The sequence below is a fragment of the Meleagris gallopavo genome, chromosome 8 (genome assembly GCF_905368555.1).
Source record: "Meleagris gallopavo chromosome 8, MGAL_WU_HG_1.1, whole genome shotgun sequence".
In the NCBI taxonomy this organism is placed as follows: domain Eukaryota; kingdom Metazoa; phylum Chordata; class Aves; order Galliformes; family Phasianidae; genus Meleagris; species Meleagris gallopavo.
In genome coordinates, this window is record NC_139411.1 from 34,632,557 (window position 1) to 34,702,578 (window position 70,022).

At 42.8% G+C, this 70,022-nt stretch overlaps 4 protein-coding genes and 1 long non-coding RNA gene across 12 annotated transcripts in view; 3 read left to right on the forward strand and 2 right to left on the reverse strand.

Moving 5' to 3' along the window:
- The window catches only part of NKX6-2 (NK6 homeobox 2), a 2,479-nt gene extending 1,643 nt beyond the window's left edge, over window positions 1-836 (reverse strand). For both annotated transcript variants that reach the window (XM_085229731.1, XM_085229732.1), the window contains exon 1: window positions 57-836. In XM_085229731.1, the coding sequence (XP_085085857.1) occupies window positions 57-471 (415 nt within the window). In that variant the 5' untranslated portion in view covers window positions 472-836. The remainder of the gene's footprint in view (window positions 1-56) is intronic.
- A 20,525-nt stretch (window positions 837-21,361) lies between these two features.
- Window positions 21,362-31,947, forward strand: LOC100547373 (opsin-VA-like). Of its 2 annotated transcripts, none has more exons than XM_031554546.2 (5): window positions 21,362-21,854; window positions 23,413-23,623; window positions 24,216-24,333; window positions 25,579-25,818; window positions 26,931-31,947. In XM_031554546.2, exons 1-5 carry the CDS (start codon window positions 21,494-21,496, stop codon window positions 27,078-27,080), a joined length of 1,080 nt encoding a protein of 359 aa, XP_031410406.1. In that variant the 5' UTR covers window positions 21,362-21,493; the 3' UTR covers window positions 27,081-31,947. The 2 variants fall into 2 exon arrangements, with proteins under 2 accessions (XP_031410406.1, XP_085085966.1); XM_085229840.1 differs by having other exon boundaries at window positions 24,278-24,333; window positions 25,706-25,818.
- LOC146543910 (uncharacterized) lies at window positions 21,708-33,694 on the reverse strand. The gene is made up of 3 exons (XR_014884871.1): window positions 33,428-33,694; window positions 22,529-22,760; window positions 21,708-22,407 (listed from the first exon to the last, which is right to left on the reverse strand). It is a non-coding gene; the product is annotated as an uncharacterized LOC146543910 (long non-coding RNA).
- An 11,588-nt stretch (window positions 33,695-45,282) lies between these two features.
- Window positions 45,283-59,768, forward strand: TCTN3 (tectonic family member 3). 3 transcript variants are annotated; one of them, XM_085229839.1, is made up of 13 exons: window positions 45,283-45,765; window positions 46,412-46,530; window positions 49,885-50,015; window positions 50,315-50,423; window positions 50,499-50,617; window positions 52,761-52,796; window positions 53,180-53,254; window positions 53,347-53,472; window positions 54,517-54,612; window positions 54,867-54,964; window positions 55,540-55,702; window positions 56,450-56,587; window positions 59,694-59,768. In XM_085229839.1, the coding sequence occupies exons 1-13, from the start codon at window positions 45,515-45,517 to the stop codon at window positions 59,718-59,720; spliced, it is 1,488 nt and encodes a 495-aa protein (XP_085085965.1). In that variant the 5' UTR covers window positions 45,283-45,514; the 3' UTR covers window positions 59,721-59,768. The 3 variants fall into 3 exon arrangements, with proteins under 3 accessions (XP_085085965.1, XP_085085964.1, XP_085085963.1); XM_085229837.1 differs by lacking the exon at window positions 59,694-59,768 and adding an exon at window positions 57,039-57,353 and having other exon boundaries at window positions 45,286-45,765; XM_085229838.1 differs by lacking the exons at window positions 53,180-53,254; window positions 59,694-59,768 and adding an exon at window positions 57,039-57,353 and having other exon boundaries at window positions 45,285-45,765.
- A 3,667-nt stretch (window positions 59,769-63,435) lies between these two features.
- ALDH18A1 (aldehyde dehydrogenase 18 family member A1) overlaps window positions 63,436-70,022 on the forward strand; it is a 77,778-nt gene continuing 71,191 nt past the window's right edge. Inside the window, exons 1-3 of one of the 4 annotated variants that reach the window (XM_010714940.4) lie at window positions 63,436-63,559; window positions 67,538-67,644; window positions 68,499-68,722. In XM_010714940.4, the coding sequence (XP_010713242.2) occupies window positions 67,551-67,644; window positions 68,499-68,722 (318 nt within the window). In that variant the 5' untranslated portion in view covers window positions 63,436-63,559; window positions 67,538-67,550. Of the gene's footprint in view, window positions 63,560-67,520; window positions 67,645-68,252; window positions 68,382-68,498; window positions 68,723-70,022 lie in introns of those variants that run through there. The other 3 variants (XM_010714939.4, XM_010714944.4, XM_085229836.1) reach the window with 3 other exon arrangements.

The following is a 70,022-nucleotide window of genomic DNA, read 5'->3' on the forward strand; positions in this document are numbered from 1 at the left end:
CGGGGAGGGGGAAAGGGGGAGGCACTGCCAGGCGCGCCCCGCAGCGTCGCACTTACCGGGACAGGTGAGGCGCGGGTCCCGCCACGGAGAGCCCTGCACCACTCCCGGCCAGAAGATAGGCGGCCGCCCCGGCAGCTCCGCCAGCGGCTTCGGGTACCGGGAGACGGCGGCGGGGCCGAAGTACACCCCGGCCGAGGCGGCCAGGCCGTTGATGCGGGGCAGCCCGCCCAGCAGGTTGCCGGCGGCGCCCACAGGCCGCCCCAGGATGTCGCTGATGCCGTGCGGCGTCCCCAGGGGCAGCTGCGTGTTGAGGCCGCCCAGGGCCGGCGTCTTGAAGCCGGAGGGATTCTGCAGGGCGTAGGGGAACAGAGAGCTCTTCATCTCGGCCATGTTGTGCAGCGCGGCCAGCGGCGTGCTGCCCAGCACGAACGCGCTCTGCCGGTTAGCATCCATCTGCCCCACCGCTAACATTGGCGGTCATCCACGGACGCCGGTCCTGCTCCGAGCGGGGCGAAGCTCGCGGAACGGCCCCGCGCGAGGAGCGCCGGCGCGGTTCTCTCTCCGCTCTTGGGTCGCGAGCAGCGGCCGCCGGTAAAGTTTGCTAGGAGCGAAACAACCTCGGCGCCGCTCCGCCCGCTCCGTTCTCGGCACCGAGCTCCGACGGCGCGGCGGGAGGAGAGAAGCGGCACCACTGGAGCGGTGCACGGAGCGCGCCACGTCCCGGCTGCCTGCGGCCCTACGCCGCGCGGGGCTCCAGTGGGTGCCGCACGATCGGCTCCGCGCCTTCGCCCGCGCGTCCGAGGCCGCGCCGCGCCCGGGGCGCAGATAACCGCGCGGGCACCTGCGAGCCGCGCGCCTATTGGGCGGCCGCCACCCCGCGCTGCCGCCGCGGCCCAATCGGAGGGCGGAGAGCTCTTTTACCGCGACACGTCACGGCGCGCCGGACGGGCGGGCCCTGGAGCCGAGGGAGCGCGCGGGGGGCGTCTGCTGTCCGCTCCGCCCCGCGGCCCCGTGCCGTCCGCAGGGATCCGCCTTGGCGCGGAGCGGCCGGGCCTCGGGGGCTGCTTCCGCTCGACCGGCGTGGGGCCGCGGAACGGAGTGGGGGTATCGTCGATCCCCGTCTCCCGGTGATACTCGGCTCTGCCTTCGTCGCCGTGGTGCTTGTCGGGACCCTCGCGGGACCGTAAGTGGCGGCAGCGGCGGCTCTGGTCGTGCCCGACACCGCTGCGGGAACGGCGGTACCTCCTGAGCGGAACGGCCGCCGCCGATGGCGCCGCCCCGAGCCGTTCCGGACTGAACTGCACGCACCGTCCGGGAAAGAAGGTATCGGATATGAGACTGACCGAAAACAATTCTGGAAGCAGGTTCGTGACGCGCTCTTTGCCTTACAAGTACCTTTTTCCGTGTTTTGATGCATCGCTAATATAGGATAATCGCTAACTGATGAACGAGTGGGGAATTAGTATTTGTCGAAGTGTTCGCAGTGACCGAGAGCGGAACGGTTTCGATGGGCACGGTGCTCGGATGTGGCCGTGTCCGCTCTCGAACCTCCTTCGGGTGTTCAACCCGATGCCGCCGCATTCGTGCCGCCGAAGCGCATTCGGGACGGAACCGTCCGAGCTCGAGCCGCGCTCTGTGTTTGGGCGCTCAGGTGAGAAACGACGCAGCAGAGCGGCTCGTTGTGTGCGTCCTCGTTGAGGCGTAACGTACGCACGTGGGGTTAGCAACGGTCCTGCTCCAAAGGACGTTCAATAAACCACTTCGTTGCTGCTTTACGTTTTCTGTTGGGACCACCAACAGAGAGAGCAGGGAGGGCTGCGCCGGGTTTTCCCCCCAGTATTACGGGCGCGACGGGCGGTGCGGTTGTCCCGGCGGGCGCGGGGCTGTGGGAGGTGGCACCGCGCGTCTCCTCTCTCCTGTGTGACGGCGCTGTCGGGATCGTCCCCCGCCAGGACTCCGTTTCTTTGCACGGACCGAAGGCCGAGGTAGGAGAGCGGCAGCCGCCAACCCCCGCCGTGCGGAGGTGCAGAGGCCCCGACGGGGCGGTGCGCGGCCGATCTGGACGGTACGGGATTCTTTCTCAGTCGGCCCGTCGCTTTCGCGGAGGTTTCCCGTGTCCGCTCCCCAAATCGCCCACCTCCCCCCCAAACTCTGGACGTTTTCTCGCGGGTCGCACCCCGCAGGCACTGTATGCACCCTGTGCTCTGCGAGTCCCTCGGGCAGTCTCGAGGCTCTACTCCCGCTCTCGGTCTCTGGGTCACGTAACCTCTCCAGCATTCAGCCCCTCGTACTCGCCCTAAAACTGCGCGGTGGGGTGGGCCAGCAATTCATGCCACCGATGGCAGTTGTTACGAATTAACTGTTCCTGTTTGTTCCTGTTCCGTGACTTCCCTGCAATCTAAGACACCATTTTTTTCCACTTGTGGAAGTACGTGCGGTTATCTCCGCAGAACTCCCGAACTCGTTCGCTGCCTTTCCTTACGGCCTTCCGAGGGCGCGGGGCGCAGAAGGAGCCACCCATTGACCTCCGTGGGACTATGAGCGGCACCTCCGGTCCCCCTCCCCGGCACCGGCCCCGGCCGCTTCTCTCCGCCTCGGGGCTGCGCACTGCGCCGGTCCCGAGCGCTCCGTGCGTTTCCGGCGCGCTGCCGGGGCCGCCCGGTGTGGGCGGCATCGCCGCGGTGATGGCTTTGGCAGAGGAGATCCGAAATGGGAACCAAGCGGTCTGAGACGTTTCTATTAAGACGTAAATTCAGTGCTGCTAAGGTCCCGAACTGGTTAACGCGAGAACGCTGGCGCCCCGACGCACAGATGTGCGCGTTGACGCGTGGCCGCTCCCCGGAGAGCGTCACGCGTGGGCCCGGCAGCGCCGGCCGGGGGGCACAGCCGCTCCGCGTCCCGCGCCCCACGGCGCGTGCTGGCGGCGCCCCCTGGCGGCTCTCGGTCGGGTCGCGGCTCCTCTCGGGGCGGGGAGCGGCGGCAGCTGGCGGTGTCACGGGGTGCCGGGCTCGGCGCTGAGGCTCCGCGTGTTCCCCCGGAGCGGCCCCACGGCACAGCGTGGCGGCGGGACGCGGAGAGCGCCGTTCAGACAACGATGTCCTCTTACTGGGCTCTTCTTGATAATGAAGTCAGCACCTTGTGTGCACGTGTGGGCGTAGTTCTGTGCTGGAGTTGTGAGTACCCTTTATTACAGCTGGACACGTAGCAAAACTGAGGTTGGTAACATGAAGTTTGTCTGAGACTTATACATCCCTGCACGTTCAGAGTGAATATTATTAAATACCACAGCACGGATACCTTAAGACAAGCTCTGTTTAACCCTTCTGTGCTTCTATTTGCCATGCATGCATTGCAGTACCTTTTCTTGTATATTTTGTGCAGCTGAAAATGTCTGAAAGGGTGTGAGAGTACTGCTATGAACAGAATAACCTGTGTTTTGCATTCACTGGGTGCAAATGCTTGTTGTCTCTCTCGCTTTATGGACTCTGTAACAAGTCTACGGTGCATGGAAGCATTTCCTACTCTGCTGGTTGTTATCCCAAAGTGCAGGTGTGAATCTTCACATCCAAACAATGATCAGGGAAGGGTGAACTGAGGGCAGCACTCCACGCAGATGTACTTTGCTGAATTATTCTACTGGTTATGGCAAACGTAGGAGCAAGGGAGAAAGGCTCTTGGTTCACGTAACTATTTAGAGAATTGGTGACAGAGAGCAGAAAACCCACTCTGAGTCTCTAACCATGCTGCCTGCCCACATTCCTCATGCTGTGGTACTGCTTCATTGCAGCATCCCTGTGGAAGTTCCCTATGTTTAGAAATGGGAAGTGCTTGGGGGTAGTAATGCAGTCATGAAAAAACAAAGCCATTTTGAGGTGATTGGTGGTAACCAACGTGGCTTCAGCAAGGGCAAGTCATGTCCTTTCGGTGGCCTTTTATGATGGAATTACAGCCTCAGTGGATCAAGGAAGAGCGACTGACCTCATATACCTGGACTCGTGCAAAGTGTTTGACACTGTCCTGCATGACATCCTGGCCACCAAACTGGAGAAAAATAGATTTGATGGATGGACCACTTGCTGGGTAAGGAATTGGCTGGACTGTCACACTCAGAGAGTTGTGGTCAGCAGCTCATTGTCCAAGAGGAGAGCGGTGATGAGTGGCATTCCTGATTGTTATTTAATGTCTTTGTAGGGGATGTGGCAGTGGGATCGCGTGCACCCTCAGCAAGCTTGTAGACGATGCCAAGCTGAATGGTGCAGCTGACATGCTAGAGGGAAGGGATGCCATCCAGAGAGACCTGAGCAGGCTCGAGAGGTGGGCCCATGCCAACCTCATGGAGTTCAGCAAGGCCAAGTGCAAGATCCTGCACCTGGGGCAATCCCAAGCACAGATACAGGCTGGGCAGAGAACGGCTTGAGAGCAGCCCTGAGGAGAAGGATTTGGGAGCGTCAATTGATTAAACTGCAGCACGTGTGCCAGCAGTGTGCTCTCACAGCCCAGAAGGCCGAGTGCATCCTGGGCTGCATCAAGAGAAATATGACCAGCAGGGAGAGGGAGGCGATTCTGCCCCTCTGCTCTGCTCTCGTGAGACCCCACCTGGAGCACTGCGTCCAGTTCTGGGCCCCCAGCACAAGAAGGACGTGGAGCTGTTGGAGCGGGTCCAGAGGAGGACCACGAAGATGATCAGACGGCTGGAGCACCCACCTGCAAGGCCGGGCTGAGAGAGCTGGGGCTCTGCAGAATGGACAAGAGAAGGCAGCAGGGAGACCTGCCAGCGGCCTTCCAGTACCCGAAGGGGCCTGCAGGAAAGCTGGGGAGGGACTTCTTGTAAGGGCAGGTAGTGACAGGACAAGGGGAAGAGGCTTTAGACTGGAAGAGGGTAGATTTAGACCAGATGTTAGAAGGAATTCTTCACCGTGAGGGTGGTGAGACGCTGGAACAGGTTGCCCATGAGGCTGCGGATGCCTCCTCCCTGGAAGCACTCCAGGCCAGGCTGGATGGGGCTGTGAGCAACCTGGGCTGTGGGAGGTGTCCCTGCCTACAGCAGGGGGTTGGAACGAGATGATCTTTAGTCCCTTCCAACTCAAACCTGTCTGTGATTCTATGAGTCTGTGAGTTTATGCTAAATGGTCTCTGTGCTCTTTCCATTTTGTTTTAATGCAATGTTCTTAATTATACTCTCTAACTGGAATATTGCAGGGTTCTATAAATTAAGCCAAGAAAGCACTCATTTATATTTAGACTTGAGCATGTTCTTACACTTTTTTTTTTTTTTCCCTAGGGTCGGAAGGAATCTTTTCCTGCATCCTGTGTCATGCCTCTGCTTAACGATGAGTCATTACAGAGTTTCAGTGCCAAAGGCATCTGTCCTTCTAGGAGTTCATCCTGAAATTCCTAGCTGGAAATTTTGTTGTCTCATGTCCTTTGTCAGTAGTACTGAAGATTTAATTGTTGCACATCAAGAAGGAAGTTCTATCGCTTGAGATGTACTCTTAGTTATGGCCAGGTGAGCAGCTCTATTATGGTTTAATATCCTTTTTGAAATGAAGGGCTCATTGGCAGCACTACTGCCTTTCCCTCTCATGTGCTCAGAGCCCATGCACTGCAGTTTACAATTGACTGAAATGCCTGTGCTGCTTTCAGCAGCTCACTGCTGTTAAAGTTCACAGCTCTTTGATATATCCGTTTATTTTTTGTCTGGAAGCCGTGTCTTGCCTGTCACTTTAATTCTGTCAGTGGTTTAGTTTACCAAGAAGGTTCCCTTCTTGGAAAACCCAGGCTTGACTACCTACTAGACCTCATTCCAGCAATGTCAGGTTTTTGTTTTGTTTTGTTTTTTCTTTTCTTTCCCAACCTTCCCCTCCCCCCAGCTCTATTCTAATAGTTTATCCTTTTAATGAGAGAAGGCTACAAGTTACTCTTTTTAAGTGAGATAAGCCCTTGTGAGCTCTATTTTATCTAACCAAGACTGGGAAATCGTTTGCCCTTATTTGTATTAAATGGATGTCTATACTTTACCGCAAGTCATTAGTTCCATAAAGAGATTGCCTTTCTATTGATAGCCTAGATGGGGGAAATCAGGAGTAAATTGCCAATAAATAGTGTACTTGTAAGCACTATTGATTCTCTCCAAGCCACAGAGAAATGAATGTACGAGTGAGATACTTTAAAAGGGAGGGGGAAAAAAATAGTAATTAGAGATTGTTGAAAGCTTGTAGGGGTGCCTCCAGGTGAGAGGCTTGCAATGGTTTTGTTGTTTTGGTTTTTGATTTGTGTTTTTTTTCTTTGCTTTGTTTTATATTTGTTGTTGTTGAAAGATATGGTTTGTAAAGGTAAGTGCTACGGATATAACAGCAATTCTTTTGGCCACCCTCAAAAATCCTGGTGTCAGTTGTTAGAAAACTGTAGAATCAATACAACATTTCCTGTAAGTCATAGTTTTTGAGTGGCCGGGGGAGTGTCCTAAGCTGCATGTGAAAGGAATAGAAAGTATAATTTCCACAGAAAGTGAACATTTGGTGGGATTCAAATTTATTTTTCCCCATTTGGATCTTAGAAGTCTAGAAATGACCTTTCTGAGCTGTTCAGAGAATTGTTTCTGTACTGTAGTGGCTGTTCTACTGTCCTAGGCATTAAGATCCAGTTCTGGAGCAGAAAAATCTGAGCTGGGGTATGGAGAGGATAAGAGTGTTTATGAGCGGAAGGACATCAGAATTCTTCCAAGGGGAGCTGGAAGAATAGTAGAGGTACATAGTTACTAAAGTCAAAATAATACTGATTTTCAGAGAGCTGTGTGAATATGGAATAAGCATAGAAGAAAGCAATCCTCATCTTTGTCAGTAAATTATAGAGGTGCATTTGAGGGTTGGACTACTGGGTGGATAAGGAATTGGCTGGATGGTTGCATCCAGAGAGTTGTAGTCGGTGGCTCAGTGTCCAGATGGACACCTTCAGCAAGTTTGCATCTGATATCAAGCTGAGTGGTGCAGATGATGTGCCACCTGATGGGACCGGGACAGGCTAGGGAGATGGGCTCGCATGGCAGTGGACTGTGGTGGACTTGGTAGTTAGGTGGATGATTATGTTGGTGATTTTAAGGATCTTTTTCAATCTAAATGATTTTATGATTTTCTGGACTGTCTGTAGAAAAGACAACAGAACAAAACTGGTCTAACAATAGGACAAAGCTGGGCTATGATAGTATTCTCTGTTGGAACCATATTCAGTGATACGGCTCTTAACATCGTCTGTGCACAAATTCAGTGATGAAATTGGTACTTGTAAGAGGAAGGCCATTGTTTTAAGAGTGTCCTGATAGAAAAAGCAGTGCTTGTAATACTGCAGAATCTCTGGAAAGCCTTTTAATTGTGATTGATTAAGGAATTCTCCTGATGATATGCTGTTCTTCATCACATTTTCTTTGAGACATCGGACAGTGATAAATGTTGGACATACAGCAGATATTTAGTTGCACTATATACAATACTGGAATAATCTTGAATGTCTAGAAGCAGAACAGCTAAATAAAATTTGTTTTATGTGGGTATCCTTAGTAACAAAAATAAAGTACTGAACAGATGCAAAATAAAGGACACTGATTACTTTGGACTGAATTTCTTCCCTGAAGGTGGAAATGCAGTTCATCACTAAAGATTGAACATCAGAGATGTATTCTTGACAGTGAAAGCCTTTGGAAAGTGCAGTGGAATTGCCAGATCACAGCTTGAACCAATGGTTGAGCACCATGTGGCTTACCCAGAGAGCTCCAGGTGCAAGCAACGCCCCTGAGTGAGCGGAAGGGGTGGAAGCTATATCTACCCATCTTCTCTCTCAGTTAAGCGTTAGAAGCTGATCTCTGAGATCACTGAGGGTTGGAGAGAGTAGGGATTGTAAGACCTGCACACGTTCCATATAATTCCCCCATGTGGCCAATCAGGAAGTCAGATGCTATGTGGTGAATGATGGTAGGCTACGAAGAATTAAATGAAGTCACACCACCAATCCACGTAGGTGTACCCAGTATCGCTTTGCTTGTGGATACATTAAGTAGAGAAATAGAAACATACCACTGAGCTCTGGATCTGGCAAATGTATTCTTCAGTGTTCCAATTGTTAAGAAATCCCAAGACCAGTTTGCATTCAAAGGGCAGGCAGTGGACTTTTCAGGTCCTGCCTCAGGGGTGCATGCATTTTGTCATAATCTGGCGGCATGTGACTTGGTAAATTGGAATAAACAGTCTTATCAAAATGTACCACTACATAGATGATCTGATGTTAACATCTGACTCAGTGGAGGCATTAGAGGAGTCAGTAAGTCACTAACTGTCTATTTACAGGAGAAAGGGTAGGCTATGAACCCATGGCAAGTACAAGGGCCAGAGCTGTCAGTTAAATTCTTGGTGTTGTCTGGTTGGGTAAGACCTTACCCGGCACAATCATAGGTAAGGTCTAAGCATTCCTGGTTCCCATGACATCAAAGCAGTTGCAGGAGTTTTTGGGTATATTACAACATTGGTGATCCCTTATTCCATACTCTGCGCAACTGTTAAAATCTCTGTATCGACTAACAAAAAAAAGGCCAAGTGTGGGATTGGAGTGGAACAGAACAAGAAGCCTTCCAACAGCCAAAAATAGCTGTTAAACAGGCCCAGGTGCTAGGCATATTCCATCCAACCCTTCCAATCAAAGTAGATGTGCATGTAACTCAAGAACTGTTCCGCTAGGGGTTGTGGCAGTGCCAGAGTTTTATTGGAACTCCACTATTTGGGTTCTGGATGCAGATTTGGTGTGGAGCAGAAGAAAGATACAGTATGGCTGAGGAGCAATACATATTCTGCTCTGCAGGTGGTAAAACCAATAACCCAGACTACAGAGGTTATTACTAAAACAACTTTGCCAGTTCGGGGGGGGTAAAAGATCTAACCCACATTCTTGAGATGAAGGTGGCCCAATCGCAAGCATGGTGTGCTGGGTCACCTGCCCTACAATCCAACAGGAGCAGGCCTAATAGATATAATGGGATCCTGAAGGCCGCTTTGAATGCAGATTCACAGTTCTTTTGGGGGTGGACCAAGAGACTCCATGAAACTCTGTGGAACTTGCATGAGAGACCAAGGGATGGCAGACCCAGTGCTTCGTGAATGTTGCAAACAACTTGGGTCTCCCCGGTAAGGATACAAATCACAGGCAAGGACACATCGCTCAAGCCGCAAGTTGGCACCTTGAATAATCTTCTGCTCCCTGCCCCTGAGGACCTAGAGCCCAGAAAACACAAGGTAAAATGGCCTTGGAAGGTGCAAGTATGACCAAAATGGTGTGGTCTACTTGCACCTCAGGGGAGACTATTAGAGGTTGGGGGATCAGTAAGCCCTCCGATAGTTGGTATATGGCCAATGGAGATAGTAGTTGGCATCCCAAGTTTTCATTGCAAAGGGGGCATTAGTCATGTCCACGTGCCCTCTCCCCCCCTTTTGGTACCCGATGCTGCAATTCAGCCACAGATATCAGGCCAAAGGGTGTGGTAACAAAGGCCAGAACATGCCCCAGTACAAGCAGAGGTGTTGACTCAAGACCTGAGTCAACTTGAGCCTGTATCCTACTGTGGTGTGCAGACCTACTCCTCCTTGTACCTATTAAACATCTGTACTACTCCCCTTAAGGTTGTTAAGTTCACAGGACCACTGATAGGACCAACCCCATTCCAGCATGCTCCAGTGTCCATGGGGAAACGTGACACCCAGTGGTGGACAGCTGAACTTTTGGGAAATGGTGAGTGTGATCCTGAAGTGCTACTGGTCCTTGAAGAAGATATGCCTTCAGAAGATACATCAAGTAGTGGCCCAGCAGAACCGCCAAAAAGACTGGCAGTAATTGCCTTCAGTGCCTTAACATCCTATCTCGTGTTAGGTATTGTGCACGCATCATAATGTACACTGCATTTTTGAGTCACCAAAACAGCAGGAGATCACCCTAGCTCCTGCTCAGTGGTGGGTTCATGCTATGAAGGGGAGGAGTGCAGTGGAACTGCCAAGTCACAGCCTGAGCCAATGATTGAGCACCAGGCATTGTTAACTCAGGGAGACCAGGTGCAAGCAATGCACCTGAGTGACTGGAAGTGGGGGAGGATAGAGCTGCCCCTCCTCTCATTTAAGGGTTAGAAGCTAAGGGTGCTACATCTCTTGAGATCATGCTCTTTTTGAGCTGGTAGTCATTGGAAGGGGTGAGTCAATTCATCTTTTGTTGTTCTCTTCTGTAGTGCCTTTATTGCAGGAAAAGGCTTTGTCATTTCTTTGCTTACCCCACAGGATATAAAAAAAAGCTTATATAAAGCTTATATAAAAAAGATAGCAGGAATTCAGTAAATTTCAAGACATGACAAATGTGCTGTTGTATTTTTGCTTTTTTCACTATTAAGCTATAATATACCTATTATATGTATTTAAGAGATACTGTCTGTTTTTTATTTGCTTTTAATGCATCTCTTGTCTTTTGTTCTGAAAAGCTCTTATTGAATTCATCACCTTTCTTGCTTTTTCTTTTCTAGATTTTTACTTGTAGCAATCTTTGTTCCCATAATTGGTGATGTTTAGGTTTTCTTTGGGATATTTGTTGGACTTCTTTCCAGGCAATTAAAAATGAATAAAAAATACTTTATAAAAATCAAAAGTTGGCAAAGCATTGTTCCCTGGAAACAACGATATTTATTCTGTGCTTTGCCTTTCCTTGTAGCTTTCTTCCATATTCATTCACTTTTCTGAAAAGTGGTATTATTTATAGAGCTAGCTTTCTAGAAAAGATAATAGGACAGAATTGAATTTACACCACCTGAGGGCACTGTAATACTATTTCACTTTGTTACAAAGAAAAATACAAAGGGGGTAGTGTTTTAAACCATCCCTATTTTTCTGCCTCTTTGGATTACTATCAAATTTCAAAATAAGTGTGCTACTGAAGTAAATGAAAATCATTTCAAAGAGTAGTTGTAGTCAGGTTTCCTGGAAACTGGGTCATTTTTCTCTCATTCACTAATATTGTTTCATTGTGCTTCCTGGGAGAAGAGTGTAATTTTAAATGCAGTGCTCTTTTCAATGACCTGTTACCTGTGTGGCAGTGATTGCAGAGTGCTTGGTTGTGCTGTAGGTCTAGACCCATTTGCTGCTTCTTGCCTGTATTCAAAAAAGGTGCAGGGCTGATGTAAATGCCTCAAATGATGCATTCTTGTGCATATATTGCTTTACCAGTGTTTGACAGTGAGAAATGGGAGAAGTAAACTGCTCCCCTATGTTGACACTATTTTGCTTACTTGCTTAGTCTTGCTAGGCTTACCTTCTGTCTCTTCCTATGCAATTTTATCTTCTCTTTGAGTCCTCTATAGTGATCTGATATCGATCGCCTTTTTGTTATTTTTCCTACTCTAGTGCATGGAGCAAGTTATCAAACGTAGTTCAAACAAGAAGGGCAAGCATTTCTATGCCAGAAGGCAGATGGGTTTCCAGACTGAGTGGTTTGGTCACTGTGCTCCTCTCCTTCAGTTAGCACGGTCATAAGCAATCACTACACTTTTAAACAGTTTTAATGGTCCATGAGTACGTCCAGAAATAATTCTGTAGGTAACATTCTTCAGTGAATCAACTAGTATCGTGTCTGTATAATGCTCCTAATTCATGTATGCTGTTTGGAATGACAAAGAAATGCCGATTTATTTTTTTTCTCACATATTTGTGTCTATAAGTGAACAAGCTTAGCTAATCTTCCACGACAGGAGTTCTTGGTAGTTCTATAGTGTACTCAGCAGTACGTGGTATGGACTACTCGAGTGCAGTCAGCAGGAGCAGGAGGTGGTTGTCCCTCTGTGCTTGACACTGCTGAGGCTGCATTTTGAGTGCTGTGCTCAGTTCTGGGCTCCTCGCTACAAGAAAGTCATTGAGGTGATGCAGTGCGTCCAGAGAAGCGCAAGGAAGCTGTGCACGGTCTGGAGCACAGGGCTTATGGGGAGCAGCTGAGGAAACTGGGGTTGTTCGGTCCAGAGAAGAGGAAGCTCAGGAAAACCTCACTGCCCTCTGCAGCTCCCTGAAGGGAGGTTGTGGCATGGTGAGGATCGGCCTCTGCTCCCAGGTAATGGCAATAGGACGACAGGTGATGGCCTCACTTTGAGCCAGGGCAGGATCAGATTGGTTGTTTGGAAAAGTTTCTTCTCCAAACAGTGATCAGGTGCTGGCACAGCTGCCCAGGGAGGTGATGGACTCACTGTCCCTGAGGGTGTTCAAGAATAGCTGGCACTGAGGGACATGGTTAGTGGGCATGGCGGGATGGGTTGGGGTTGGACCTGGTGATCTTAGAGGTCTTTTCCAACTGTAATGATTCAATGATTCTAAGGAGGTATCTGTGCTATCTAGAAATTTGTGTGTTCCATCTCAGGGATGTGAGTTGAGACTTGCACATAAGAATGCCCACTGCATAAGGTTGGTCAGTGCTTCAGTAGTTTTAGTAGTAGTAATACTTTAATTAGCTTTGAGTTTCTGTTACTTCAGTTCTTTACTTTGTCTCAGTGTAATTGGAAATTAGGTTACATTTTCAGTTATGGGGTTAAATATATATTTTAAAAAAATTAAACTATAAACCACGAATACACTTATGGGTAAAAATACTGTAGAAAACATGGAGAGAATATAATCACTGAAACAAGGTGGGAAACTAAGAGTTAAGTCCCCCTAACAGGAAGACAAGAGGCAGAGATGTGCTTTCATGCTTACTAATAACAATACCTCAGCTTTTTTTCTGATGTTTGTTGATGCAGTGACAGATATTGGTACAAATGAAAGATCCAGATTCTTTCACAAAGCTGTAGAGAATGGTAGCTGAGAATAGGAAACATGAAGGTAAAGATGCAGCAGTATAAGAGTCCTGTATACTTCTGTCGTATTTCTCAGCTCCAAAAAAAACTTTGAGGAAAAAAAAAAAAAATCATTCCATAGAAAAACCACTGAGTGAAATAAATGTTAATGCAACTTTTTCTAGTATTTTTTGATACGTAATTTGAGCAAGCACTCGTCCTGTGATATCTTGTCAGCATGGAATGTTATGCTCTAATTGTGCGTTTTAACTTTGGGTCAGCGCTAAAGTAGTCTCCAGGTTGAGTCCAACAACCTTTGTGAGTCCTTTCCCACTGGAAAATTTTCTATTTTAAAAACCTTTTTAACAGTACTCTCTATATGTAAAATCATGAGGCTTAAATTTACTTAGATACAATCTAGTTTGCACTTTCTACCCTCTTAAGTGACCAATACTTTTTTTTAACTTGATGGCACTAATTTTTCATTTGATGTTCAATCTATCAAATGAGTGATGGCAGTAATCCTTTCTTTTGTACCATTTTCTTCACCTTTCCAAGTCTTTTTTTTTTGAGGTTAATCCCCCACCACTTCTTTGCTTTGTGTTCTATAAAGATGGAAGATTGGATTTACTTCTACTTAACTGAATGTAAAATTGTTCAGAAATATTCTAATAAGTTCAGATAAGCTGAACTGGAAGTACTATGTGCATTTTGTAAGTTCTTATGTAGGACATAAGGTCTATTTAACTGTTGATAGTATAGAAAAAAATCTCTGTGCTTGAGTTTGCAAGGAGAAAAGTGCTGGCTAACAAAATCTGTCATTAAAATAGATGTTAAGTCTAAGGCTCAGTAGTTATAAGAAGGTATGGAAAGAGTTCGAAAGGACTTTCTCAAAGGAAGAAAATCAGAATAAGTCAGAGGAAGGCAAAGAGCATGCATTTTTAAGGGGGGGAAAAAAGCCTCCTTTACCTACACTTGAAATATGTGAAATTATATCCTAACTTAGGCATAGAGCAGTAATACAGAGGAAGATGTCAGTTAACTCTACTCAATGCATACCTAAATTGCATGGAAAATGAAATGTTTTACTAGATGTATGCTTACCCACTATCATGGAGTAGGAACTTACCTTCAAGCATGCCAATGTATGCCGGCCACTTCCACTTTGTGGGAAGTCACAAAACGTTAGTGCTAAATCAGATCAGTGTAATTACTTATGAGTCATGTATCGAGTTGCATGGCGTAGGGAACTTTTTCACGAGTTAAGGAGCTTACATTGTGTTGGATCTCAGTCATGCCCTGTCTGTTCTTAGTGGATGTTTATGTGTGTTCATGGCAGCTTCTGCTTTTTGTATCTCCCCATGATCTTAAAGGAAAATGATGTGGTGGGATACAGTACTTATAGAAGAGTCAAGATAAGGCAGTGGGTTGTCACATTGCCTTTCGCTATGGCAAGTTCACAGTTAGCTCATCCTGCATCCCTGCATAAGAGCCTCATCTGTCAATGCACCCTCTTCTTCCCAAAGCAATCATTGTAACAGGTTTGATAGGATCTCATGCCTAGAGTGTGCCAGACAATTTGTTTTAATTTAGAAATAATCCAGATCTTTCTGCAAGCATTTTACTTGCATTCTGAAGCTCTGCACACTTCTGCTATTTTGGATCTGAAAGACTGCTTAGCAAACCTCAATCCACTGTTTAATATATGTAAGAATCTATCACTGACATCTAAGGGTAAAAGGCAAAGCCACCCTTAGACTCATGGATTGAGTAGGAGTTTTGATTGTATTTTGCTATAGTACCTAAACGAAAGGCAAAATAAAGGTTCTTCTAGACTGAAAACTGGTCTCTGAGGAATTTGTGGATTTTCAGTATATTGCAGAATTGTCTTCTAGTAGAGTCTACATCAAACTTGCATACTGATTTACATCTAAAGAAAAACAGGAAGACTATGAGGGTATGAAAATAATGAATTATGGCAAAAAAAAAAAAAAGTACAGCATTGACAAGTAAGATTTGTTAGATAAGTGCTGGCTAGCCAGTGTAAACTGCAAGCAATCCTAACATCAAGATATGCATCAATATTTACTTGTGCTTGTGTTCAAGGAGGTAGACCTGGAAGTACTGGCAAAAGCATGTAAATCATGTCCCACCTTGGGAATATTCATATAGGAAATGCGCAACGTTGTCTGGAGAAAAATTCATTTTAAAATCAACAGTGAAGGTTATAAACAATTTTTGTTCCATACTCTTCTTTCTCAAATTAATGAGCTTTGTTTTCATAGAGTTACTGAATGGTTAATGCTGGAAGGGACCTCCAGAGATAATCTGGTCCAACCTCCTGTTCAAGCAGGGGCACATAGAGCGGGGACCCAGAATACTGAGCTTGCAACCTCAAGCTTCTGTTTGTGAAGAGCTATGATTCTGAAAATTATTACAAAAAGTGGAATGTTTGGTAAACAAGCTGGCTTCGTGTTACAGAGTTTAATGTTCTATGGTATTTTTGGAGATGTATGTACGAGATGACTGTTGGAACTAAACTATCAGTGCTGTTCAGTAATTTTTAGTGTAAATATAAACACACAGCATTCAAGAACCAGAAGATAGATATTTGTGTAGCTTTTTCTGGCTTGCAAGATTTGTTTGCAACAATATGTGTAACATGTAATGTTCCAGAAATAATCAGATAAAACCAGACAAGCAGAACAACTCCTTCCAAATGGTTGGCTTCCCCTTTGATAATCCTATCATAAATACTTTAAGAAGTCTGTAATGAATTCACCCAGCATGAAAAGAATATTTTTCTAATAATGCAGGGGCCGTACTCAGGGGTGGACACAGGACTCCAGTGAGTTCCCAAGTCAAACTCCTGCTGAAGATGTAACGAACTGAAACTACAGCATCTTCAGAGACCCCATAAGCATTCCTTTTGTAAAGACCACAGTGGTTCCATCCTGCTGCCTCATGGACTTGACAGATGAAGTTTTATGTTTTTTCTCATCCTCAGTTTTGCAGTTAGTGACACAGGAAAGTAATGACTAAATTTAAACCACACACTGAGTAGGCTGCAAGAGATAAAGTTGCTCATGGAAAGAAGGCAGTGGATGTAATCTTTCTGGACTTTAATAAGGCTTTTCATACCATTTCTTACAGCATCCTTCTGGTTAAATGGTCCCACCAAGATATGCAGGTTTCTGCTATGTGGGTGGCAAACTGGCTCAACAGCAGAACTTACAGGCTGTAGTAAGTGGGGCTGTATCTGGCTAGTGACCGATCAGTAATGGTATGCCTCAGGGCTCAATTCTACATTTTTATCATCATCTCAGGGGTTGAATGGATCTGTATCAAGTTGGCTGATAATTCTAAACCAGGAAGTGTTGGGAGTATTGGGTGATCCTCAGCATCACAAAGTTCACCACAGATAAATGCTGAGTTCTGTGCCTGGGACAGAGTAATGCTGGGCTCTGGGACATCCGGGGAGCTGAGCGGCTGGAGAAGAATCCCTTTGGGAAGGGAGCTGAGCGTGCTGGTAACAGCTGGCTCAGTGTCCCTTGGCAGTAAGAGGGCAAACTGCATTTTGGAACACATTAAGGTGTCCCAAAGGTGCAGCACAAAGGGTGAGACTGGGTATCCAGAAACATGTCCTTACTATGAGAGTGGTCAAACAGTGGAACAGATTACCTAGCGAGGTGGTTGGTGCTGCATGCTCACGTTCAAGGGATATTTAGACAATACCTGCTTTAGCTTTTGGGATGCCCTGAGGAGGTCGGCACTGGGACTTGATGATTTCTGAAGGTCCCTGCGGATTGAACTACTTTAGCCACCACTCCATAGTAGCTGTCCACATGTTATTTGTTACTAAAAGTATCCGTGAAATGCACTTTGCTTATTTCAAAGGCATGAGTCAGAGGTGTAGTTCTCTGAAAGGTGAGTTTAATAAGACTCGTGTTAACTGGCAAACAAATCATGCATATGGTTTAAATAGAGCTGTGCATGTATGCAGCTGCAGTTGTCTCACTGAAGTAAAGAGGCCTGCCAGCTGTGATCAGCATAACCAGCTGCAAAGTGTTTGCGGATCCAACCCGTTCTGTTCTATTTCAGAAGAGAGGACTTCTAGTGAATTTAAGATGAACTATGACTCAGATAGTCGTACTTTTCAGAAGGGTAGATCTGGAACAGATGCAGAATAACAATGTTAAAGGAAGAAGAGGCAGAAGAATGAGTGGCGTCCACTAGGATGTCCTGCTCTGGCCTGGGATGCTTATCTTTTCACTGAACTCCTTGCTCCTTGTCGTTTTTCCAAAAAACAATCTTAATGATGGTGTCCTCATGTTATGTGATATTCTTTCTGGAAAAAGAAGAAAAAAAAAAAACAAAAACAAAAACTTGAAGATTGTCTCATTTTACACAAAGCAGAACACATGGACTAGAATTTTCCAGAGCACTTGATTCCCTTTGGACTAGCTACGTTTTCTTTGTTTTATTTATTCCTTAAGTACGTGCAGTGCAATAGCACTAGCGTGCTCCATTAAGCGCCTCAGCACTGCTGTGCAGTGAGCAGTGGTCTGGAATACTTCCTGCACTGTGTGTGCTGAGTCCATGGAATCTCAATGGAGACGTGCATATTGTTGGTGATGGTCATCCTCGTGTATTTTTTCAGGTTGTGGTTATTAACCACGTGCATTCTATAAGCCATAGAGAAAGAGAGAGATCTGTCTGAATATGCATCACACAACTGCTAACAGCGCGTAGGATGGGCTGGATTGTCCCTGCTTCCAGAAGGGCTTGACTGTCTCTGCAGCTGAAAATATATCGTTAGCCTCGTGTGTCAAGTTAGATAAGGGGCACTAATAACAAGTAGCAAAATAAAATGTTTCACAGGCAGACAAATTAGTAAATAAAGATGACTGCTAAATGTAACACCACCAAAACAACCAGCCCACAGCAGGGAGATTGGAGTTAGATGATCTTTAAGGTCCGTAGGACTGTAAAGGGGGCAACAACTGTACATGTATGTAAGGAGAAAGGCGCCCTGCTATTCTCCACTGAAATTCTGTGTCAAAAACCTTTTTTTGAGGTTAACTCATTTCTGAGAAAGCAGTCTAAATGTGAGCTTTGTGTTCTTAAGTGCCCAAAACAGAGGCACATTCTTTTTCCTAAATTTATATTAAAGCTGAAGGACAGAAGGCAACAAAGTTCGTGTCGTGTCCTGATGCCTTAATGTCAGAAGTCTAGTGTACTTGATGGCGTGGCTGAAGTTGGCCTTCTGCACAGCTGTGTGTTCATGATGCAGACTGCTTGGTGACATATCCCTTGTGCTTTCCCACCTTCCTGCCTGTGCACTGTCTGCAGCTGAGCATTATCCTTCTGTGGTCTGCTGTGCTGGGTCCTATGCTCTCAGCCTTCTCAGTGCACTTAGCTACAAGAAAATGATGGAAACTACTGAACTGCATTGTTTGTTTGTTTTTACCTCGTACCAGTAGTGTTTGGGAGTGATATCTAAACATGGCAGATTTTGAAACAAAGTTAACTTAGATGACAAATCTTCTGTATTTGTCGATCTGTTTGACTGCTTCAGGGCAAGTCAGCCAAATACTGGAAGGAAAGAGAAGAGGGTCATATTTATCACTGTTGCTCAGTAATGGTTTAAAGTTCAGGCAAAGATACAGCAATGAGCAATGATTAAAAATGTCAAAGCCTTAGAAAACTTGCACCTCTGGATGAAATCTGCTTTGCTTACTTTGTAGTGATTGGTCTGATTTTACCCCTGCAGATAAGCGCTTGTCACCTGAATAAACAGCTTTGTTGACTTTACTTACGTTTTCTTTTCATACATTTTGTTGAATTGCTCTGTCAAGTTGTGAAACGTGACTAGGTTTTGCTTCTATTTTGAGTGGGAATGTTACAGACAAGCGATGGTTGCTTCAATGCGCACATTGAGCGTTTTCTCGCACTTCTTCCGTAGTCTGAGGCATGTGTTGTGTCCCCGTGTGGGCAGCCCGGAGCACGGCTGGCCCAGGTGGGTGCCTCCAGCAGGCTTCTGCCTCTGTGGGTCAGGAAGTGGTCCTGGATGTCTCCTGTCCCTTGTGCTCCCACTGCTCCCCAACAGGCCAAGTCAGCATGTGCTGCCTATGCTGATGGCACTGCCAGGTAAAACTCCTTACTGCATCGCAGCCAGCTTCATAACTGCAATCTAGACGTGATCTCGTTAGCTATTATTTCATCAGGTGATGAAATAAGAAGAAATAAGAAGACTTATAAATGTAATCACTCTCTAAAATGACTTAGGATGAGGGCGAGGGTCTATCTGAATGTTGAGCTTTAAGCTCTGATGACACTCGGACAAGTTGTAATTTCTTTCTTGTTGTTTCAGTAAATATAAATATGCTGCTGAATGCAAAGCTGGAGACTGAATTTTGACTTTAGTATCTTCAAATATTTGGTCTCAGTCCAGGTTTAGGGCAAATCCTATTTACTGTCTTCAGGGACTGCAAAATAGAAAAACAATTTTGATTATCTAATAACAAACTTTTTTTACCAATGGTAATTAAGGCTAAAGATTCTCATTGACGTAATCCCCATCAAGATGGTAGGACTGCTTATAAAATTCAGTTCTATCAAAGAGGTTTTCAGAGTAGGAAAAAAAAACTCTTAGATGAGAACTGTCACATGAGCAGTGTTATTACTTCGAATTACCAAGTGAACATAATGGACAACAATTTGCACAGATCATTTGGTTGATATGCAGTTTCTGGAGAAAAACAATTAAGGCATTTTCTTGATCTTTATGACCACACGCATCACTTTCAAAGCAGATTCACTTTATTGCTTCGTAACAGCTATTTCTTCTATTGAAATTTTAACAGATTCGTCATGTGAATGCAGATGGGTGAAAAATACTCAAAAATCTGTGGAAAAAAACTTTCATAGCGACATTCAGTCAGAACTGGTAGAACTATCATTGCCTTTTACTTCACTGTTATTACGCAGTACCAGGGGAGCCGAGTTTAACCGTGCTTTGCAAAGCAGTCATGACTTAAAGTCCTACCTGCTCAGATGAGGCTCCAAACCAAAAAAGATCATTAACAGGTGATAAGTAAATGCAGCCTGCTAACAAGTTATCTCCTTTTCCTATGCTCAATATGCACTTATCTATTAGAATTAATTGCTTATTCTTCATTAATAGAACACATTTTATTTAGCTAGCACCTCTTTAAATACTATCAGTTAATGAAAATCCTGCAGTTATCCTGTGCTTGTCCCAGTGCAGCACACTGGAAAAGACTGCTTTTCTGACAATGACTTTTGCAGTGACTCTTGTTTGTTCAGACTATTTATAAGGTATCTTCCAACAGAAGGTTCTGCATCAGATTATAGGAATGTACTTCAACACGTCTTTATAATCTTACGGTACTGCAGTCTGCTTGCTCCTTTGGAGTTACACTGAGCCATTTCAGTGAAGTCAGGCAGCAGGAGGAGAGTACTTATCTAAATTTCCCAAGGTGTCACTGAATGGTGAACTCAGTGCCTATACACGAGTTTCAACAGTTTCTAAAAGAAGAAAGGCTTATACTGGTAGCAGATAAATCAGATTCAGCAAAGCAGTTCTGATTAAATACAACTATGAAGTCTGCCATTGGGGTTTGCAGGTGCTCTCCTTTACTTGTGCAACCTGATAATTAAGGTTTTTAGGTTTATAATGTGTAGTAATTCCTATGCGTAGATGATAATTTCTGCTGAATTACTGATTTAAAGTAAATGCTTGTGCATTGCCTTTAACTTATGTTTGCATATAAACCATAGACTGTACAGGAAACTCCTGGACAGAAAACAGAAAAAAAAATGTGGCCTTACTGTGTTTTTAAAAATACTGTAGTGTATAAATATACACTATATAAATAAAAAATAGCGTACACTCTGTTCGATTCAAGCTTAAGATTGTTTCTCTCTACCCAGCTTACCTCCTGGCTACACTCTTAGTTACAAACAGAAATGAAATGCACGTCTGTGCTATCTCTGATAGTAGAATTTCTCTTAATTTCTAAGTACCACAGAACGCTAATTTGAAGCTTCATTGCTGGGGCCATGAGTTAGCCTGAGACATGAACGGATTAGAATGCAGTTTCCCTTGCCAAGTTTACAGCTGCTATGGTAGTCCAGCATTAATCTTTTCAGGGCAGCCCTCCTTCAGTCAGACAGGAGCTTCCCCCTCTGCTATATTCCTAGCAGTGCAAGATGTGGGGAAGATCACTCCATCCTCACTGCTGACAGAAGGAAAGCTTTGTTTTCACTGTGCTGGAGGTCGGGAATTGATCAGGCAAACGTTCTGGTTTTTCCCACTGAATAGGAATGATCTGATTTCAGCACTGCTAGTAGCTGCTACAGAAGGAGGGAACTTACATCTTCCATAGCTGGCTCTTATTACGAAGACATAGCATCGGCTCCAGCTGGAGAGAGGCAGGAGATTGCCAGCAGAGAAGGGCAGAAGGCACCCCAAGAGATTCCCTTGCGTATCCCTCTTCCCATATAGTTTCCTGAACTACTACCAGAAAGCAGAAGCATGGAGTTTGTTTATATTTGGTTTCTCCTTTTAATCTTGAATAATGAAGACTAAAAACTTCATTATTATCCAATATTATTTTCATTAGCGAGGGGGAAAAGATGGATGTATTCAGAGCACTTGGAAATGAGTCACTGTTGTCCAACTCCTCTGGTCCTGCTCGATGGGATCCCTTCCACCGTCCCTTGGACTCCATCCAGCCCTGGCACTTCAGGCTTGTGGCAGCAGTGATGTTCGTGGTGACCTCCCTGTCTCTTGCTGAGAACCTGGCTGTGATCCTGGTAACTTTTAAGTTCAAGCAGCTGAGACAACCTGTCAATTACGTTATAGTGAACTTATCTGTGGCTGATTTCCTGGTCTCGCTGACTGGTGGCACCATTAGCTTTTTAGCCAATCTAAAAGGCTACTTCTATATGGGGCACTGGGCTTGTGTACTGGAAGGATTTGCTGTCACATTTTTTGGTAAGCTTGATATTGTTTGTAGTTGTATCTTGTTTTCCTTCAGCTTCCTTTGATGTGTTTCACTATCCTGTAGCTTCCTAAGTCACTGACTTTGCATGCCTGTGAATGCACTGGATCTTTTCCAGTTAGTGTGTTCTGTGGCGGATCTCATATGAGTGAATAATGCATGCCACTGTTGCTGTCATATGTCAGCCTTTTACTGCTTCTATACTGTTCTCTGAATATAGTTCGTATAATGAGAAAAAAAAATTGCTAAAGGAATGGCAATAGTTGCAGGGAAAACAATGTGATTTAAAAAAAACAGACACTTCATTGTATAATTATTTGCCAGGTTTGTCTCTTGGAGCATGAGTATTTGGTTAAACAAGAGAGAGAAAACAAATGGCTATTCTTAAACTATGGACAATATTATGTCACTGAAACATCTTATGTCAGCTGTCCTGCAGCTGTTCTGAGGAGCTGTGCCTGTGGCTGCCACCCTTCTCATTTGCTTCTTCCTGTGATTCTTTCTCTTGGCTTCGTTTTCCAAGTATGTGAAACATATTGAAGTACTCTAAAAGGGAAAATAAATCATCACCAGGTTGTTCACATTGTAAATACACCTCTACAGGGTAAATAGAAAATGAGTTTAAAATGGAACATCTAATTACATCGACATACAAGTTTGTTCTTACCTCCCACAGGGCTTTTGTGTTGCTGCCAGCTGACATTTGGGTGCTGTTTCAGAAGCTGTGTAGTAAAGCCATTCTCCTAACTCTGTCACTTCTCTGAGTCAAACGCGTTGCTGATCCTCAGCTGAAGAGGAATCCCTCTTTTGCTCTCAGGCTGATAAAGCTGAGAACGCCCAGAGAAGTTATCTGTGAGAGATGATGGTACTGTGATGGTTTGTGGCATGGAAGGCATGTCCTGTGGAGTAAGATCAGACTATTTCAAGATTTTGGTGATCACCCAGGTGATCTGTCCCAAATAAACTGATATTTTGATGTTGTGGGCAGCAGTCTGTAGGTTAGAGCTTATGACAGTCTGAAATATGACATTTTTTGCAAAGATAATGTTTTGAAGATATATATCTTCGCTTGTTAATTTGGAAGCTACAGTAATGTGCAGTTCTTCAAAGCAAAGCCTAGTGGAAAAAGTGTGAGCTCATTGTGAGCTAAGAGGTGCAGTTAGAAGCTTAGTTTTGTAGTTGTTATACTAACGAAATGGACAAGTATGAAAATCTTGTGCTCTTAATGAAATATTGAAGCAACACACATGATTTGCCCATCTTTTGAAAACCTGTCTTGCTGAAAAATGTTCCTGATGTGGTAAGTAGTCAAATGTGGCCACGAGTTGCCCAGAGAAGTTAAACTGGAAAGTTCAAATGAAAAATGAAAAAGAACCTGACTGGATGTATCCTGGGCACCCTGCTGCGTAGAACCTGCTTGAGCCGTGTCAGACTGGACTAGATGACCTCCAGAGATGCCTTCTGACCTAAATGGTTCTGTGACTGCGGTGTGGGACGAGGTTTGCTTTTCAGTAAGCCTATTTGATTTTGATGCTGTGTCTTTTACTGCAGGCATTGTGGCTCTCTGGTCTCTTGCTCTTTTGGCTTTTGAGCGGTATGTCGTGATCTGCCGCCCGCTGGGAAATATGCGCTTGAGAGGGAAGCATGCTGCCCAAGGAATTGCCTTTGTGTGGACCTTTTCCTTTGTTTGGACAATTCCACCAACCATGGGTTGGAGCAGCTACACCACCAGTAAGATTGGAACTACTTGTGAGCCTAATTGGTAAGGCTATCCTTGCAGAGTGTGGTAGAGTTTAATCTTGTAGCTCGTGACTTCTTGAGGGCACAGTTCCAAAGGAAAGGGTTAAGGATGATCGTCTTCTGTGCCAAAAAAGAGGTAGACAAAGATAACAACCCAGAAAAATTTCCAGAGTTAAGAATAAATATTTTCTAAAACATTTTCCCAAAAGGAGGAGCTTTCATCTCTAATGAAAGTAACTGTTCCATATGTGGGTTTTGTTTGTTTGTTTTTGTCAGGATTCAAAGAGAACAAGTAGATTTTCAGAAGACTGGATGAAGCCCTGAGCAGTTTGTTTTAGCAGCATAGCTCACCGCTCTTTGAGCAGGAGGTTGGACTACATGTTCTTCCCACCTAACTCACCCCATAGTTCTTTTGGTTCTGTGCCCGTGGTCTTAAACAGTAAACCTTTCCTAGCCCAGAGGAAGGGAGATGACCATGGGCTCTCTCTGATGTTTTGATTAAAGCTGCATGTGGGTATTTTGATTAACAACAATTGATGAAATTACTAGTGACACCTCTGAACACTGAGAAAATAACCACAATAAGTACGTGATGTATTCTGTGTTTTATACAGGTATTCAGGAGCTTATAATGATCGCTCCTACATTATTGCATTCTTTACCACCTGTTTTATAGTGCCTTTACTGGTAATTTTGGTATCCTATGGGAAACTGCTGCAGAAGCTAACAAAGGTAAGAAGAAGCACTTTCAAGTTACATTTTTGAAATTGTATGTGTGCAATCATTTGGAATTTTCACATTTAGATTTCCATAAGGATCAGACATAAGCAGAACTGTTTCCAGGCAGCAAATGTACTCACTTATGTCTTGTTAAAGAATTATTTTTGCACTCATTTTTTAGTTTAAAAAATGAAAAGTAAATCCTGGAGGCTGTGCAAAGAACATCTTAAAATGAGGGCTGAATGTTCCCAGTGTCCTGTGAGAAATACTGTGTGTGTTTGTAGATACCTTCACCCAAAAAAAGGGGGAAAAATTGAACAGGAGTTACGCATTTGTTTCTGTTAAGGATTTCTCTTTTTTTTCAATTTAATACTGAGAAAATCAAGTAGTACAATGTTGATAACGACTGTTCAAAGTTCAATTAAAAACAAACAGGCTGGGGAAAAAAAAAAAGACCAAACAAACAGTAGTAAGGATCATCTGGTCCTGGATGTGATGCCAAAAGCATTCCTTCTCTTGTGCTCTAAGTTGCAGCTTAGTCACTGTGCACTTTGCATCCAACTCCATCCAGGGCAGGGCTGCAGACCCCCGAGGCTGCCTGGCAGAGCCGTGTGCTGCGCCTGCCAGGGCTGCAGGCAGGTATTGCACTGCTCGCTGCCCAGGTGTTACACCAACAGTGGGCTGCGTGTGACCCTGCTGAGCAGGACTTGTGACCTGTAAACACTTAGAGCTGGCTAATTACAGAAATGTATCTAGCACTACTAAAACACAGAAAAAGTAGTAGGAGAACAAATAAATTAGTTCAAATAAAAGCATGAAGACTGATGGAGGGCTAAAGTAAGCAGGAAAGAATCAAACTTCCCCCTTCCTCCTTTCCATCTTGCCTGGAAGATCAATGCAGTGCAGAACCAGTGATAATTATTCTTTCAACAATCTTTATACATCATTTTCAAATGCACCTTTATTCAGGACTCTCATTTAGTATTATTGACAGATAAGCAGCTGTTCTGTTTCTTTCCAAATATGACAACACTTCTGCTGAAAAGGAGGCTGGGTTGCCCTCTACTTCGGTAGTGTGTTTGTGAAGAAGTGCTATAGAAGGGTTATATATTTTTTGGATTGGGAATATCTTATATTTGCTCAGCACCTAACAGCCTTCACTGATGCCTGTACATGTTATCTCATCGTTAGTGATTTCCACTGTATTCACTCTTTGAATGCCTTGTTTGTTTTCTGGAATTCTGTCTTTTCTTTAAGGTGTCAGATACACAAGGCAGGTTGAAAACTGCCAGGAAACCTGAAAGACAAGTGACTAGAATGGTGGTTGTTATGATCATTGCTTTTCTGATCTGCTGGATGCCATATGCCACCTTTTCTATCCTAGCCACTGCGTACCCTTCCGTTGAACTGGATCCTCATCTGGCAGCAATTCCAGCTTTCTTTTCCAAAACGGCTACTGTTTATAATCCAGTTATTTATGTCTTTATGAACAAACAGGTACTGCATGCTCTTAGTGTCTTTTTAAAATTCATATTTTTAGTATTTAGTATTGTTTTGTAGTTAATAATTTCTCTCCACCTTGTCAGTTAACCAGCATTCCATACCCATAATTTAGAATTTTTTTAATGACTATGTGTCTACTGAATGCATAGAGTTTTGTGCTGTGTTTCAGTATTAAAATATGAATATTAGTAATCATTAGATTTAGGTATTGGAAAAGAAAATCGACTCTTAGTGAACATCAACTATTGTAGTTTTCTGTGAGAAGATTCTATTTCCAAGACTGTCCCATTACGTTTCCATAGTTATCTTGGAATGCAATGCCAGCGACTTGCTTCTGAGGTTCATCAGGGGAAATGCTGCATCTGTGGTTGTGTGTACAGAGCAAGCTGCAGCACTGCATGTCCCTGGGTGATGGGGTCTTCTCTGGAATGGGGTCAGAGAAATGGGTACAGAGAAGTACTGACAAGGGGATGAACCAGAGTGATCGTGCCTGAGCCAGAGGTAGCAAGTACGTTAGAACCTTGAACAGATATGTGCTGTGAATGTAGGAGGGGGTGGCATCAGGCAGAATACTGGGGTATAAAGGAAAAGAAGTAGAATAGCAAAGTGAAGGTTGAATGTGAAGAGATGAATGCATTTATTGATTTAGTCCTGCAGTGACAAACAACTATTGGTTGTCCCACATCCTGTGGACAGTACCCTGATCTCTCAGTGCGTGGTAGATGTATGCTTATCTTAACTTGCTCAAGGATATGAATGTGATGGAAACAAACCATCTTTGAATATCTAGGTATTAGCATATGAATGCAACTTGTGAGCCTTCAGAAATGACCAATTCAATTCAATTAGATGTGGCTAGCAACAAGCGTAAGAGGAAAATGATTTTTTTTTTTTTTTAGACTGAAGCATTCTAGCAGTTTGTGTCTTTTTAAATTCTCAGTTCTTTGTGGTGCCACAGGTAAATATATTTTATGCAGCTTTTTCTGTATATGACCAATGGACACAGACAATTTCCAAGACTTCTAGTGAAGACAAAAAATAATAGGAAAATGTTTTTAAATTCCTCCTGTGTTTTGATTTTTCTTGTTTGTTGTTTCAACTTTCAGTTCAGGAAGTGTCTGATACAGATGTTCAGGTGTAGCGCCACAGAGTCTGCAGAGTCTAACATGAACCCAACTTCAGAGAGAGCAACGCTCACCCAGGACAAAAGAGGCAGTCAGTTGTCTATCATGGCAGTACGAAGCACCATTTCTTAGAGGAAAAATGGAGATGAACACAGAAATTGCAATTCTTTTGCTCAGTTGTCAGCTTCAGGAAACAAAATCTGTCTCTTGTAAAAGGTAGATATGATCATTAATGCAATACAGCAGTGTGTTTCCTCGTTACCCCATCACTTCATACTAAAGATGTCATCGGGGCCATTGTGCTCTGTTCCATAGACACTAACTTTGAAATTCTGAGCTCCCAAGTACATATCAGAGCTGCTTGACTGTGCAGTTGCAGTCAAAGACCAGCCAGAAAGCGAGTCCCTTTCTCAGCGTTTGTCTCAGCAATCCTACTTGCCCCTTGGTGTAAAAGAATGGAAGCCCAGCATTATTGTGCATAATACAGCAAAGAAAAGAGTTTCACATTGATGACTGCTCCTTAGTCAGCTGGGCAAAAACATGAAGTGATGCATGACTTCATTACACTAGTGGAAAACGAGTAATATTTAGCATACAGTGACTCAAGTTCAACCACACAGAGATTCATGGAGTGACAGGCTTGAGTGCCTTTTGATTTGTTTGGAAACTTTTACTGAAAAAGCAGAGGAAGCATGAGGTCTCTGCACTTATGTCTATCCCAGATGAGAACCTTGTTCAGGCCACTAAATTTTCCAACAACGTGAATGAGCCATCCATACTTCCAAGACTTTAAGAGCCATTCATATTCTTTATGTCCTCTGTGCCAAGAAATCTGTACTAATGGCAAGTTTTGAAATAAATCAACTGATGCCATCCTTTAGTGGGGGGGTGAAGAGGGTGACAATCTTGTACCTATTTGTCAATTCTCTTTATTAGAGAAATTTAGTTGCAAGATATAGCAGAGTATAATACTTAAAGAGTATGCTACTTAAAATAACTAATTTGTTTAATTTTATATACGTGATGCTCTTTGTTTTAATGCCAGTCTAGGAAAAACAGATAAAATTCAGATTATTTTCTTAGTAGAAAGGTTGTTCAGATTCCCTGATTTCATTTTAGAAAGGTTAGATCTAAGAATGGGAGTTACTCTACAAATTACTTGAGCTGGCTGTGTGAGAATTCATTACAAGCCACCTGTGGTTCTGGTACTCATTGAATTTCATTAGATAGCTGGCTTTTACAATATAATTTTAGTCTTCGTGAACTTGAATTTTCACAGTGCTCAATATTAAACCCAAACTATAAACCTCATTATGAAAGCTACATCTTTGCACAGTTCCTGTTCTTTACCGCTAACTCCATGTTATCTACATCAGAAAAGTCAATACATGTATAAGGCTCTTAATTTTTTTTAATATTCTAATACAGGAGGGTTAAGACACTGAGTTATTATTTGTATGCGCACCTTTGTGTTCATTAGTTTGTTTTTAAAAAAAGAATCTTTGCATTTAAGACTCACATTTTCTCTTTCAAGCATACTTTGAACTAGGTTAATCACACATTAATAGTAGTAGACATATTAAATCACGAGGAACTGGCAGTAGTGTTAATATTTAATTAAAAGCAACAGAAGTATTTTATGTCCTGAGAATTTGAGGAAATGTATAGTATTTTTCTGTACATATGAAAGTAAAGCATCAAAACTTAAGTAATGGAAAAGAAAGGCACAACATGAAGATGCATGGAAAACATAGGAAATAAGAAGTTAAAATTATTTTTGCAATGTGATTATCATCTGTATGGGACTGTTAGGTCACAGTCTGAAGCAGTGATTCAGAATCTGGTGTTAGGACACAGCCAGTGCTGGCAGCACAGGTGGAAGCAATTCACCTGTGAGACCAGTGGGGGTGGATCCTTGCTCCACCTCTTCCCTAATCTCATTTAAAGGCTGGCAGCCAGATGGGAAGGGTCTCTACTGGGAGATTACCTCTGTTGGAGTGTTGGGTGAGCCCTGATCCTTGGAGAGGGGTGTTTCCTTTATTACTCAGTTGTGATTGCTACCTTTCTTGGGTGATCCAAAACCAGTTTAAGACAACTATATCTGCTGCTACCTATCTTTACATTATCATTATTGCTTATCTTTATCATCCTAATACAAGTTACTCATCATGAAGTTGTGTAGGTGAGTCTTTTAGAATATTGCACCAAGGAGAATGTGGTTTATTTCTATAAGTAAACTATGACCAGCAGTTTGTAATCAAGGCAATGTCTCCACTAACACACTCATACATAAATAAATAGTGTGAAGTTGGCTGTAGGTCACATTTCCATTGTGCACAGTGAAGTGGATAGTCTGACATGAGGCTTTGGGTTACTGCACTCAAAAGGGAAGATATTCATAGAGCAACGTTAGGGCAATGTTCACATTTCAGCCACAGAGCAGGCAAACAACTTTGGCTAGTTGGTGAGGAAAAGAGAACTACAGTACAAAGGAAAAAGAACAGGAACTGTGAGATTGTATGAGACTAAACTAAAAGGTCATGACACTGAGCCCTTCCTCCTTTTGGCTAGTCGTAAGCGCTAGAAAGAGAAGGCAAGATTCCCTCCAGCTCATATGGAGGAGTCCATAATGTCTAACCACCTGAATACCTCCAGTCAGAAATCCTGAACTACTATTGTACAATTCTTACTTACAGTTTTTGTGAGCTTTTGTGAGAATATCTATTCAAAGGAGAAACGAATATGGCTTCCCAGACCACAGGAGACAGTCTTGCTGTGGGTAATAACAGGTTGATTGGAGAAAAGAGGAGTAGCAGGCATGGAAAAATCTCAGGAGAGACGATCAGAAAAACAGTTTAGGATATGGAATGTTGAAAATAATTGTGAAACATGCAGAACAGAGGCTGGCTGAAACAAAGGGTTAGGAAATATGGAGATATATTAGAAGTAAAAGCCAAGATTTGTATACTCTTAGTGTTTGAACCCACGTGAGTGGAGGCTTAGGTTATGCAGGATAAAGAGGACAGCGAGAACAGGAGACATTCTTGTGTCCTGAGCAGACAGGTCAAGCAGTGGAATACTGAGGAAAAAAAGCAGGGTGTGATGTTGGGATGGAAAACATTAACAGTACCACAAAAGGTAAGTGGAAAACATAATCTGGAACACTGGGTTTATAGATGTTACAGGCACTCGCTGAGAAGTAGGCTATCAGGATAGAAAAAAAGGTGAAAGTCTGACAGGAGAAAGTGGAATCTGAGGCACAGAAGTAGGGCACGGTACATGAAGTGCCACTAATTTCCAGGAGAGTAAGAGATGCAAGATGGCGGTTGGGAGTGGTGGTGTTCCCCAGCAGCTTTCTGAAGAGATCTATTTTTTCATTGACAAGGGAAGTAGCAAAGCAGAAGAAATTGAAGCAAAGAAAGTGTGTAAGAGAAATAGAAGCAAGCACTCATTCAGTTCATCATGAATTAAACATTAAAAATAGCTAAGCAAGATCTAAATGATATGCAAGGGCTCATCATCTACAGCTACATTCCTTGTGTGAAGCTCTATCTTGTGTTCAGAGTTTGCCTAAACAGTTAATACCCATTTCTGCATGTAACCCATGGCCTAGCTACCACTGGTAACATTTGATTGCACTCCTTTCACACCACTTCCTCTAGAACACTTAAATAGTTTACATTTACAGTTGTCTTATATCATCTTATCTCCCTGTTAGACAAACGCTTTGACGTGCAGCATAGATGTAAAAATGTAGATTGCAACAGAATGAGGTGAAAATTAGCTCTTCTAGGAAAACAGGAAATTAATATTAGAATCTAATTAATTCTTCTTTCATGTGGAGAATCAATTAGACTTAATAGGACATGGAGGCATCACAAATGTTTTCTTTCCATCAAGTGAAGCCTACACTGAACAACCACAAATTAATCATTCTGGTGAAGCACAGTATCAGCAGTTCTCATTGTCCGTAACTCCCTTTTTTTTTCCTTTCCCCACTTCCCTGCAAGTGTTTTTCTATCAAGGGCAAGATTTTGCTTGGTTTATTATTATGAAAATTCCCATAACTGTGGGGAAAAAATGCATTTTCCTGAAGAAGGAATTAAGTATTACCATCTGCGCATGCAAACAAATGTTTTTCGTAGATGCCTACCACACAGTGCTCTAGCATTAATATTCTGTATCTTAAACATGATATTTTATCTACTGAAGGTTCCTATCTTTGATACAACAAGGAACAATAGAAACTTTGGGAGTTTTCATGTTAAAATATTCTCTGTATCATTTCAGAGGACACCTTTTTTTTTTCCCCCTTTCTGTTAACATTTTGACATATAACTTATGCTCCAATGAAACAATATTAGCCTTGATAGAAAGCATTATAAAGTTTGTAGAAGTTTTTCAATGTAACAATAACAAAAAAAAAAAATCAGATTTACAATAAAAATGGGAGCATGGGGTGGTGTTATTTGATTGGTGTTTTTGGGGTTTTATTTTTAGTATAATAGTCATTAAGAGACACCATATGCATTAGGTACAGGGCATGAAGGTTTTACCATAAAGGCTGTTTAAATTACGCTGTGAATGTTGTTAATGATCTTAACAATTTCATGACCGGAATGTATGATTGCAGCTGCAAACAATGTGCTCACATGTTGTTTCGATAAACTGCTTTTTATGTCCTTGAATTTTCATTTTACCACCACAAGAATGCATAGAAATTACATCAATTTCCTAGATGATGCTGTAAGAGATGTTTTTATTTTTCAACATTAGCCAGTACAACACTATACCATTCTTCTGCTTTGTGAACACTTATTAAATTTTAATTATGCAACCTAGACAAAGTAACTGTCCTTCCTGTAAATCTTTGATGGTTTAGGGGATAATGACTTTTTGGTTTTAGTTAAATGTATCAGCAATAATCCATTGATTTGTTTATAATGGAACTAGCACTTTTATTTTTTTGGAATATAAAATACGGCTGTAGTGAGAGCTACTATTTTGCACTGAAGTGATACTGGCTCCTTTGGGTTGTCTGCAAGAAACGCACCAATGCTGAAGATTGGCTAACTGCTAGTTACTGAATAAAGAATGGAAATTAGAAAAAATAAAAAATAAAAAATCCATGCCCTTCCTGATTCTGGGAACCTACCTGTGGAAAAAAGGAATCTTCTCAGTGTAGATCATGGCATACTGTCCAGGTTTTGTCCATGGTAAGATTTGCCCTTCCAAGAGTACAGTAATCAACCCTTCTTTGGTACAAGGTTGAACTTTCTAGTTTGCACATCAAGATCCACTGAGACCGTTAAACTCTTTAATATTTCCATGGGAGTGAGCTCTCACAAACGTTACATCCAGTAGGTGTTGTTAAAGGCCGTGTGTGGTAACATCACTGTATGTGCCCAAGCTATGGCGTGTGCTCACATATGGATGTCTACTGCCAAGGTCTGTACTTAAACTCTGCCTAGATTCTGCTTCAGTTCCTCTTCTTGCTACACTGTCTTCTGCAGTGGCTGCCCACAACTTTGCATTTATAGTTACGCCAGCACTTCAGCGTGAAAGAATTCTGTTCTTATGCCCAAGTAATGAAAGTAAGCTGGCTGATTTTAATACAGAAGAAAAAAAACTTCTAAAATGAGAATTTAAAATGGGCACTTCACACTTCAGGATCAGTAACACTGTCAGAAGCATTTTCATGGACAAAACAGAGCAGTTCAGAGAGGGACTATCCATGTTATTTTCCATAGCTCAAATCTAGACATGGTTTGAAAAGTGTTTTAAAGCATCATCAGACCTCACTGCCAACTAGCAGGTTGAGTGAGCACCTAGCAACTGGATGTGTTGGTGCTCTTCAAAGTAGTTGTCATAGCCTTGCTCTGACAAGACACAACATGAACTCTAGCCTGAAGATATACTACTGATGTTCAAAGATACAAATATCTTAACATACAAATTTTATTTCCTCTAAAATCACATGCAACTGTGCGGAGCAGTGCTAGAGGAGGTACTGCTCAAAGTGAAAGGGCATGGAGCAGCTCAAGGATTCCTATAAATGACCAGCTCTACAAAACAGTCATCATAAGCAGGATCATTCAAGCATAGCTCTGCAAGTAGAGGAAATAGATAGAGGAAATAGAAATCAACCTAATTATCATATGATGCGACTAGACAGGTAGTTAATGCTTTTGCAAATATACTTACCCTTTTTTCAAAAAAATGCACTTAACTACATCAGTTTCCACTTTCAAGTAACCAGACTTTGTCCTTGCTCTCTATTGTCAAAGGAAAAAAAGCATGAAGCAATCAAATCAACTTGGATAAATCCATATCTCCCTGCTCCCAGCTCTAGTTGCATCATTAATTCCTGCTTTTAATTTTTCCCTTTCTTCTCTTCCGTTTACTGTTTCTCCAGGTTCAGACCAAAACCCCCAAAATAAAAAACTTCTGTTTTCTGTTCTCCTTCAGCTTGTTCTTACCTGAAAATCCATTACTCCAGACAAGGGAGATCTTTCCTCACCACAAATACACTGGTAAAGGAAGGAAGGCTTTGATAGTGAGATGGGGTGACTTGTCCAAGCCTAAGTAGTTTCAGCATTCCGCTGTGCTTTGAGTCTCCATATTTCCTGTCATTGTTCCAGCCTGATTGTTCCTACAGATACTTGCAGTGCAGGCAAGTTTGTTCTCAGTCCAGCTAGAAGAATAAAATACACACTCATCGGCTAAAACCTTTTCTTTTTAATTTTGACCTCAGAAAAATGATTATCTGAGAGAACATGCTGATGTTCGTGGTTCTGAATTCTCATCTCAATTACTGAGAATTATAATCTGTAACTGATTAGTGAACATTCCTAGAAAATTTATAGTAATGTCCTTTATTATAATGCTCTGTATTATAAATTGTACTATTTTTTCTCTTTACTGCTTTTATATTGAAGCCTCTTTCTTTTCCTGTGTCACAAAGAGTTAAAATCTGTAAGAGAATTTAAGAGCATTGTAGTCACTTGACACATCAGTTTTAGCTCAGCTGTTATCCAGCTGCATCAAGATATTAATGTAGTCATCTCTCTTTAGTCTCAATGAATTGCTATAAAAATGTCAAACGATTAGATTATATTGGCCAATGTAACCCTGTTTGATGGAGTACAGATGTAGGGCACGTCCCTTGAATCACACTGACAAAGAAATAGAAAACTTTACAGAACTGCAGTATAAGTTTATTTGAATATACCTACTATTTAGATTTCTAATGTCAGTGCTTATAATACCAAAACCCCGAAAATAGTAAATAAGTATTTTCAAATGAAGTAAAAATAAATGTCATTTAGGACAAACATAAGTGGCCTCTAGTAGAGGAGGAAAAAATAACTTACAGAATCAGCACAGAGACCAGTATACTGGTACAACCATGGACACTGTCCCATTGCATGGATGTGACTATAACAAAGGAGCAAACAAGACTTCCTTTGTGGAAACAGTACTGCTTTAAATTCTGTCTCTGGAACAGGAAACACGACAACTACATTTCTGTGGGGAAGACATCTGCTTTATAAATACTTGGTACAGATATCTGGCTACAAATGTCTCAGTAGCTGTTGTACATTATATCCCTTTGGAAGGCAGCGAAATGCAGGAGTTGCCTTTTTCTGCATGCACTGTGTGTACCAGGTATGCGTGCCACATCATTGAATGCACAGGAATGTAGAAATACTTACAGGTGAAATTCCTCTTAACAACCCAGTGTCCACACAAACCACGTGAAATGAAGACCTAAAGCTAAGCTGCTGTAACTGAAAAGCTGAAAACTCTTTCTGTCCTCTATATGAGAAGGATGTGAACAGCTTCAGCACATTCTAAATTTTGCAAGAACAGGCACTCCACAGGCAAAACGTACTGGCAGTGCACCTCCGTGATTTATCTCCTCAGCTGAAGAGGTTCTCCAATCTATCCCTATAAATACCTACCCTGGTACATCTGAGCTAGAGCCTAGTCTTGAGCAGCAGTGCAGGAGAAAGCATGCATTTGTGCACAGAAGTGACATTAGATTATGCAACTAAAGTCTAATCATTATAAGCAAAGGACTGATGAGGATCAGATGAACAATGACACGAAAAGAACTCTAGTCACATCAGCAGTGCAAGGAGTCGAGCACCTAGCTGCACCTCAGGCTAAAGGAAGACGACGAGAGATGAAATTTTGGAAGTATTGTTGTGCTTGGATAGCTGTCTGCTTGGAAAAAATAGCAATGTTCTCCAATTCAGCGACCACATTCTAGAACAGTTTTTCACTATTAATACTATCATGCTTATTCATATATGCAATTTAGCTGCTACTTGACTATCAAAATCAACCAAATGGTTACAGACAGCCACCTACACACCTCACCTGTAGCATACTTCATACTCATTCATCTCACTCCTTAAGCTCAAACTTTTGAATTAAGTACAGATAAATTCTGAGGACTGAATAGAACTGCAGATATTTTTTGGAAAGCCATTCTTTCCATGAAACAGAGACTCTTAGTTAATTCTCTGCTATGTATTGCCAGGCAGTTAATAAGGACCAATCACACCACTACAACAATCAGTTCCAGCTGCTTCAAGAACACTCAGAACTTCAGCAGACAGCCTCAGTACTAGAATGAAGGTCAGTCTGTTCAGAACAGACATACTAAGTGTTTCCATAGCAAACTTTTTCTTCCCACATTCTTCTTCTGTTCCAGTACATTGCTGATTACACCTTATCCTGTAATTCCCTGCTGTCCCGTCAAGTGTGCCTTGTCATTACAAGCTTGTTCTCTGTGCTACCCATAGAAGTTCTAAAGTTAACACTTCTGGCTTATAGTACCAAAGTGTTTTCCCTTACTGACTAATGATTGTGTTAATGCCTTCCTTGCACTAATTGATTATATGATCTCTGTCAGAAAACAAATTGTGAACTGTGATCTGCCTTTTAAAATTTTGGCACTGAACAGAAAATGGAGACAGAGAATAACAGCGTGGACACTGTCAGTGTGAGCTGATTAATAAGTATAATCTGGTACCCACCCAGGTTATAAAACACTCATAATATATTACACTTTCATAAGGGAGGCAGTACATTGTCTATGAAAATCACTAGCTCCACTTCTAAAAAAAAAAAAAAAGGCCAGTTTTTTTTTCCTGCGCCTCTCCCTGTAGTGTAGCTACCATTTACTTCCTTCATAATTAACACCTTTGTATAAAATTAAAGAAAAAAATGTACAACAGCATATCTGATTCACAGTGCACCTATATAGCCTGGAAAAATGTCAACTCTTAAATTGTTGCAAGGAACAGTAAGCTCAAAACATAAGCCTGAATGACTCATTCTAATAAGAAACTCATCTTGTGACAGTAACCCCACTTTCTTCAAAAATATTATCCATGAAAAAGGCTAGGTGGGAATACAGAACATTTTAGAAATATATTCAGACATGTGCTCAGAAAATCAATACAAATTCCTAATTAATGCAGCTCCATTGGAGATTTCTGGAAAAGTTGTTCATCTTTGTGGACATCTAGATTGTTCTAATTCAAGTGGTAGATGTCAAGCATGAGAACATCAAGGGAAGTGACAGATCAAACATCTGGTTGTATGAAAGGACATGTTGCCAGAGCTCAGTACTGACCTCACTTTTCATCCTCACAATTTCATCCTTCAGTTTATCCCTCTTCTGCCATCATGTGTCAGGTGGAAGCACTTTTTAAAGTATAGGAGAAATAAAATCACAAATAATTCAGTAATAAATATCTTTCTACAATAGAATGGCCTGGGTTGCAAAGGCCCACAGCGCTCATCCAGATCCAACCACCTGCTGTGTGCAGGTCACCAACCAGCAGCCCAGGCTGCCCAGAGCCACATCCAGCCTGGCCTTGAATGCCTGCAGGGATGGGGCATCCACAGCCTCCTTGGGCAACCTGTTCCAGTGCCTCACCACCCTCTGGGTGAAAAACTTCCTCCTCATATCCAACCTAAATCTCACCTGTCTCAGTTTAAGACCATTCCCTCTTGTCCTATCACCACCCACCCTCACAAACAGCCATTGCCCCTCTTGTTTATGCACTCCATTCAAATATTGGAAGGCCACAATGAGGTCTCCCTGGAGCCTTCTCTTTCTCAAGCTAAACAAGCCCAGTTCCCTCAACCTTTCTTTGTAGGAGAGGTGATTCAGCCATCTGATCATCTTAGTGGCCCTCCTATGGACTCATTCCAGGAGCTCTGCATCTTTCCTGTCCTGGGGGCCCCAGGTCTGGACACAGCACTGCAGATGGTGCCTCATAAGAGCCAAATAGAGGGGGATAATCACCTCCCTCTCCCTGCTGGCCATCCCTTTTCTAAGGCAGCACAGATCTGAGTTGGTCACTTAAGCTGCAAGTGCACACTGCTGGCTCATGTCCAGCTTCTTATCCACCAGGACCTCCAAGTTCTTCTGCACAGGGCTGCTGTCAAGGGCTTCTTTGCACAGTCTGTATAAACACCTGGGATTGCCCCAGCCCAAGGGCAGCATCTTTGATCACAACTCTTTGGCTTCAACCAGCCAATCAATTCTTAATTCACTGAATGGTCCATCCTTCAAATCCATACCTCTCCAATTTAGAGGATGTAGTGAGGGACCATATTAAAGGCTTTGCAAAGTCTAGATAGATGACATCTGTCGCCATTCCACTGTCCACCAATGCCATCACTCCACTATTTCCCATGCTAATGGACAATGCTACCAAACCAGAAACCTAAGAGAAGTACGAGTACAATCAATAAGTGTACAGAAGTTAGGTTAAGTAGGATTATCACAGTGGAAAGATAATAAATGAAAAATGCTCACCAATGTTGTAGGCTTGCAATAAACTCCTCAAGGAGCAATCTCCTGAAAGAGATCCTTCCTCAATGGCAGTCAGCCCTTAAATGGGATGTAGGAGAAGTGGAGCCAGGCTCCACCCCTTCTGATCACACAGGTGAATTGCCTTCACCTTTGCTCCCGTGACTGACTCATTGCTTGCTTCAGATGGTCAATCAGAGGTCCAGGCTGTGATCAACAGTTCACATACAGGTACATCATATTTTAACATTTTCAGAAAGACAGACTAATCTACATAATTTCTATTAATAACTTCACTTGCCAATGATGACACAAATATTAAGACTTTACAATTATTGAAGATCATTTCTCTTTTCATTTCTCATATCTTATTGATCTTGAAGACAAAGATTTTTACTTCTGAAAGAGATGCTTGCTTTCTTGGCTTCAGCTACATCTGAACTTCGCTGACTTAGTGCATGTATTTTCTCTATGGTGTGATAGTACATTCCATGGTAGATGTACTACAGTGATTACAGTGAAAAAAATCTACATAATATGTTGCAAGATTCCAGGGTGTATATTTTATATACCATAAATATTATTAACACCTAACGCATTTTCTTAAAAATAGGATTAAGCCATATAAAGTTACTTCTCATGAGACAAGTTTTAGGCAATAAAGATTTTAAGTGGCACATTATTAAATTTGTTCCCTCTTCTTAAGCTTAAATGAAAACTTTTATGACTACTTCTTTGAAAATGGCATCTGCTAATTTCATAAAAGGCTACTTGTATTCTGCTCTTGCTAACAGAGAACTATTGTACCTAGCTTTTACGTGAATGATAACCAAGATCTTCCACAGAGAGATAAATATTTGAGAGAACATAACATGCCTTCATTTTTAATTTGATCACATTAAAATGCAGATACGCTCACTTGTGTACTAGCTGCAGACACTTCAGCTGAAAGCATAAGTTAACAGCAGAAGGGCTTTTTTAAGAAGTTCTTTTTGTTGCTTTATATCCATTGGTTTGTTCCTTTATCCATGCAATGCTATATTGTGATGGAAAGTACAGCAGTAATAATGGGGTGGCAAAGAGACTTTGGCTGCAGCAGCTGTGGACACAGAAACAAAGGAAAAAGAACTGCTTACCTATGGTAGACCTCAGATAAGCACAGACCCACTGCAACCCTTAAATGAGGTCTGGGAAGGGGTGGATCCTGCCTTCACCCCTTCCTGTCACTCAGGTGCATTGCTTACCCCTGAGCTCCCCTGGGTTGGCCCTGTCTTCCACCAGGTGTCAATCACTGTTTCAAGCCGTGAAGCTTGAAGCATTTCTGCTACAGTCCACAATATATAAAAGTTACAGATTCATATCCTTGTAGGATGACTGGCTTTCCTCTGGCCTCCAGGTCAGGCAGGGTGACATCTGGTAAATTCCACGTCAGACAGGGTGCCAAAGTAGCAGTCATATGGCTTAGGAGGTTGCAAAGTCGTTTAAGTACAGCTCAAACTCAGAGGATTGGAGTTAACTATTCACAAGGAACAGTTGTTCTCTTGACTATTCACTACAATAATATTCTTCTAACTATTCACAGGAATGTATTTTATCTTTTCTGATAACCGCTTGCCACACGGCCCTCAAAGATTTGGTTTGTTAGGAGGGTATTGGGGAAGCAATGTCCCTTCCACTGTAAGCGAAGATCAGGTTCATGACCACCTGATGAACCTGAAAAACTGCAAGTATATGGATCCTGATTAGATGCATCACAGAGTTCTAAGGGAACTGGGTGATGTAGTCACCAAGCCATTCTCAAGTCATGGTAATTGGGTAAAATCTCTGGTCACTGGAAAAAAGGTAACATCACACCCATTTTTAAAAAGAGTAAATAAGATGAATCCAGGAACTACCAACCTGTCGGTCTCACCTCTGTGCTGGGGAAGATCATGGAGTAGATCCTCATGGAAGCTATGCTAAGGCACACAGAAAGCAGGGAGGTGATACGGGAGAACCAGCATGGCTTCACCAAGGGTAAATCCTGCTTGACCAACCCAGTGGCCTTTTATGATGGTGTCTGTGCATCAATGGACAAGGAAAGAGCCATTAATGTCATCTATCTGGACTTCATTAAGGCCTTTGACATGGTACCCCACAACATCCTTCTCTCCAAATTGGAAAGACAAGGATTTGATGGGTGAACTATCTGATGAAGAAAGAACTGGCTGCAGGATTGAGTACAGAGGGTGGTGGTCAATGGCTCAAAGTCTGGATGGAGATGTGTATGGAAACTGTTGAGTCACAGCCTGAACCACTGATTGAGCACCTGGGGAAAGGACCGGTCAGCCCTGGGAGCACACAGGTGAAGGCAATTCAGCTGTGTGACCAGAAGGGGTGGAGCCTGGCTGCACCTCCCTTAGACCTCATTTAAGGGCTGACTGCCACTGGGGAAGGAGCTCTTTCTGGAGTTCTTTTTCTGGTGGTGCTTTCCCCCTGCAAACTTGGAATCTTTTGATACAGGTAAGTAATCTTCCTTATTTCACTTTCCTATTGTGCTGGTCTTTTGTCATTATCTCTGATGAAACATTTTTCCTGTCATACTGATCTGACTAATTGTTACTAGGTAGAAGATGAGTGGTGTTCCCTAGGGGTTGTCAGGGGCCAATACCCTTCAATATCTTTATCAGTGGAGGTAGAATCAAATACATCCTCAGGAAGTTTGTTGATGATACTCAGCTGTGGCATACATTTGATGCACTAAAGGGTTGGGTTGCTATCCAGAGGACCTCAGACAGGTTTGAGCAGTAGATACAGGCAGACCTCAGAAGGTTCACCATGTCTGAATGTAAGATGTTGCACCTGGGTTGAGGCAACCTTCACTCCCAATACAAATTAGGAGATCAAAGGATTAAATGTAGCCTTGCCTGAAAAAACCTGGGGGTACTGATGAATGGCAAGCTGGACATGAGCTAGCACTGTGTCCTTGCAGCCCTAAAGCCAGCTGTATCTTAGACTGCATTAAAAGAAGTATAGCCAGTAAGTTAAGGGAGGCGATCCCATCCCTATGCTCTGTACTGGTGGGGTGTACTGGTGGGGCTCACCTGGAGTGCTACATCCAGATGAGGAGTCCTCAGAAAAGCAAAGATATAAACCTGTAGGAGCATGTCTAGAGGAAGGCCACAGAAATGATCCCCAGAATGGAATGTTGTGCCTAGGACAGGCTGAGTGCTAGGGCTCTTCAGCCTGGGGAAGAGAAGGCTGTGAGGTGACCTGAGAATGGCCTATCAGTATCTAAAGGGGAGCTCCAGAAAAGAAGGGGACAGTCTCCGTAGCAGGGTCTGTTGTTCCCAAACAAGGGGAAACAGTATTAAGTATGAAGAGGATAGGTTCAGGTTAGATATAAGGGAAGTCTTTTACAGCAAGGGTGGTGAGACACTGGAACAGACCACCCAGTGACATGGTTGATGCCCCATCCCCAGAGACTTTCAAGGTGAAGCTGGATAAGGCCCTGGGCGACCTGATCTAGCTGTGGTGTCCCTGTTCACTGCTGGGAGGTTGGGTTAGATGGCCTTCAGAGCTCGCTTCCAACTCCAAAGATTCTGTGATGTTTTATAGCATTCCCAAACCTACTGTAATTACCCTGGTTGCAAACACCCACAGCAATGAACTACTACATTTTGGCATCTATTCTACCACACCTCTCTGCAAAGAGAGGAGAGCTCCAGCTATGGTAGCTTTGGACATAGTAGCTTGTGTAATGAGAGTTCTTTGATTGATTGCTTCAGGCAGTTTAATTCTAGACCACAAACACTGCGGACTGATGTCAGAACTTCTTGTTTATCAGTTTCTAGTAAACCTGTTGCTGTTCTTCTCTGCATTTAGAGCTACATACTCCTGTTATTCTTCTTGGACATTCACCTACTACCTAAATTATGTTCCTGTGCTGAAATATTATCAATAAATTTAACATGATTTTTTCTCCTCACATTTTTTTAGATTACATAAATTTTAGCTAAGCAATTCTTTTTGTGCTGAAATATATTACAGAATGTCATTTCTGTTATAAGAGCTAATTGATAATGTGATTTGTTATGTTGCTGAGACATAATTCAGAAAGTTATTTTAAAGCCGTTGATGCATGGAATAGCACTATCCTTTTAATATTTCTTGTATGAATGGATACTGCATAAGGGAATGATGTGGTGCCATGTAGATGAAATATTTTCAGAAGCTTTTATTCTTGTTGTTTGGGCTTGTGCCAATGTCTTTCTTGTCAAGAGCTCATACACCATGAGCTGTCTCTCATTTAATTTATGCTTGTTCATTAGGTGGCAAGAATTTTTCCTCCAAGTTGTGGAAAAATGTATTTTAATTTTTAAAAGCTCACAGTCAAATATTTGTGAGCATTCTCTAGAATGCTCCTTCCAAATGCTGAAAAGTATTTTTATCAGGATTATTTATACAATATTATTACTAGGACTTGCCTTTCTGAATGTGCTATCTGTATGAATGATTTAACAGAATCAAATCAGTATTTCATCATGGCTGTTTCCATTATGGTTGCTAGGGGTTACTCCTCCTATACAGTATTGGATGAAATCAACAGTCTTCATGCAGTTTTTGTATTTGCAGGTAGGATTTTTGGTCCATTTACTGCATATTCAGTATTAAAGAACAATAACCTTCAGAATGACACTTCTTATGATTATGCTGTAATACAGTTTTTCAAATCAGCTGAAGGCAAAAAGCCTCTTGGGAGTCCAACATCTTAGGTTTCTACAACACAAACACACCTCTCTTTCTAACTGTTGAGCCAAACACTCAAAAGATTTATTAGGCTTTCAGTGCTGTCATCTGCTGACTCATTCTTGGGAGTGAAAAAACAAACAAACAAGCTTGCTATTGTCAGTCCAGTTAGTTCGCTATGAGATGGTCTCACAATTTTTTTCAGTCTTGAATCTTTGCTTCAACAAAGATGACATTTACCCAGACCTCTGCACAGTTTGTTTGAGAAATGACACAGTCATCATTCCATGAGCACAGCATGCATCTGAAAATCACTCTACTTTTGTCTTTTTCCTCTCCCAGTCTATCCCATGATTTGAGAATCCACTTGAATAGTGGTTGACTTCTAATTCTCACTTGATGAAGTAACTGCACTATAAATTGTTTCTTTCTGTTCTTGTGAATACAACCTAAACTATCTGTCATGTGCCATTTCTTGGAGCTGGGTAGGTTAGCTCTAAAATTCTAGAGTGAAAACTATTGCACTTTGGCAAATGCTTTGAAATTGCTGAAAACATCTGTGTGTCTTCACAGAGGAAAGGACATATTTAGCTTCATCTATGCTGAGACTCCTTAGATATAATTATCAATATAATCTATCAATAGATAGATTGCAGTAAATTTAACTGAGTGTTTAAACATTCTTTTAATGTTTAAACTCATTTTTCATTCTTAAACTTTCTTTCACAATTTGAAAAACACCAGAAATATTAAGCTATTAGATGCATACTCAAATTAGGATCTGAAATAGAAATTTTCTAGAATGTTATTTCTCAACACTGTTGTTTTTTGTTTGGTCGGTTTGTTTGTTGCTTAGCTCCATTCACATCTCCTGTCTTTAAAAGATTAGCACTCTGAGCTCCAAAATTCTATTACCTGGGCTTCTAAATCCTTCGTTTATGTAAGATGCAGTTTCTTATCCTCCTTAGTTAAGCCACCATTGTAAACTTACAAAGATGCATAGAATACATTAGTTTGCCTATGCTTTTTTTTTCTTCATTCCTAATTCTACTGTATATTTTTTCCTGAAGTGACTCTCTACTTTTGTACCATCAAGAAATTCAATCATGTCGCTGCAAACTGCTAGAAACACATAAAGGAAGTTATCACTTCTGGTACTAATTCCTGAAGCGATGAATTAGTTATCTTTTGGTGTCACTGCATGAATATCCAATGCCACCAAACAAAAGTATGGTTTATCACTTTATGTCCTTAGTTCTACTACTATTAAGGATTTTACTGAAATAAAAATTGGTATTTACCAAAGTAATACAGAAAATATTCCCCTAATACTCCAGGCCATTTCCTTATGACTACACTTCATAGACCTAATTTATTATTTTTCTAGTACTTCAGAAATTCCAATCAGATATTATGTATATATGTATGCTATTCAATTCTATTCTACTTATCCCTACAAATGTGCAGTGTACGATGATTTTCATCCCTGGTTCTTTGACTAGCATTTCAAAACAAGTAAAGCTTACAGATCCAATGTTTCATGAACAAGGCCATTACTCTTTACCAATGCTTTCTGATAAAATACTGCTGTCAAACTGCAAAGAAGTTCTTGGTCATGCTCATTCATCTTTCTGACAGAGGTTGTTGCGATGCAGTTAGGGATTAAGAATCAAATATAAAAGGAAATAGTTTTGGAGAAAAACACCTTAACATATTATTTTTATTAGTTTAGTACATAAAACCACAGCAGTAAACTATTGAATATGCCCGTTGTACCAGGATATTAGTGTTCTTTCTAACCTTTGCAATCTTGTCTTTTTTTTAATACTGAATTACTATGAAAGGACAACAGTCATTTTTGAAGTACTGAAAGATTTCTGGACTTCACTATTTGGGGTTCTGATTGATGGCAAGTTGATGAGACAGCAGTGTGCCTGGTAGCCGAAAGGGCCAACAGTACCTGGGGTGACCCAGACCCAACACTGCCAGCCAGGCAAGTGAAGATATTGTCCGACTCTGCTGTGCATGGTGCAGCCTCACCGCGAGCAGTGTGTTAAGTTTTGGGCACCACAATATAGGCAGATCATGAAACTACTAGAATGTATGCAAAAGAAAGCTATGAGGATGGCGAAGAATCTAGAGGGCAAGACGTATGAGGAGCAACTGAGGACCGTTTGTTCAGCCTAAAGGAAAGGAGGACTCATGATGGCCCGCAGTTCCTGCACAGAGGATTAGAGGGGCTGGCACTGAGCTCTGTTCTCCAATGACAGCAGGACTCCAGGGAACAGCATGGAGCTGCATTGGGGGTGGGAGGGGGGTCAGGTGAGTGTTAGGGAAAGGTTCTGCTCCAGAGAACCTTTGGCACAGGCTCCCCAGGGCAGAGGGCATAGCCCTGAGCTGCTGGTGCTCAAGGAGTGTTTTGACACCACTCCCAGACAGAGGGCTTGAGCTTGGTTGGTACTAGGAGCTGCGACTCGATGACCCTTGTGGGTCCCTTCCCATAAGGGATGTTCTATGCTCGTACGATTTTATTGCAACTGTTGTAAAGGGTTTTTTCCCACTTTCTCACAAATGAGAAAGGCTTCTGCATGGCAAATCCTGAATCCAGTGAAATCAACGACAACGTTAAGTTTAAAATCTGACTCCGACTGATAGTATTATTTTTATTGCCAACTCTCACGTATCAGGAGAAAAAAAAAAAGTGGAGATTGAGTCACCGGGGCTCCCAGACGATGAGGCCGAGCGCCTTGCACCACGTCCGTCCCAGCTGAAGCGCCCGCCGCAGAGTCGGGAGACGCCGCCGTTCGGGCTCGGCAGGGCAGCACGGCAGCCACCCTTCTGGCTCCCGGACGGGCGCCGCGCTCGGCTCTAAGCCCCCCGCCGACCTGCGCAGGGCAAAGCGCCGCACAACCGCGAAGGAACAGAGCCGGGCGGGCCGGAAGCCAGAGCGGGCGGCGGTAGCGCGGGCCGGAAGCCGGGGGGCGCGTTTCTTAGCGACGACATGAGCGGGGCGCGGGCGGCGCTGCTCGTCCTGCTGCTGGCGGCGGTGGCTGAGGGCGGGCCCGGGGCCGCGGCTGAGCTCACCGCCGGGGGTCCGCGCGAGGCGGCTCGCCGGGACGAGGCGGCGGCTCCGCACCGAGCCTCTGACGTCCGCGCGGTCCGCGGCGGCGCCCGGAGCCCCCTGCTCGTTGCCGGAGGTTTACCCGGCCGCCCGACCGGCGCCGGCAGTTCGTCTCGCCTCGGTGGCGGCAGGTGGGCGGGAGCGGCGTCCCACCGCCGTGGGTGTCCGGCCGGGCGGCGGAGCCGAGGGAGCTCTGGGCAGCCGCGGTGCAGCGCCGTTAGCGCCGTCGCCGCGTTTGTCGGGACACGGCCCGAGTCCGCGGCGGGTCACAACAAAGCTCTTGGCGGCCGGTAGCGAACGGCCTGCGTGAAACTGGGCTTGGGCGCCTCGCCATATGGCTTCTGGTGGAAACCGGGGCGTCTTAGGAAAAAGGGGTTCGTATTCGACTGGAAGTGGAAAAGCAATTATAGAGTGAAGGATGCTGTCAGAGGAAGGAAATTTCAGCTACTTGGACATAAAGAGCTGTGGGAGAGCCCCATCATCGTGGGTTGTAGTTGGGAAAGAACCTGGAGGAGCTGTAATATGTGATGCTGAATTTCTTAACAGTTTATTGTTCGAGGTGTCGGAATGATTTCTAAATATACAGATGGAGTGCATCCACAGTTACTGCTGTGGGGGAGGCAGCCTTCTAAAATTGATTGCCAATGCAAATTGTACAGTAACTTGTGTAAGCAGGTTAATGGTAATACTATTGGTATTAGTAAGGTTAAAAGTGGTACATTGCAAGAAAATACTATTTAATTGACTTCTGGGGTGGGGGTGGTGGTTTGTTTGCAGGTCTGTGAATCAAGTGTGTGTGGAAAAATCACTCATATTCAGAGCTAATATTCCTTACCATACTGATATCATTGCTGTCTCTGATGGACCTGATCTATTCTGTGTGCAGCTGGGTGAACGTAAGTAACTTTTCTTTCTATTAAGCTTATTCTAATATAGCCTCTGCATAAGGGATCTGAAACTTGTGTTATAGTTGTTACAGGAACTACAGCAGCCAAAATACTAATTAGTAAGATGATAGGGAATCATGATTCCGTCATCAAAGACAAAAAATAATAATTCTGCTCTTTTTAAGGGTAATGTCTCTCTGGCTAAATAGAGCCTGTATCAATCACTTCTGTGTTTGAGATACCTTAGTTTGCTACCCTTAGAGCAGAAAATAAATGTTGACATTCAAAATGTACTCCTGTTATACTTTTCAGAAGGTGATTTCTGATCATGTTTTGTATTACTTTTTTCTTGTGCTTATTTTCATACTTTCTTCTTTTCTGGGACCTGTTTTTCTCGTTTTTGCAGTTTTTCTCAGTGCTCCTTTTTGCTGTCTAAAGGTAGAGTTTCACATTTGTCTTAATGTGATGGTAAAGAGGACAGTGTGACTGCTCACCATGTACCCAACAATTCATCCTGACCTTGAGCCTCATGTCTAACAATCATATGTCTGGCTGAGTTAAGCAGTCAGGCTTGATCTAACTTTTGAAAAAGAGACTGGTGCTGTCTTGTTTTCAGCTGGGATACAGCTGATTTTCTTGCTAGTGGCTGATAGGGTGCTGTGTTTGGATATAAAGTGAAAATAATGTTAATAACAAGCTAGTATTTCAGTTGTTGGTTAACAGTGTTTACCTTGAGTCTTGGCTTTTTATGCTGCCTTGCTATCCAGCATTAGGAGGCTGGGAGTGCACTGGAAACTGAAGACAGCTGACCCAAACGAACTGAAGGGATATTCCATACCGTGTTGCATCATGCTGAATAGTAAAACTAGGGGAGGAGTTAGCCAGATATAGTTGTCCAACCATTTATCTCAGCTAAGAAGCTTTAAATTTCTCACAGATCTATCTTTTCCAATTCTCTCCTCAATCCCACTGTGGGAGGTGGTGAGTGAATAGCTTTGTGGTGCTTGCTAGGCAAGCAAGTGGTAAGAAAGCTGTTCTAGCTGTTCTATTTTTGTAACACTTACATGGAACTTACTATTCCTTGGGCCTCTGGGCAGGTATGCTCTTTGCTAAGTAAAAAACTGGCTAGATGGCCAGGCTTGGAGAGTGATAGTGAATAGAGTTAAATCCAGATAGCGACCAGTCACTAGTGTGGTGTTCACCAGGGGGTCAGTATTGGGGCTGCCTTGTTTAATATCTTTATTGATTATCTGGACAAGAGGATTGAGTGCACTTTCAGTAAATGTACAGATAACACCAAATCGATCTGCTTGAGAGTAGGGAGACCCTACAGAGGGATCTGGATAGGCTAAACTGATGGTCTTGTTAAAGCTCATATAACTGGACTCAACCTAAGTGGCAGGTCTTGCACTTCAATCACAACATGCATTGCTACAGGCTTGGGCAGAGTGGCTGGAAAGCTGTGTGGGGAAAAAGGATCTTGGGGTGTTAGCTGACCGCAAGCTGAACGTGAGCCAGCACCATGCTCCAGTGGCCAAGAAGGCTGATGGAATCCTGGCTTGCATCAGAAATAGTGCAGTCAGCAGGAGCGGGGGGGGGAGGATTGTCCCTCTGTCATCTTGAGTGCTTTATTCAGTTCTTGGCCCCTCACTAGAAAAAGGCATCGAGGCCATGGATCATGTCCAGAGAAGTGCAATGAAACTGTGAAGGGTTTGGAGCACAGGTCTTACGAGGAATGGCTGAGGGAACTGGGACTGTGTAGTCTAGGAAAGAGGAGGCACACCTTATCACTCTCTACAACTCTCTAGAAGGAGGTAGTGAGGTAAGGGTCAGCCTCTTTTCCCAGGTAACAGCAATAGGATGGCAGGCAATAGCTTCAACTTGTGCCAGGGGAGGTTTGAGTTGGATATAAGGAAAACTTTCTTTTCCAAGAGTGGTGATGCATTGGAACAGGCTGCCCAGGGAGGTGGTGGAGTCACCATCCCTGGAGATTTTCAAGAAAAGGGTAGATGCTGCACTGAGTTACATGGTCTAGTGTGGTCACAAGCATGGGTGTATGGTAGATCATCTCTGTGGTCTTTCCAGCCTTAATAGTTCTATGATATTTTATGTCTGTCTCTTTGCCTCCCCACTCCCTCCCCTCCAAAAAAAAGCAGTTGTTTAAGTAATGCTTTTTGTCAGATGTAAGAAAGCTTTTATTTCTGTTTGATGGTTTGTCTGTTTAAGAATTATCTACTTGGACATTGAACAGCAGAATTGCACAGAGAGCTTAATTTCCTATAATTTTTTTTGTTCTTAAATCAACTGGAATACCTAAGGCCTTTTTGGTGCTAACCTACCTGTTGTGGGTATGATTTGGAATCTTCAGTGATTATGAAAGATGTTTTATTTGCGTGCATTAAAAAGCTTACTCTCTGAACAAGTCTATCTGTTGTATCATTAATCATTTGCCATTTAGAGACTTGGTGTTTTAGCAGTAATGATTTAATATAGCATTGTAACAGTTCTGAATATCAATGAGCAAGGAAGATATCACTCTGAGATACGAGTAGGAGTTTGTCTTTTAAGAATGTCTATTCACAGTTTATACTTACTTTAAAGTTTATTCAACACTATTTTTAATCAATTTAATGTTTTTACTGATTTCACATACTAATAGTGTTTTGACATAAAAATGTCAGATGAGTGTAACTTGGACACTTTACAAAATGGAGAGCACATATTAAGGCAGTCACCTTAAATAATTTTCATTATTTCACAAGATCACATTTATATATTAACATGTTTTTCATGAAACATTACAAATTACTACTCATTATGTCATCTTGTTCATAGCTGGTATTACCCTGTGTAGGGAAACTGTTGGGTTACAGCATTAACTGGTGATTGAGCACCTGAAGTGGTGTACCTGGCCTTGGGAGCACAGGCAAATTGCAGCTGTGCTTTCCAAGGAACCAGAAGTGCACCCAGGGTGGAGCCACCCTGGCTCATATAATGGCTAGCTACTGAAGGAAGAACATCTCTTGGACCTAGGCTGCTTTCTGGGAAGGAGTGCTGTATAGCCAGCGATCTCCTTCACCAGTTGGGTGAGTTCATCTCTTCTTTCTGTATGTGACTATTGGCCTACCTTGTGATATATTTAGTGAATACTTTGCTTGATATCACCAAGAAGCTGTCAGAAGCAATTTCTCTTCATGAATAGAGCACCCTGTTAGCAATTAATATATGGCACTATATAGCTTATAACTATATGGCTAAAAATAGTCACTTTTAAAATATTGGTATGTTTACTTTTCCTTAGAATTCTTTTCTAGTAATTTGAATGTTGGTGGATTATTGTTTGGTTTTTTTTCCAACCTTTAGCGAAACTGAACTATTTCCAGCAGCCACGGCGTATCAAAAAATCTGATTTTCTCAAGCTCTTGAGGAAGTATGGCAGGCACTCTTTCTTAGCGCAATCACAAGTCCAGCCATCATTCTCTGCGTTTTACCGAGTGAGTTGAAAGAAAATACCAACTGGCTTGCAGGTATACCGTTGCTGTAGCTGTCTGTAATGAGAACAAATTCAAAGATCCTTTGTATTTTTCTACCTTTTAAACCATATTATATTTCAGTTCTTTTCCTTACTGTGTAAAATGTTTCTAATTAGTGTTCTTGCATTTAAAAGTTTGTACAACCCTTTAAACAAAACTGTGTGCAAAGGAGAAGTTCAGGTTTGCCTCTTTGCCCTGATGTCATCACCTTGAACTTGGTCTTACCGTTCCAGAGTAATGTTTCCAAATTGTCTTTTCAGGCTGGCGATCCAATCCTAATCTACTTTGATTCGTTATCTATACTGAGTGTGCTTAGACAGCCAGTAAAAATGGGAGTCGGTGGACTTTGTGTAGATGGAAATCCAGCTGGTTAGTAAAAGAAAAGGCATTTCTGAGGTTTATGTGCTTCTGTTTTCTCTTATTTGATGTCATCTCTTAACTCAGGCTTCCTGGAAAGTGAAAGCACAAGCTGTACTCGCATTTTCACAAACCTGAGCAGGAGCTGTGTCAGTGACCCTGCCCTAAATGCTGCCTCCTACTACCGTGACTTTGCAGTACTAAAGGTGTGTCTCTTATTTTTTTCCTTTTGTTCAATGCCATGTTTGCTTGACTTAGCACTGTCATCCATTTCAACTTCATGTAACTTGAAAAAGGTTACTTGGTGTGTAGTATCCCGTGGTCTTCTGATTATGGCCTTCTTGCTAGAAATCCTGTTGAAAATGTCCCGGATCAGTGATGAACCATCATTTAAATGTGCTTTCCAATAAACTTCAGTTATTAGAAAGTACTTAGTGCATATAACAGCTGTTTCATTGATATTTCATATTTTATGGTTTAAGTACAATGCTTACATTTTAAATAGACCATTTATTAAAAATACTTTTCCCTCTCTTCCATCAACTTGATCAACAAAGTAAAGCATATTCTCAGGAAATAATGAAGGTTTTTTTTTTGTTTTGTTTTGTTGTTTTGTTTTTTTTGGTTACAGTATGTTTTCTGTAAAATCCCATCTAATTCCAGTTGTCATATAAGCTTTATTTCACAGAATCACAGAATGGTTGAAGTCGGAAGGGACATCTGTAGGTTGTCTCTTCTAACCTGTAGCTCAAGCAGGGAGACCTAGGGCAAGTTGTCCAGGACCAGGCTTTTGAAGATGTCCCAGGAGGGACGCTCCATGACTTCTGTGGACAACTTGTACCAGTGCTCTGTCATAGGAAAGAGGTGCTTCTTGATATTTAGGTGGGACCTCTTGTGTTATAGTTTGTCTATCTGTTCCTCTATACATCCATTAATTCCCAAATAAAACACTCAAATATCTCCTCCTCCTGCTGTTTTCCAGTCTAAGCTTGATACAGAAGTCTGCTCTATCAGATTAGTCAAAAAGGAGACATAAGAGAACTGGCGAATGTCTTGACCTTGGTCTTTCTGTGCTTTATCAAAATCCGTTCCTCTGTTTACAGACACCTTTCTAAAAGTCATCTTAGGAAATCTGCACCTATAAATACTAAAGCAGTTTGCAACTCAGCATCGTGAGAAACTAGAAAGAATAACCGAATGGTTGAGGCTGGAAGGGACCTTTGGTCCATCTGGTCCAATCTCACGCTCCATCAGAGACAGCTAGAGCAGGGGGCCCAGGACCATGTCCTGGTGGCTTGAAGATGACCAAGGGGGAGATCCACAACCTCTCTGGGTGACCTCTGCCAGTGCTCCATCACCAACACTGTATGGAAGTGCTTCCTCAAGATCAGATGGAACCTCCTGTGTTCCAGTTTGTGCTCTCTGAGCTTCTCTTCACAGGAGAGGAGCTCCTGTTCCTTGACCATCTTGGTGCCCTTCCATTGGCCTCTTCTCAGTATGTCCAGGTTTCTCTTGTTCTGGGGCCCTGTAATGTAGATGCAACCTCTCTTTACCTGCTGGTGATGCTTTGCTTAATGCTGCCAGGAATACCATTAGCGTTCTTAGTGAGAAGGGCACATTGCTGACTCATGTTCTATCTGGTGTCTATTAACATCTGCTGTATCCTATTCTGTAGTGCTGATTTCATATATTCTAAGATTGAATTCTGTATCAATTAATACTTTATTAATCCTGAAGATAATGTCTAATTACTATTTATTTTTGTGTTCATAATGTGAGTTTTACCAAGGGATCGCTTAATATCTCATTATTCATTTCTTCTCGCCAGTTTCTCAGTTACGCTAAGATGATACACCAAAAGAGTGCGTCAATATTAGCACCTTATTAAAGTTAGTGGCTCTGCTTACCTTTTAATTGGAAATATTCTTCTAAATCTACATAACTGTAGTAAGAGAGCATTCCACTGATCAAATGTAATTCATGTTTCTGTGCTTACTCTGCTACCGACTGCAAAACTTAATTTTTTCTCAAGTAGGTGCTGTAATAGGTACTTCATTCCACAAGGGAAAGCTACAGGAACAGATAGAAGATGATAGTAATATTTTCAGTTTGTTGACAGGGCCAGGAAAAAATGCTGTCTTCTGTTCTTCTAAATATACATTTTTTTTTTAATAGTATATCTGTAGTTTTTAATCTATGGATGACAAGTTTTAGATATCTTAAATAAGCTAAGTGACTTTTGTCACTGAAATACGTAGGATGTATTTTGTTTGTCTTGTGATTTACTTGCAAACTCAGAAAATCTGTTGTTTTTCGGTGCTGTTTTCTTGGTTTGTTTATTTTCCCTAGGTTCCGATCCATGACACCATTGCAGAGTCCATGAAGGTCAGTCTCTTTTGCCAGTGAAAGTAACTTCTGCTTCTGAAACTAAGTATTGGGAATAGTAGACATTCGTAACAATAGTCACAGCTTGAAAACTTGAGAAGAGTGGGAACATTTGGTGTCTGAAGTAAGACTCCGTGTAAGAAAGTGTCATGTTACAGACAAAAATACAGGGGTATAAGGCAACATGTGCTTTTAAATGATTGAGCACAGAGGGCACTGGAGTCAGGGATGTGACAAAAAGTCAAATGTCATCTGGAACAGAGTGGTGTGTTCCCAGATCACAGCTGCAGCAGGAAGGTAGATCTTGGTTGGAAAAGCAGTGGAAAAGAGGAAGATGTGCTCTTTTTAAACAACTGTTATTCATTAATATCTTTACTCTCCAGGTAAGGATCAGCCCAATTGGACCACCTGGAGCTCCCTACATGGAAGATAACACGTGTAACAATGCTGTTTCTGAAGTATCTTGACCTTTTTATTTTAGTCTCAATGCTAACTTCAAGTTGTTACCCTATTACTGTGTCTCTGATTCTTCTCTGGATTGGACTTTCAGGTGATCTATGAGATAGAATTTAATGGTACCCATGGGATTCAGAGTGTGTCTGTCCGGTTCAAAGTGACCAGCATCTCTGGGAGCTCTGGATTCTCACTGCAGCAGCACTTCACTTTGCGTTTTTGGGTCAGTGTCTCAGGCTGTTGTGAAGTTTGTGTTTTCTGTGACTTTTGACCCAATTCTGTACAGAAGAGATGAGAATAGAGCAGTGCTGTAGTACTATGATAACACCATCTGTCAAAGAAAGTAGGAGATGCCTCTGCTCTTAAGTAAATTATACTAGTAGAACAAACTCGGTTTAAGTAAGCAACTTTGAAGGGGCTGATTATTTTGATCTGCCTGGGTTGGATTAGTTTGCTTTTGGTTGGTTTACGTTAAGTTCCTTGCATTGGTTGTTTTTGGTGGGCAGAAGAGGAAAGAGAGGGTCAGGGTCATCAGCACAGTATCAGAAAGGAAAAGGTTGGAGCTATTACTGTATCTGGGATGTTCAGTGTTTGTGAACAGAGTTGGTAGGTTTATTCCAGGTACTGAACTTTGTGCAGTGGGAATGAGATTTGCTTTGGAGGGGGTGGACTGCTGGGAGACAGTAATGTGTTTTGAAGTTTATAAACTTTCTCCTACAGAGACAATGCAAAGTTGGATAAATGGTGACCCACAGGAGTTAGTAAGTGCGCAGTGCAATCTTGCTGAATTTATTCTCAAAGTCTGTCTCCATAAAACAATTTAGAGGTGGTGTCTCTCAGAATCAAGGTTTGTTCTGCAGATCATCTTTAGAATTGCCCAGAGTTATTTATTTGCTTCCTTAGACAGAAATGCTGAGCAACTGACTCAAAAACTGCCCTGGCAGAGTCTGCACTTCAGGATAATGACATCTAGTCGGTTTGGATTGTTTGTTTGGGGTTTTTTTGTTTTGTTTTTGTTGTCATTGTTTGGTTTTGTTTACCTCCTGGACTACGTATTAACTTGTCAGGTAAAAAAGACTGTTTGAAATCAAACAGTGGAGGCTTTAGTAGCATATGATATTCAGTCATTCAAAAACAGTGGGTTAAGTCTACTTTTCTGAGAATGCAGATTTAATCTCCTGAGATGAACAGATCTAACTAATACTAATGTTTCTCTTTTTTTTTTTTTTTTTTTTGTAACATTCTTTCTTGCTTTGCCTATTTGTAGACCAAGATGCTTTCTCATACACTGCCTAGAAGTGGAAACCCTGGTTATATCACTGGAGCACCACTACTGATTGCAAATGGTAGTGCAGTGCAGCATGTATCCTTTCTGCTGTCATGTTTTATCTGTCATTGGGTTTCTTTACTTTTGTTACTATGTTGCTTGGACTTCTGAGACTGTACCTTTGCCTGTGAGGGCATACTTCAGTATAACTTTGCAGCCAGCAATAAGCTGTTTGGTCAGGACTGAATTGTAGACCTGTGATAGTGCAAAGGAGGAATGTGCAGTAAGAAGATTGTTAAATACGAGTCGAGTGTCCTTTGTGATCTGCTTCTTGACATGCAGATTGTTAGATGAGCATTCTGCAGAGCGAGGCTGATGGCAGTTGCTCGCAGTTTCTGAGACATACAGTACGATTTGGAAGCAATATGAGGACTGGCTGCAAACTCAGGTAAGAACACGATCTGTGGTCATCCTTCCTGAAACATCTAGGAGGCATGGAGTCACTTAGCACCTTTGTTTGTAGTTTTCACTCATTTCCATGGAGCCAAGGTCCATCTTTAAGGTCACCCATAGTTTTAATATAGATCTTTCACATTAACCCTAAGAGAACTAGACTATCAGAGGGATGGTGAGATTCTAGAACAGTTTGAACATGAGATGATCTTATAGGAAGTCTTCAGGCTTCGGTCTGGCGACATGGCGCAGAGAAGAGTAAAGTTTATATTTGAGAAGTGAATTATAATAGAACCTTAAAAAATGATTATTCTAATTTGGTTTATTATTTTGTTGGTGAAAGGTCAGGTATACCATCACTGAGGTAGTAAGATGGCTAAAAAGCAGTCAGTACTCTTCATTGTGTTATCCTGTCAAGTTCTTCACCGTTTTCTTTGCAGAAAGTATTGGATGTTGACTCATCAGAAGAACAGAAGAAATACTTGTTGCTGAGGAAAGCTGTTGATGCCATCTGCTTCTGTCTTGGAAAGCCTTGTAGATAAAGCTGTTACTTTTTTTTCCTCTTTCTAGGCTAACTCAAATGGAAGAAAGTAATTGCAGTTACATCCAGCTGAAGTTATACAACGCTTTTCAGGGGATGAACCAAGCAGAGAACCTTGCTATAATTGGTAGTGCTCGTTCAACCCAAGAAGAAGAGTGGGTGACCATTCTGATCCAGAACTGCAGTGTACAGGTAATATAAATGCAAGAAGACAATCTGAATATCTCTTTCATATCTTTGTTTTAGTTTGAGAGGTGTGAATAATGTTAAAAAAAAAAAAAAAAAGGACCAGCTTGTTCATCAAAGCTAGTTTTATTTGTGTGGTAATCCACACAAATAGGAGTCTTAATACTCATAAACACTCATTTATTAGTGTTTGTGTCATTAGGATATTTACTAAACAACAACAAAAAACTGATAGATTTAATCTCTTCCTTGTAATGGTATTTAAATAGCCAAGAAGAGATTAATGCTTAATCTGGTGCTGTACTAGTTAAGTTTTCTGACTGTGTTCGAAGATTAATACAAACTGTTTACTCCTATTAATTTAATACTTGTTACCATCTCTTCTGATTTTTTTTTTGTTGTTGTTTCTAGTGACATTTATATATTGCCTAACTAAAGCTAAGAGCTTGCAATCCAATGCTTGCTGGGGAGGCAAATTTTAATAATTATTCATCTATTAGAAGGTGTCCTCATAGAAGGCAAAATCCAGGTGATAGAGGTAAGATAAATTCTGTCTAGAAATTAGATGACAGTGAGATGGATATAGCTCTAAAATGGGCAGCTGACCTGACAAGAAGTTGTGGGGTTAGTCCTGAAGTAAGTGATTGAGATTCTGAGACCTTTGTTACCTGAAGCGTTGGGTTTTGACCATAATGGTCCTTTTCAACATTTAAATTACTGTATTCAGATGTTTGGGTTATATTTTATTTTCAGACTGAGAATTGCAGTTCCTGTTGCATGATTCCTCTGACCCTGGATATACAGATATTGTGGACTAAGATGGGTCTCCTGTCCAACCCACAAGCTCAAATATTGGGTGTACGGTACTTCTATCACTGTCAACCCCTAAAGGTACGGGATTTCAAACCTTTCTGTCATACAGCAGTATGAAATGAGATTCACAGATTATTTAAGAACCAAGGTATCAAGTGGTCTTGATATTGAGGAGTTGATCTACCAAGTTTTAGAAGTGGTTTGGCTACAGTGACAAGAGTTTGTATTTTACTGATCTGTAGAGGAAGCTGGTTTTCTGGCTTTGCTGATTAATGTTCTCAGTCAGTTGTACAGCTAGAAGAGGTACTTGCTTTTCAATCACAAACCACTTCATATTAAGGAGTCAAAACCTTAATTTAAGCTCAGTATAAAGTAGGAATTATAAAAGTTGAGTAGCTGTGTATGTCTTGTCCCTTAAAACCTTGTGGAGCACACAAGCTGTTTCAAGAGTCCATTACAGAACTTACCTGGGAGATGCATCTTTTGCATTAGGCATTCTGAATTCTTTCTACTTTCCATTTTGTTACAGTCCCTAAGCACAAGCTTGGTGCCTTTGACAACTCTTGTTACCTTCACTGACATGACGGAATGGCCAGAACCTCCACGTGGCCTGCCCAAAGTACACTGGAAACTCCCATTTGACTTTTTTTTTCCATTCAAGATGGTACTGAATATTGAAAGAAGTTATAGAGATGATTTGACTGCCTATTTTGTTGTGATTCTAATATTGTCTAGTATTCTCTGCTTTTGAAGAGAGTCAAATAGATGGGACCTGTATAAATTCACTTACTGAACTTTAAGTACATTTGTGCTGTGATCCAGATCATAAACTGTTTTCATCAGATTCTTACGCTGTCTATCATATCTTATGTGCCTTCTGTTGATGGATTAATGTACTTGAATAGTTTCTGTCCCGTGTTCTCTCATTCTCCTGTTCTCCATATACACAATCTTTAAACCTCTTTGAAGTGAAATTCTTAAGGGGTGGGGTAGTTGAGAGATGTTGGAAGAATGAGGAGCAGGAAGGAAGAAGTTAAAATGAACTTGTTCCCAGAAACCAAGTGTTTTCTAAACCACGGAATGTAGAGAGAGGACTGGAGTTAAGACTTCTATTTTGGATCATAGAAGGCACCCTTGGGTTGGAAGGGACCCTAAAGATCATCTCGTTCCAACCCCCTGCTGTAGGCAGGGACACCTCCCACAGCCCAGGTTGCTCCCAGCCCCATCCAACCTGGCCTGGAGTGCTTCCAGGGAGGAGGCGTCCGCAGCCTCACTGGGCAACCTGTTCCAGCGTCCACCCTCACGGTGAAGAATTCCTTCTAACATCTGGTCTAAATCTACCCTCTTCCAGTCTAAAGCCTCTTCCCTTTGTCCTGTCACTACCTGCCCTTACAAGAAGTCCCTCCCCAGCTTTCCTGCAGGCCCTTCGGGTAATGGAAGGCCGCTGGCAGGTCTCCCTGCTGCCTTCTCTTGTCCATTCTGCAGAGCCCCAGCTCTCTCAGCCCGGCCTTGCAGGTGGGTGCTCCAGCCGTCTGATCATCTTCGTGGTCCTCCTCTGGACCCGCTCCAACAGCTCCACGTCCTTCTTGTGCTGGGGGCCCAGAACTGGACGCAGTGCTCCAGGTGGGGTCTCACGAGAGCAGAGCAGAGGGGCAGAATCGCCTCCCTCTCCCTGCTGGTCATATTTCTCTTGATGCAGCCCAGGATACACTTGGCCTTCACGAGCCAGCGGTGTGCGCTCAGAGCCCAGTTGAATATTTCACCGAGTTTTACTCAGAAATTCAGAGATGGAATTGGAGGCGGTCCGTTCCACCGGGCGCTCGGTCAGGCGCTGTACCACCGCCGCGCGCCGCCGGGCTCTGCGGAAGTGGAGCCGCCGCCTTCCTGCCGCCGCCTCCCTGCCCGGTCGGGCTCGGCTGGCGTCGTGCCGCCGGGGTCGCTCTCGTTTGTACTCGAACGCTCCTTCCGCAGCGGGCTCGCCCCGCGGAGCGCTCACCCGCCCGAACGCCTTTTCTGCCGGAGAATCGCTGGCGGGAGTCCGGCCAGCTGGGCGCGGAGGGGCGGACCGGGGCCGGCCTGGAGCCCGCGTGCGCCGCGCTGCCGGAGCTCTGCGGCTAACGCTGGGGGCCGCCGAGCGGGCCTGGAAGCCGCGGCCGTGAGCCCCGTCTGGGTGCCGGCGCTGCGGAAGCTGGCCGAGCTGCGGCGGGAGGTGGCGGACGCGGGGGGGGGTTGGGACGTGGCCGCGTGTCGCCGAGCGCGCGGTGCGGCCGGCGCTGCGTTGTGTCTCCGTCCGGTTCTCCTCCTGTGGTTCGGTCGGGCCCGAACGAAGTCTCCTTGAAAACGAGTGAGCTGAGCCTTGAGACGACACAGGTACCGCACGCACAACGTGCGCCGTGCTGCGGGCGTCTGGGCGCTCATCCTGACGGCTCTGTCAGGTTGTCTTGAGTCACGTAGACTTTATTTCGGGCTTTTTTGGTGGCTGCGGAGCATTACTATTATATAGAGCCAACGACAGAGTGGAACTGCTGCTTAGGCCTTTGCGAGCAGTAAACAGAGAACTACATTGGCTTCATTCATCAGGAGTTTTGGAGAAACAGGGCTGCTGCACATCTTTGGCCTGCCTTTTTCTCTGCGTCTCTTGGACCTATCATGAAAATTTCTCTGAGCCCAAAGAAAAGACATAAACCCTCCTGACACCCAGATACCCAGGCTTTGGCTTTCCTCCTGGTAATAATAAGCTTGTCTGTTGTATGCTATTTCATCATACAAAATACAACAGGGTCTGGGTTTTTGTTTGTTTGTTTATTGTATGAGAAGAAATCTGATCACTCTCTAAAAGGAGTGATAGGGTTATAGATAAAGAAATCTTGATGACCAAAACTTACACAGACTTCCTATGCAGGAGGCAGTAGGGGTGGCAAAACTGATGCTTCTGGTGCAAGTGCTGCTTATGTGCCAGTTGAGCTCCACAGCCACAGGGAGGAATGAGAAGGTGTGCGCACTGGAAGTCTGCAGTGTTACAGATGCTGTGGAGAAGGTGAATGGCACCACTGTCATGTAAAGCTGGAGACCAGAGGAGAGTTTAAGGAGTTTTGTTTTCTTATTGTAGCTGTGTACTGCATTTGGGAGTTGGACACAAACTGCTGTCTTACTGATTTTTATTTTTTTTAAATTTCTCTATTAGGATTGGGTATCAGCTTATCTTCGATAGAAAAGGAATGCCTTCTTTCATCTCCGCAGCAACAAAAGAAGAGAAAAACACATCGTTCTGAGGACAGAACAAAAAAGGAGAGGTAGGTAAGGGCAAATGTCTTAAAAACAGGGAACTAAGATGGAATACAGAGCTGAATATTCTATGGAGTCGAGATGATGATAAATGCTATTTTGAGTGATGCTCTTCTTGGAGAAATGGCAGGGCATGAACAAATCTTAATGTTGGTGAATTTCCCCTGTCTTTCTTCGCAAGAGGCTGCAGCCAGCTGGCTTACAGATTGCTATAAGACAGTAGAAGAGGTTCATTCCACAGTGGGGGCTTGGATATGGAGGGTTTGAAAAAATTTGGAAGGGTGAAAAAGTGCACCTAAAGCTTCAATAAGACATACTGGAGGAGCTGTAAGAAGCTGAAGTGCGTGGTACTAAATGTAAATGTTTGTCTTTCTCCTGAAATATTGAACAAAACTACTGATTTCAGTTCATATTTTCCAAGCTTTTCTTCCTATCCTTACATTTCTTCAGCTGTATTTACTCCTGAACATGAGCATGTGTCCAGGAACTTGGTTTGCATCTTATCTCTTAGTGATATCAGTGTTACTGTTTTAGCCATAACTATTACAAAATAGCTGAATAAAACTTTATTCAGTCTCTGTTTCTTTCCCTGAATGACTTGTAATGCTCGTACACCTTGATTTGATTGTCATAGAAAAACTGATACAAAACTGAGATATTTTCTATCATCTCTTTATCCTTAATAGACGATGGATGTTTTACTGCTTGGTAAAGGTTTTAGAGGAAATCTTTTGATTCAGATTTGAGCCAGAAAAGAGCGATAATTTCTGGAAGAAGGAAATGCTGGATAGATGCAAACTCAACCACTGATGATTGTGCTTAATTAAGCTGTTTTGTCATATTGCTTGCTTAGGAATCTTGTTCATAGAATTGCTTAGCTTGGGGGGAACCTTAAAGGTCCAATCCCCCGTTCATGGCAGGTTTGCCAGCCAGTAGATCAGGCTGTCCAGGCTCCCATGCAACCTGGGGAACCACAGGCTGATGAGTCTCACCTCTGTACTTGAAAAGATCATGGAACAGATCTTCCTGGATGACATGCTTGATCACATGAGGAATGTGTGATCCGAGAGAGCCAGCACAGCTTTACCAGGGAAAACGTAACCAATCTGGTGGGCTTCTATGATGGAGTGATGGCATTGGTGGACAAAGGGAATGTGACCGATGTCATTTACCTGGACTTGAGCAAGGCCTTTGGCATGGTCCCCCCCACCACATCCTTATCTGCAAATTGGAGGGATGGGGATTTGATGGGTGGACCATCTGATGGATAAGGAATTGGTTGAGAGGCTGCAGACAGAGGGTGGTGATTAATAGTTCTCTGTCCAGGTGGGGGCCGGTAACAAGCGGTGTCCACCAGGATTCTGTCTTGGGACCAGTGCTCTGTAACATCTTTATCAATTACATGGATGACAGAATCGAGTGCAGCCTCAGCAAGTTTGCTGGGAGCTGGGCTTGTTCAGTCTGGAGAAAAGAAGGCTGTGGGGTGACCTCATTGCAGCCTTTCAGTACCTAAAGGGAGCCTACAAACAGGAGGGGAGTCAACTCTTTTGAAAGGGGAAATAACTGCAGGACAAGGGGAAATGGTTTGAAGTTGAGGGAAGATTCAGGTTGGATGTCAGGGGGAAGTTCTTTCCTATGAGAGTGGTGAGGTGCTGGAACAGCTGCCCAGAGAGGCTGTGGATGCCCCGTCCATCCCTGGAGGTGTTCAAGGCCAGGTTGGATGGGGCCCTGGGCAGCCTGGGCTGCTATGAAATGTGGAGGTTGGTGGCCCTGCCTGTGGCAGGGAGTCGGAGATTCGTGATCCTTCCCTTCCAACACGGGCCATTCTGTGATACCTGTAAGCTCCTTTCAAGTACTGGAAGGCCACAGTAAGGTCTCTCCAGAGCCTTCTCCAAGCTAAATAAGCCCATTTCCTTCAACCTTTTTTCATAGGAGAGGAAGAAAATAACTACTTGCTTTTTGTCTGGCTGATTGTTTATTTTTGGTGGTGATTTTTTTTATTAGAGGAAAAAATGAAGTCTTTGGATAGAGATAAGCCTGTGATTAGGACTGCAAGTGGAGTGTAGCATGTTCACCTCCATGTGTTGTTAATTATGTTGGGTGCTTTTTTTCTTGAAGATGGAACTCTTCTTGAGATTTATCAGGGTATTCACTACCTTTAACTGTCTGAAACCACAGTTCTTCCACTGCTGATGTCCTAATGTGCTTGCTGTACACTGAGGTAAACTACTACTCTTCAGGCAAGAAATCTTGGCTCCTTGATGCTAACAAGCATCCTTGTGTAAGAGCTAAAAGTTTTATTTGGGGAAAAAAAAAAAAAGTGCTGATTTAGCTCCTTGTTTCTCTTAATTCCTCTCTTATTTCAACATTTGAGGAACCAAAGCATTTCCTCAGTAGCTGCAGGGCTTGAGGGGAACCTGTAGCTTTTTATTTGCAAGCATAGATCAGAGGAGTTACATGTTCTTAAAAACTGTCTAGCTCAATGTAAAATAGGGTTTGGTTTTTGTTACGTGTTTAAAAATCAAAAGGAAGAGTTAGCAGCTCTTCTTGCTTGTGTGTTAAGCTACATTGGCTTCTTTAATCACTGTTGTTAATAATAATCCTAATAATTGGAGTGAAGAGGAGAGGATGCAGGGTGTATGTGCTGTAATGGAAACAAATGCTACCTTTGGCAAAGTGAAAGTCTTCAGATAGTCTTCTAACAAAGTGGTGCTTTTCTGGGGGAGGGAAGCATCAGTTTGTTTTCCCTTTTGTGGGAATCTTTGACAGATAACTGTAGGTTGGGTCTTCTACAAATTATTGGGATGTGGAGGGTTTTGTAAGTCTGTCCACCCCTTGAATATTGTTTACTCTTTGTGAGGTATCCTCCATGGATTTTGAAACTTTCAGGTGAGATTGTTTCCCGATCTTAGACAGTGAAGCATCTCCCATTTAAACAAATGAAACTAAACAACCCCCTCCTGCCAACTGGTGTCCTTTAGCAACATGAGAATAAGTGCTGGTGGAATTTGTTGACTGCAGTACAAAAATGAGAATACAACAATAGTAAAATAATTATAGAGAGGAAACACTATAGCCACTATGGTTAACTTTATAATGCACGTAAAGGTGAAAAGCTGTAGTGTTTTTATGGTTTTTACTGAATTCAGCAGAGAGTGCTTTCTCTTGAACTCAGAAATGACTGCGAGTGGTGTATGGCAGGCAAGTGAGCAGCTAAGCCAGCAGTACTCCTGCCCTAGCAGAAAGGTTTGGGATGCAGTGGAAAAAACAAAGGAGGCTTAGGGAGGTGAAGCCCCTCTCAAAAGCTGGGCTAGGAAGATCCTTCAGTCTGCTGCCTGCATCAGACAGCAAACATCTGAGAATGGGGAGAATCCAGGTCAGGGAAAGCTGGCAGGAGAGATGGCCAGGCAGCCTGTGCTGAGGGTAGGGCTGTCTGGACTAGTCTGGGACTAGACAGAAAACAGTCATTAATGCTGGATTTTGTGCTGCAACGTGGAGTAGAATTACATCATCTGCTGGGACAGCAGGCTGGGAAGGTGTGTGCGTGTCCGGAGGGATGGAGTCTGCTGAAGTCGCTGAAGTTACATCAGCCAGTGGCCGCTCCGTTCTTGCAGCGCTGATGTGGCTCCTGCTGCCCGGGCGCCGGGGATTGGCTGCGGCCGCTCGGCTGGGTCTGCCTCCAGCCCTCGGGGAGCCGCCTCCCGGTTCTCTGCAAGTCGCTGCTGCTCTTAGAAATCCTTGCTGCAGCCTCAGCCGGAGGATCAGGTATGGAAATCCGGGTGGATCGTAGCATTCTGACAAGAAGCAGCAGGTGTAAATGTCGCTGGTAACTCTGCACAAGCGATTTGCCTGCCGTTGTATTTTGCTAATCTGGAACGCCGGCTGTGCACGAGTGAGTTCCTCTGCGTTTTCATTGCGTGCAAAGCTCGGCTTCTCACCGTGCCCGTTTCAGGGAGGCTCTAGGTTGGCTTCCGGTGCCTTGCTGCACTGACCTGCTTGTGCTGCTCAACCGATTTATGTACAAGATAAAAGGGATCGATACTGAAATTGTGCAGATGTTATCTTTGGAGTACTTAAGATTGGAAATACTGGAACAGTTCTTGTAGATCAGTGATAGGCTTCTGTTCAATTGTGCATTGCAGACTGCTGGAATGGATTCTGGATAGGAAAGAATTGCTTGATGCCTGTTGCTTTGAAATGCCTGTTCTCTCTGTGTGTAAACTTCTGTAGACCCTCAACTATTGGTGAACTATTCTAAATATAGTTTATTTGAAGCTTTACTTTATTACTCTTCAAATGGTTTCCCTCTGGGAAGGCTCTTGTTCTTGAGCTACACTAAAAACTTACGAAGTTGTTTTTCTTTTCTTTACCAAAAAAAAAAAAAGTTTTGGAAAGGTTTGTTAACTTACAAACTAAGTAATGCAAAGCCTTTAATGCTACAGGGGATTTTCTTTTTTAGTGTTGTTTAGCATGAAGTCTTGCCTCATTGAAATTGTGTGTGTTTGCTGGGAACTTGATTTACCTCTTCTTTATTGCTTAAGTGTAGTACTTTATAGCTCCTTCCATAGGAGATTGGTTCTTTTTTGGGGAAAAAAATATCTGTTTCATAGGCTGTTGTGAAAGACACCAGTTTAAGGATTTGAGTTCTCCATTCCACTTCAGATTATGTGGGGAAATTGGCTTAGTTCTTGACATCGATCTGAAACACATTTTAACGTAGTGGGCTATTTAATAGGTCTTTTGAAAACAGTAACTTCATGAAAACTAGCTAATAGCAATGCTTTCTGTGAGATAGCATAAGGATAACTTTTCTTTGCCTAACGTGAATGATGGAAGAATAGCATTTTTAAAAGACTTTTGGAGACTAGTTTGCAGGAAGTAGGCAACAAGATCTTGTACCTAAATAATGCATTTGGCATTTATTTTTATTGATGTCAGTCTGTCGTCTCCCCCCTCCCTCTAATAAGGCAGAAGTTTGATTTCTTTTTATTTATTTATTCCCCCTTCCCCCAATATCTTTTGAATTTTTTGGTTTATTATTGCAGAGTAGAACCCTTACAGGTATGAAAATTCTGGAAATGGTGGTAGGATGGAAAGTGAGGATTAAAGTAAATTCTAAATTCCTGATTCAGCGAGGGGAGAGAATTGTTCTGCAGCATTAGGGAACTGGGTTGGTTCAGTCTGGAAAAGAGGAGGTTCAAGGGAGACTTTATCACTCTCCAGAGCTACCTGAAAGAAGTTTGTAGTAACAACTGATAAGGAGTGAGGAAACAGCCTCAAGTTGTGCCGTGGGAGGTTTAAAGTGAGTACCTGGAAGAATTTTTTGACAGAAAAAACGGTCAGGCATTGGAACAGCTTGTCCAGGGAAGTGGAGGAGTCACCATTCCTGGAGGTATTTTAAGGGCTGTGTGGACGTGGTGTGTGGGGATGTGGTTTAATGGTGGACTTGGTAATATTAGATGATGGCTGCCTTGATGACCTTAAGGGTCATTTCCAATCTAAGTAATTCTATGATTTACAGAGCGCCCTGTGGTCTAACTGTAGTTTCTGGCAGCATCATTCTTACGTCACACACCTCTTTTTTTTTTTTTTATATATTTTTATTTTTGATAAAACACTAAAAAAAATATCAATTTTATCCTTTGCCAGCTTATTGGACTGCAAGCATTCCTAGAGACAAAACAAGGAGCCTGCAGGGAAGATGATGTCTGGTAGTGGGTGGCAGGGTGAGCTTTGAGGTGGGAGAGTCAAATGATGAGACACACGGACGATGGGAATTTTATCCCCCAAAGGCATACGCCTGAAAGACTAAGTGACGGAGGGCATCTGAAGTCTTCAGGTAGTAAATGTCTGGCTGGTAGCCTTCACTAGTTACTTTAAATGCCATTATGAGAAGCAAACGTTGACTACTTGTTCAGCTCAATTATCAGTCCTGAATCCTTTTTCTGCCTCATCCTTGTGATGATCAGAGCTGCTTTTTCAGGTGAAATACAGAACTAGAGGGGCATGATAGGTTAATAGACTAATAGGTAGCGTGACATTTAAACTTTGTGATCTTTATCAGCCAAAATAGGAGAATCATTGTCTGCTGGTGGGTTATTTGTTCTGTGCAGAGGTATGTAATTTGGTAAGGATTGTAATGAAGCATAATGGTGATATACTGATGCAGGGTAATTAAGCAACTTCAGATATTTATAGTGTTAATGTACATGTTGGTCAGAACTGCCAGGCATTGTATCTGTTAAGATACATGTAAGAGTTCTGATATGGTTACTGTGAGCTCTTGTTTTCTTCTGTTCAAGGCTCTCACTGCAGCTTTTGTAATGTTATTTGATTGAAAGCAAGTGGAGGAAGCAAAATTTTCTAGAAGGGAAATGAGAGGTCTCGTGTAAGCATTACCCAGGAGAACTGGATTCGTATTCGTCATCTTTCTTTTCTTTGTAGTACTGTAGATGCATTACTTCAAGTGCACTGGGTATAGGAAATTGCCAGTTCTGTATCCCTCACTTGCTGGGTAGTTGCTCCAGTGGCTGTAGGGTTACAAGAGCTTTGAGCGCTTAAAAGTTTAGTCAAGGGAAACTGAAGCCACATACCTTAGAAACTGATGTCCTTACCAATAATCAGTGTTAATATCTTGCTGTTTGGAAGCGCTCAGAAATATAGTTTGAATTTTGGGTGGTTCTGTATGGAGCTGGGAGTTGGGCTCGATGTTCCTTGTGGATCCTGTCCAACTTGAGCTATTCTATGGTTCTGTAGTTCTTCGTAGGTCTCTCTGGAAGTAATGCCTCCTATTTATTTCCATGGAAATTACAACAGATACGAAGAATGCATAATCACTATCGGATAGTGTTTTGTAGCTGAGAATTTGCTCTATTTTTCAACATAGTCACCATCACTAGCTATGCGTTTTCACCAGCAGTGAACAAAAGCCTGCGTGCTGCACTCATAAAAATCTGTTCCTGTGGAGGTAACCACTGTTTCACTGCAGTAGTGATGGCACCATTGCTGAAACACACCACCCACTGCCTCCTTGTGCTGACATCCACTGGTTAGTTTCCATAAACATTCAGCAAACTTCAGTGGATGTCAGGGGGTACAATTTTTCTGCATGGAGAGATGCAATTCCACATCTTTGCTTCATAAGCAGTTCCATGTCAGATGCTGTTTTGTAAGAATGCCCATCTGCTGCACAGCAAAAATGTAATGGGATATTGGTGTGAAGGTTCAGCCTCTACTACCATCCACCTCTGACTTTGTGGGCCAACAGAATAAAATAGGAGGCATTACTCTCGAAGCAGACCTCATATATTGGGCTGTGATTCATGGATAAGTACAGTTGGTGTTTTGTTGTGGTTTGTACAGGTAATCCAACATGCTTTAAGTTTTTTTTTCCTCCAAGCTTCTCCATGGACAAGTTGCAACTTTTCTCTAATGTAGGTACATTCACTAAGAGTCTTTCACATTTTTGGCTATTCTGGGGAACTCTGTTTTGTGCTTCATCTTTAATAATCTTCTGCCAGCAGGTAAGGAAGAGGAGCCTTCGGTTTCCTAAGTTGTGGTATGAGTATGAGGAGAGTGGGCTGTTTCTTGCACAGGGAAATTGCATTAAGAGTGTACAGGAAAAAGAAGAGCTCTAACTGGTTGGGTGGGTTGGGGGAGGAGAGATATAGATGGAAATCAGCTGATACTTAACCAGTTTCCCCACACCCTTCCTTTTAACTTACAGATATCCTTGATTTGCAGAAGGCATCTCAAAATGTCGTGTCGAGCCGCTCTGAGCCCTCTTGTCCGTTCCCCTGGATGGTGCTTTGTGTTACCGCCGCATGGCATCGCAGCCATTTCCCGTCTCTGTATGTATGAGAGAAAGCACACGTTTCTAATAGTGTTAATCAGTATGTGTCCAGGTGTGCCTATGTTTTTTTCTTAAAAGGAAAATTCCCTCATTAACATCATTCAAAACTTACGAACTCTGGAGAGAGCTGCAATTGAAGCTGCGCTTCTGCTGTTACTTTCTTCCTTAATCTGCTGTGCTGATAATGGGCCAGTCTGCCTTAGGATCCTTTTGATAAACAAAGATTTTGCTAAGGAATATTCCCTTGTTCATTGACTTAAATGAGATGCAAGCCTTGTGCATGTTCTGTCTTACCTGAATAATGCTGTGACTGTCTCTGCTCCTTGCAATGCCTGTTCATACTGTAGGTAGGTGGCTTGCAGTTCATATGTTCATCATCCCTCTTCTGTTGCCCCCAGCTTAGCAACATGAGAAAGTATCTGACATAAAGGCTTCATAAAAGCTGTGTTTTCTTTTCTAGCAGTCAAGCTTTCTGCTGTACTATAGGAAAACTCTCATGAGTCAAGGCAAAGGAGAGTGTTTTTAAAGCTAGCACTTGTATTTCTGTTGTTGAATTGAATGTGTCATTCAGTCTTTTTTTTTTTTTTTTTTTTTTTTTATTCCCAGAGTCAAGGCTGTAACACATCGGGTATTGCTTTATATACCTTGGGGGATGGTTAGTGCTGCTAAAAATATTCACTCAGACTTTATTTCAGTGTCTTCAAAGGCTGGCTTCTTATTACCTGTCACTGGGAGGTGTGTGTTGTGAACCTTGGAAGGGGAAGAAATGTTACATGATTTAAGGGACTTGGAAGTCCGAATTAAATACTTAAAACTGTATTTTTTTTTTTTTTTTTCTTTCTTTAACCACAGATCTCCCTCACCATACCCACAGTTTAAGGAATGAATCCATCCGTTGTTGGAGCAACATCCCATTTATCACCATGCCACTCAGCCGTGCACATGGCAAATCATTTGCACACCGCAGTGAGCTGAAGCACGCAAAGCGGATTGTCGTGAAGTTGGGCAGTGCTGTTGTGACAAGAGGGGATGAGTGTGGCTTAGCCCTTGGAAGGCTGGCATCTATTGTGGAGCAGGTAATTTTGTAACTGAAGTGGAATGGTTGTTCTAACTTCAGATATGTAGTCATTGTTGGATGGCATAGAAAAATGCAGGAAAAAATCATAAAGCATTGATGCCCCTTTAAAGCCATGTATTGGCACTTCACTTTTTAATTCCCCTGTGCTTTGGTAGCGTAAACCGTGTAACTCAGCATGGTGAGTTGACTGTAGCCAGCAACTGAGCGACCATACAGATGCTTCCTGTCTCCCTCTTCAAGCACCCACTGCTGGTGGGATTGATAAGAAAATACTAAAAGCAGAAGCAAGAAAATACATGGTTGAAGTAAAGGTAACTTAATAAATGAAGGGAAGGAGAAAAGAAATATGTGATGCAAAGGCAATTGTTCACTGCCTCCCATGAGCAGACCAACACCCAACTAGTCCATGCATATAGCTGCTCGGAAAGGCAATGTCCTTTCTCCACTGCTCCCACTCTTTCCTCTTCTGTTAACCCAGTTTTATTGCCGAGTGTGATGTTAGATGATATGGAATATCTCCTTGACCAATTCATGTAATCTGTCCCAGCTGTATCTCTGAATTTCTTGTTCACCACTAAGCTACTTGCTGGCATGGAGCAGAGTAGGGAAGAACAAAGCCTTGATTCTGTGCAAGCAGTATTCAGCAATAGCAAAAACATCGGTGTATTATCAATGCTTTCAGTCCCAAAATCCGTAACAGCACCATATGGGTTTTTATGAGGAAAGTTAACTCCATTCCATTGGACTCAGCACAGAAGGAACTATTCTGCACTATTTTCTCCAGGAGAAGCTTGTAACCTCACTAATAGGAAAAGCAATGGGATCAACTAATGGACTGGTTCTGCAAAATGAAATGAGAACTGTGAGGGGATTTGGACACGTCTCCTCTGTGAAGTGAGGTTCACATAATAGATTACATTCATTTAAGACACATGGCTGTAGAGCTTTGAAAGCATACAGATGCTTTTCTGGATGAAGCGGTAGAAAGGTGTACTCTCAAGAGTTAACTTTTTCGTTCCTTGAGTATGAAATCGCTATATATTAACAGCTGTGAGAACGGATGGTGAATAAGAAAGTTGGTGGAAGGTACAGTTGATACTGCGTAACTTTTCTGTATCTTATCTTTTGTTATCTATAGCAATGAAATTAGAGGTCCAAGAGTTACAGAATTGTTACCGTGTGATATGTATTGTGAGGATTCATTTATGAGTCTGTCATTAAAACTGGTATTGTGGGGGCGGGGAAAAAAAAGTAGCAGAAACTATGGATTGCATGCAGTCTTATACATAGCTCCTAAG

What these genes read in the sequence shown, in the direction of transcription:
- TCTN3 (XM_085229837.1), top strand. Translation starts at nt 45,515, where the DNA reads ATGAGCGGGGCGCGGGCGGCGCTGCTCGTCCTGCTGCTGGCGGCGGTG. An exon ending in CTGTGTGCAGCTGGGTGAAC is followed by an intron (nt 46,531 to 49,884) that starts GTAAGTAACTTT and finishes TCCAACCTTTAG; the next exon opens with CGAAACTGAACTATTTCCAG. An exon ending in ACTTCACTTTGCGTTTTTGG is followed by an intron (nt 53,473 to 54,516) that starts GTCAGTGTCTCA and finishes GCCTATTTGTAG; the next exon opens with ACCAAGATGCTTTCTCATAC.
- LOC100547373 (XM_031554546.2), top strand. Translation starts at nt 21,494, where the DNA reads ATGGATGTATTCAGAGCACTTGGAAATGAGTCACTGTTGTCCAACTCC. An exon ending in ATTTGCTGTCACATTTTTTG is followed by an intron (nt 21,855 to 23,412) that starts GTAAGCTTGATA and finishes CTTTTACTGCAG; the next exon opens with GCATTGTGGCTCTCTGGTCT. An exon ending in ACTACTTGTGAGCCTAATTG is followed by an intron (nt 23,624 to 24,215) that starts GTAAGGCTATCC and finishes TGTTTTATACAG; the next exon opens with GTATTCAGGAGCTTATAATG.